This window comes from Mytilus californianus, unplaced genomic scaffold (assembly GCF_021869535.1).
Source record: "Mytilus californianus isolate M0D057914Y unplaced genomic scaffold, xbMytCali1.0.p SCAF_10, whole genome shotgun sequence".
Taxonomy (NCBI): Eukaryota; Metazoa; Mollusca; class Bivalvia; order Mytilida; family Mytilidae; genus Mytilus; species Mytilus californianus.
Genome location: NW_026262582.1, coordinates 22,286,463 through 22,358,551, shown reverse-complemented (window position 1 = coordinate 22,358,551; position 72,089 = coordinate 22,286,463). Strand labels below are relative to the sequence as shown.

The window sequence follows — 72,089 nt, the reverse complement described above, 5'->3', positions numbered from 1 at the left end:
GATTACGTAACTGAAGAGTCTTTTGTAGACGACATTCGCGTCTTCACATTTTGTTCTTAGAATCCATGATGAGTTATTACTATTTACTACACCTTTTTGTTGGCGTCTTTGTTAGATTAATTTGTTTGTTCATTTGAAATTAGTCAGTTGGGTTGTATGTCTGTGATGTATGTTTACACAGTTTTGACCGCTGGACCCCAATTCTTGTCACAATAACCTAATATGTCTATTTGGGTTGCTTAGCCTTAATTGTTAATATAACGGATCTTTAAACAACTGTCATACATATTTGGCTAGCTATAAAACAAGGCTTAACCCACCACTTTCTTTGGAAAATGCCTGTTCGAAGTCAGGAATATGGCAGTTGTTTTTCACTTGTTTCGTTGATTTACAGATGGGTGCAGTCCTAACCTGTACAGCAAGTTAACATGATAATCATCTTGACTGGTCAAAGTTAACCTGTGACAGGATTCAGGACTGCTCTGACCAGTCCTAGGACCACAATCTAGTTACCTTGAAAAGTGGACTTGGTCCTAGGACTGTTTTTGTGTCTGTCAAAAAAGTCCGCTCCTACTATAAGTTAACTTCGAAACCAGTCCTGCCATAAGTTAACATAAGATAACTTTGATTTTGGCAACTCCGATCGAACCAGACCTGATCTCAATGCAAGTTAACTTTTGGCTGGTCTGCTCAATACTAAGTTAACTTGTAACCAGGACCGCTCTATCCGTCGATTTAAAAAAAATTAAATGTCTTTGTTTCTTGTTATAAATATAGAGAAATAAAGTAAATATAATACTTCCGTGATATAAACAATACAGATTAAATACATGTATTTGTAAATAAAGTACGCATACAACTTTGCTTGTTATACAAATTTATCCGTGATCTGCCTTTCTTTAAATTAAAAACGATATTGGTTACAATGCTATTATTAAGTTCTGATCGGTTTTTAAATGTAGCAATATAAACTTGGTTTTCAGATAAAATCAATAAACAATGCCAAAAACGAATAGTACTTAGATCATATAAAATAATCATGATAATTGAAAGCAGTATTGGTGTACAGTTACTGATATAGATCATGTTTTATGATGGCCGGCTTACTAATATTTCTTTTTCTGCACAAATCAACAGTGCAAGCATGTCCTTTTTTTATTCAAATAATTATATCATCCTAAAAAAATCAGTAGTTTTCACATCTCAGTAGTTTTGATACCTCAGGCTGACTCGTACAACAACATTATTTGAACGCATCCACCAAAACTGACCATATTTGCAATTTATTATAAATTTGAGAATGGAAATGGGGAATGTGTCAATATGTTTATTTAAGGTTTCAACTCCCTCAGGCAAAGTTGACCTTAGATGGATTTGGCTATTTCTTTTAGGTATGTTTGTCATATAGCTCTTCAACTGTTTCGGTACTTATACATCCGTCGGATTTCAAATATTTGGCTTTGAGCGTTCCTGATGAAGGTAAATCCAGAAAAGCGCTTCGGACTCATGAAATTATTAAACGTGTTGTTTTCAATTTATTACATCACTGGGTCGATACCTCTACTGGTGGACTATCAGTCCCCGATGGTATCATCATGCAGCTCAGTAGTCAGTACTTTGGTACTGACATGATTTATAACAAACTTTTCAAAAATTGTCCGTTTATAAATTTTGAAATTATAAAGAAACTAAGGTTTCAACTCCCTCAGGCAAAGTTTACCTTAGGTAAATTCGGCTATTTCTTTTAGGTATTTTTGTCATATAGCTAGCTCTTCAACTGTTTCGGTACTTATACATCCCTCGGATTTCAAATATTTGGCTTTGAACGTTCCTGATGAAGGTAAATCCAGAAAAGCGCTTCGGACGCATGAAATTATTAAACGTGCTGTTTTCAATTTTTTATATAGCTGCCTAAAAAATTCAGAAATTTTTTATGTCAGGATATATTGTATAATACAAATGACAGCAACATTGGAACACAGCATGTCCTCTTTTTGTTCAAAATATTGTCTTGCAACACAATTTCAGTAGTTTTGATACCTCAGTCTGACTCGTATAACAAAATAATTTTAACGCATCAACAAACACTGACCATATGCGCACTTTATTATGTAAATCTAAATAGCTGCATATTAAATCAGCAATATTTTGATGTCAGGATGGATTGTATAATATAAATGACAGCAATATTGGAACACAATGACTACAAAATTTTGTCCGCATCAATAAATAGTGCCAGCATGTCCTCTTTTTATTCAAAATATTGTCTCGCAGCAAAATTTCAGTAGTTTTGATATCTCAGGCAGACTCGTACAACAAAATTATTTGACAGCATCAACCAAAACTAACCATATTTGCACTTTATTATGTAAATCAATATAGCCGCATAATAATTAAGTAATATTTTTATGTCAGGATGGCTTGTATAATGCAAATGACAAGAATATTGGAACACAATGACTACAAAATTTTGTCCCCATCAATAAAGAGTGCCAGCATGTCCTCTTTTTGTTAAAAATATTGTCTCGCAACAAATTTCAGTAGTTTTGATACCTCAGGCAGACTCGTAGAACAAAATTATTTGAACACATCAACCAAACTGACCATATTTGCACTTATTTATGTTAATCTATATACATGTAGCCACGTAGTAAATCAGTTAAATTTTTATGTCAAGATGGCTTGTATAATACAAATGACAGCACTTTTGAAACAAAATGACTTCAAAATTTTGTCCACATTAATCATGAGTGCCAGCATGTCCTCTCTTTGTTAAAAATATTGTCTCGCAACCAAATTTCAGTAGTTTTGATACCTCGTACAACAAAATTATTTGACAGCATCAACCAAAACTAACAATATTTGCACTTATTATGTTAATCTATATAGCTGCATAATAATTAAATAATATTTTTATGCCAGGATGGCTTGTATAATACAAATGAAAGCAATCTTGGAACACAATGACTACAAAATGTTGTTCCCATCAAATAACAGTGCTAGCATTTCCTCTTTTTGTTAAAAATATTGTCTCTCAACAAAATTTCAGTAGTTTTGATACCTCAGGCAGACTCGTACATTAACCAAAACTGACCATATTTGCACTTTATTATGCTTATTGATATAGCCACATAAAAAAATAAAAACATTTTTATGTCAGGAAAGATTGTATAATACAAATGACAACAATATTGGAACACAATGACTACAAAATCGCCTCATCAATTTAGATTGCCAGCATGTCATCTTTTTATTAAAAATATTGTCACGCAACAAAATTTCAGTAGTTTTAATACATCAGGCTGACTCGTACAACAAAATTATTTGATTGCTTCAACCAAAACTGACCATATTTGCACTTTATTATGATTATTTATATAGTCGCATAATAAATTCAGAAAATGTTTATGTCAGCAAAGATTGTATAATACAAATGACAGCAACATTGGAACACGATGACTACAATATTTTGTCTGCATAAATTCAGAGTGCCAGCATGTCCTTTTTTTCAATATATTGATACATAACAAACGTTCAGTAGTTTTGAAACCTCAGACTGACTCGTACAACAAAATTATTTGACTGTATCAACCAAAACTGAACATATTTGCACTTGATTATATAAATCTATATAGCCGCATAATAATTCAGTAATATTTTTATGTCAGGATGTATTGTATAATACAAATTACAGCAATATTGGAACACAATGACTACAAAATATTGTCCGCATCAAATAAGAGTGCCAGCATGTCCTCTCTTTGTTAAAAATAATGTCTCACAACAAAATTTCAGTAGTTTTGAAACCTCAGACTGACTCGTACAACAAAATTATTTGACTGCATCAACAAAAATGGATCATATCTATATAGCCGCATAATAATTCAGTAATATTTTTATGTCAGGATGTATTGTATAATACAAATTACAGCAATATTGGAACACAATGACTACAAAATTTTGTCCACATCAATTTAGATTGCCAGCACGTCCTCTATTTATTCAAAATATTGTCTCGCAACAAAATTTCAGTAGTTTTGTTACCACAGGCTGACTCCTATAACAAAATTATTTGACTGCATCAACCAAAATGGATCATAATTGCACTTTATTATGTAAATCTATATCATGTATATAGCATAGTAATTCAATAGTATTTTTAATGTCAGGATTGAATGTATAATACTAATGACAGCAATATTGGAACACAATGACTACACAATATTGTCCGCATCAAATAAGAGTGCCAGCATGTCCTCTCTTTGTTAAAAATAATGTCTCACAACAAAATTTCAGTAGTTTTGAAACCTCAGACTGACTCGTACAACAAAATTATTTGACTGTATCAACCAAAACTGAACATATTTGCACTTGATTATATAAATCTATATAGCCGCATAATAATTCAGTTATATTTTTTAATGTCGGGATGTATTGTATAATACAAATGACAGCAATATTGGAACACAACGACTACAAAATTTTGTCCACATCAATTTAGATTGCCAGCATGTCTTCTTTTTATTCAAAATATTGTCTTGCAACAAAATTTCAGTAGTTTTGTTACCACAGGCTGACTCCTATAACAAAATTATTTGACTGCATCAACCAAAATGGATCGTATCTATATAGCCGCATAATAATTCAGTAATATTTTTATGTCAGGATGCATTGTATAATACAAATGACAGCAATATTGGAACACAATGACTACAAATTGTTGTCCGCATCAAATAAGAGTGCCAGCATGTCCTCTTTTTGTTAAAAATATTGTCTCACAACAAAATTTCAGTAGTTTTGATACCTCAGACTGACTCGTACAACAAAATTATTTGACTGTATCAACCAAAACTGAACATATTTGCACTTGATTATATAAATCTATATAGCCGCATAATAATTCAGTAATATTTTTATGTCAGGATGTATTGTATAATACAAATTACAGCAATATTGGAACACAATGACTACAAAATTTTGTCCACATCAATTTAAATTGCCAGCACGTCCTCTATTTATTCAAAATATTGTCTCGCAACAAAATTTCAGTAGTTTTGTTACCACAGGCTGACTCCTATAACAAAATTATTTGACTGCATCAACCAAAATGGATCATAATTGCACTTTATTATGTAAATCTATATCATGTATATAGCATAGTAATTCAATTGTATTTTTAATGTCAGGATTGAATGTATAATACTAATGACAGCAATATTGGAAAACAATGACTACAAAATTTCGTCCCAATAAATTTAGAGTGCAAGCATGTCCTCCTTTTGTTCAATATATTGATACGTATCAACATTTCAGTAGTTTTGATACCTCAGGCTGACTCGTATAGCAACATTATTTGACCGCATCAACCAAAACTGACCATATTTGCACTTTAGTATTTAAATCTATATAGCTGCATTATAAATTAGAAGGTTTTTTTTTTATGTCAGGCTGGATTTTATAATACAAATGAAAGAAAAATGAGAAAACAAATTCAATGCATTCAAAATTTTGTCCGCATCAATTTAGAGTGGCAGCATTTCATATCTGTGTTCGTAATATTGAACTGTCACTAAAGTCAGTAGTTCAGGATGGTTTGTATAATAAAACTGTTCAACCGTATCATCCAACACTGATATGACTGATTTCATTTGTACTTTATAATGAAAAGTATGAGAAGTTCTCTTCTGGGGAAAAGTATATTGTTATTATATTATGTCGGTTGATTGATTTTGTTGGTAGCTAAACATCAAGTGACAAATATTTCATTCATGTTCACAACGAGTATATTTTTTCGGACGTCACAGATATCATTTATAACCCGTAAAGACAAATCTGACGAAATTGTTCATAATTATACAACACCTTATGTAAAATAACACTGTACAATTTTCTTTTGAACATTTTGTCGAAAATAGAATCGTAAATCCGAGGCAAACAAGGTGAATTACGACGAAATATTCATGTAATGCAGAGTTAATTTAGGAAGAGACTGTAAAAAATGGGGAACGCAGCAACATAAACAATGATGTTGATATCCCATGATATAAAAATATTGTTCCGATGCGTTGGATGACCGTTCTATCCGCCTTCTAGTTAACAAACGGTTTCTTTTCTTTTATGATAGCTGCATGTGATCACAAGTGTGTAATTCTATAGCCATTGTTTAATGTATATAAGAAATCTGATGTTCAGTAGTTGTCGTTTGTTGATGTGGTTCATAAGTGTTATAGCAGTTGATTTTGTCAGTTTTGATGGACTTACTTTTTTTTTGAAATTGCCTTGGAGTTCAGCATTGTTGTTATACTTTTTTTGTAAGAGTACGCATTCTTATAGTTGTTATCGGTACTAACATTGGTTTTATTTTGACAAATTATAACAAAACGAAATATGTATTGCTATAAAGTTACGAAAAACTAATGGTTCTTTATCCTAAGTTGATAATACATTTGCAATTCTAATATGAGGTGCTTTGTAAACAACAGCGTGATAAATTATCGATACATCAATACTTAGTGCACACTCATAGATACCCAGATTAACGGATGTTACAAATTACCTCCCACATAAAACAGCATGCATCGTAACTTATGAACAAACACTATCTAGTTTGCGCTGTGAAAAATTGAAATTAAAGAAAAACTACAGAACTGTTATTCCTATTCTAATTCATAACAAAAGAATAAATGCATTATAGTTGTGAAAAATATCAAAATGAAATAAAATTCTTCAAAATTCTATAATTGATGTTTGCGCATTAATGTCATGTCAAAACATAACGTCATACAAATGAAAACTCTCAAGCTGAATGTTATACTGCTTATTGTATGCTAGTTTGCGACATGTCCTTTCTTATGTTGTCCCAAGTATGAGGAGGGTAGATGGCTTACAAATATCTGTAATCCTGCCACAAGATTTGTATGCCTGTCCCAAGTAAGGAGCATGTAATTCAATGACTGCTGTCTTTCATATTTGTTTTGCGTATTTTGCTTAGTCATAATTGAGGCTGTTTGTTTTATCGTTCCACCTATATCACATTCTGTTTAAGCTTTCATAGCTGTCTATACGGTATGAGTTTTTCCCAATTGTTGAAAGCCATACAGTGACCTTTAATTGTTTTCATTCACGTCATTTTGATTAAGGTATAATTTTAAGGATTTCGATATAAGATAAAAAATATAATTGATCTTTTGACACAAAACAGCGCACATGGCAAAGGTTTGTAGATTAGTAAGATTTCAACGCGGGAAATCTCACAAAAGAATAAAATCAGCACAACTGGAGTAGCCAAGATCCATTATAGATCCATTATAGGTTGCTGCTCACACAAGGAAGCTTTAAAACTAAGGTTTCCTTCTGGTAAATTTAATTTGAAGTCGTCCTATGAATGTAAAAGGAACGGTATTATGAAATGTTCTAATCATCTTAGCCACAATGCCGTTATCTTTGCTATGTAAATATCACCGCATATGACTAACATCTTTCACTTAGCAGAAATAATAAGACAGATGTCCCTAGTGGTGAAGGATCTTCAAACCCTTCTCAGAAACCTGAGATCACGCCAAGTCTTTGATGACTTTCGTGTTGTTTAGTTTTCTTTGTATATATGTAATGTTTTGTAAACTGTTTGGTCAAGGTATTTTCTGTTTTTCTTCGAAGTATTGCTTGGTTTTTATCGTTTGCCCTTTTGTCTAATATCATAACCAGGTCCCTTTTCTGTTGGGTTATCTTCTCACTGACAAATGCATAACATCTAATTATTATTCACACAATACAAATCCTGAACTTACCTTTCTGGGATAACCTAGTAATGTTGTTTTGTTCCGATGACAAATAGAGAGACTCTTCCAATTCAGTTATCCGTCCTTCAAGGTATTCTATTTTTCTTCCAAAGTTCGCATCTAAATTTTTAAAGAAAAGAAAATCTGTTTCAAATCAATAATATTTTTTAGTGTGATACATTTTTAAAATGAACCTTAAAGATTGACTGTGGTATAGCAATATCCATGGACTTCATCTGTCCGGCAGTATAGCCCTTTCTAAAGTGGGACATTTTGTTGTCTTTGCACGAGCATAAATAAGGAATCACGTCTAGTATAAATGTGTACGTCCACTTCAATGCCTAGTGAAGGGTAGGTACCAGGCTCTTTAAACCTTATCAACTCTCTGAGTTTACCAAGGGTGACCTGGTTTAAGACAAATCTTCTGCACTTATCAAGGGACTTTCCGTTTTGAATTTTCCTCGGAGTTCAGTATTTTTGTGATTTTACTTTTTAGACGATTTTATTGACAGCAACCTCTTAAAGGAATAATTTATTCATCTAATTGTAAACAAATAATCAAATTCACCGATCATTAATTGGTTATTTTACTTGACTGTTATATTTAAATCTTCTAAAAGGATGAATTTTTATAACATTAAAATGAGGTTGTTTTTGTTTTCTTTTTAATTTGTAAGGTCAGAAATGGGGTTTAAACGCGACTGAATGTGAAATTGTACACGACTTACTTCTTGAGAAAATTTCTATGAATAAATTTAAAAACTTTAAATTGGCTGAGACAGAAATTCAGATCATTGATGAATTTATCAGATAGGACTTTTTCATCTTTCTCAGAATTCTATAAAAAAATGGAATTTAAGAGGATGCAATTATAATGAGGCATTAATTCTAGGATAAGTCTTCATGTGTAATATTAACGAAATTGCCTTAAATTATTCTTATGAAATATTTCACGCTAAACTATACGTTGAAAAAAACCTGTTTTAGAAAACATGATTTTTCTTTTTTAGTGAAGTTGTAATAGGCTATGACATTAGTAACTGCGAACTTATCTCGGTGCTTTCTGTCTATTGTGTTTGTGTTAGATATTTTTTTGTCGCATCGTACCGATTTATTGAGCTAGGTCATTTGCAACTAACTTTTACTGTTTGTTCTTTTGTACTGTACTGTAACAACACTGTCCCAGGTTAGGATAGTGTTGAGCGCTTACAAACATGTTAGCCCCGCCACATTCTTTACTTACCTGTTCAAAGTCAGTAGCCCGTAAATGTTGTTGTCGTTAGTTCATTTCTGTCATATTTGTTTTTCGTAAAATGTAGTGTATAAATAAGGCCGTTAATTTTATCGTTTGAATTGTTTCCCATTTTTTATGTCGGCGCCTTTTACAGCTGACTACACAGGCAAATTTTGTTCACGTGAATTTTACGTGAGTCTCATTTCACGTGATCTCACTCACATGAAATTCACATGATTTGACTCACGTGAATTTCACATGATCTGACTAACGTGAAAATCACGTGAAATTCATTTGATCTGACTGAGGCTAATTTTTTATATAATGTGCTTACGTGGTTGGTTTTGCACAAGATAAAATCACGGTTTTAAATAATTAAGTGTGTGCACTAATTATTGCCATTTTGACATAATCGCCAAAATGTGAAAATAATTATTGAAGAAGAATTAGAATAAGAATATAGATATTTTATTTGTTTGGAATACAAAAATTAACAAATTCTAACAAAATTTCACAATAAACATTTTAAAAACATACTCAGGAGAACATTTTAACTAACACTTTAATATAATTTACATAAAAGGGGGACATATAACCATCAAATGATTAATATTTATCTTTTTATTTCGCATGAATTATCTCCCTTGATTGTGGATTAGATGCAACTACAAAAAGATCAGTGTTGGTTTTGAGTTGTATTTCCTATCACTGTTTATATTTATCTCTAGTAGAGCAATAAGGGTAGAATTTGTATCTTTGATTTCAAATTCCTGGATACCTAGATTATATTGATGGGCTATTATTGATTTATCAGTAAACTTAATTTCTTTCACACATTGAAAGTTTTCTTTATTTTTGTTCTCTTATAAAATATGGGAGGTAACTCCAGCTTATGAAATAGATTCCTGTTACTGTAATTAAGATCCTTTACTTTCCATAATTGCTAAGAAAAAAAATGATAATGAATATCAGTTACTTCAAAACCTGAGTTATCTCCCTTTTTTGCTGTGTATTAAACTTTTCCTCAAACTTATAATTCAAGTACAATTTTGAGCTTTGAACCACACATAAGTTTAACAATAGGACATATGAATAAACATATGTAAGTGTGCTGAAAAGAATTTTATTGGGCCAAATGTTGTCAATAAATGTAAAATTGAATGTTTATCAAAGTATATATATTGGAAGTGCAGTATATTTTTAAAACTGCTTTGCTTTCAGAAATATGAAAAATGTTTGATTTAATGAGTATTACAAAAGCGGTAAATGCTAACTACTCCCTCATCTAAAAAAAGGAAGAAAAAAGAAAAAAATATCTTCTCTCAGGGATTGCATGTGTATCAACTGGATTGCAATTTATGTGTTGGTACACTTCAAAATATTTTATAAACCTTTTTATAATGATCAAGATTTCTCAATTTTTCCTTTTGAGTTGTCAGGGTTTGTCAATCAATGGGAAAAATTTTAAACTAAATATTAATTTTATAATTTCAGTAGTAACTAGGTAGGGATTTATTTAAATTTTATGTTGTGTTTTTTTTACATTGAGTCTATGGGAGTAACATTCTGACTTAACAGTGCTTAATGAAAAATGACAAAAAAATCTTTAGGGTAGGCTATTATTAAGACTAAAAAGTAGGGTAGTTAGGGTAACGGTGAGTGGACCACACACATATCATAGCCGAATCCAGGGGGCTCTGCCACCCCCCCCTTTTGTGGGAAAAATTTTGGTTGATTATATAGGGAATCACTGAAGCATGACCGGAGCGGCACCCACCTTAGGTCAGTTAGTGCCCCCCCACCCTATGAAAAGTTCTGGATCCACCAATGTATATTTTTATTTGGCTTATTAATAAGTATGTTTTAAGAAGATAATTAAGGATTGTCTGAAATAATTTGTTAATTTATAGCGAATGGTTGGTTAAATTTACAACTTTGATAGATCTGATATTATTAATTAAAAAAAAAAACTAGTCTTGAAACATGTAAAACCAGAAATTTTACACCTAAAAATGCTGTATAATTTTCAAATATTTTTTATTATCTTTTAAAATTTATAGATAATAAACATATTTTAAGTCCTTACATATAGTGTCCCAGGCAAATGCATTAATGTGCTATGTATGTTATCAAAAATTATTGATTGACATTAAATTATTACCAGAGGCATATGTATATACTAAATAATGTCTCTAATATTATTTAGCTGTAATAAATGTGAGGGTATGATTGCCAATTAGACAGGCTGTTAATTGGATTAAACATATATATTCTTCAACTAAATGAAATGACTTCATTGAAATTATATTTAACAATATAGTTTATATTATATATATTAAAATATATCAAATAGTTTTAAGGGTTAAACTTTATGCTCTACTATAGGGGTGCTCCTATGTAAAGGATGCTTGTAAACAAAAGAATTTGTTATTTGTTCATTTATATGTCTTACTTAGTCAGGACTTTAAGCAGTAAATATCATTTTAAAACTGAATTGAGTCAGTAAAGTCGGGAAGCTGATTATGCTAAGAAACATTGGATATTGGTCTATTGAATGGGGAAACCAGCATGTACCTATTTGCACATGGATAACTATTCTTCGTGACGATATCCGGGTTCAGTTTCTTGTATATTCCTCCATTAAGCACTACCCATAGGGTATAATTGTAGCAACTATATACACCTTAGAACATAAGTAAGCATTTAATTATGTACAGATGACTGAATTTAGGCAATAATAATTACTATAAATTAATATTATAACTAATTCATAGGATTGTCATCATGAATTTTTAAAAATAATATTCATAATGTGCTGAAGTGTAAGAATAAGTTAAGTAAGAACTGGATATATTTACATATAAGAATTTAGAATTTAAGTGGTCTTAAATTAAACTTTCTTATAATTGTTAGTTAAAGGTGCTATACGTACATCAGAATTTATAATGAGAAGGTTATTTTATAGGACTTATGTAAAAGGGTTGGGGTTTAGAACAATTCATCATATATACATAAGTTTACCTTCACAGTTTAAGGTTACCTTATTTCGGATCTTATCATTATTCTTTAAAGGTAACTGGATATCTTACAATCTAATTAAAATTATATCTCCGCACTTGCTCCTCGTTGTTTATATGTCGCGCGTGGGAGCCCACGCGCGACATATAAACAACGAGGAGCAAGTGCGGAGATATAATTTTAATCAGATTGCTCCGACGCGCGACATATAAACAACGAGGAGCAAGTGCGGAGATATAATTTTAATTAGATTGGATATCTTAAAACTTTGCAAAACTTTTTTTTATTTAATTTTGGTCCTAATACGTCATAAAATAGTAAGATGGAAAAGTTGGGAACTATTTTATTTTAAAAAAGTTTATTTATACTGTACTTGTGTTCAAGTTGTTAATCCTTTTTGTGCGCAGCATGTGCATCTCGTAGCACATATTTCTAGCCAGAGTTTCAATGCTTTCATACACAGTTGAGTAACAGTTTATGTCCTTGTCTGTTCTATTTTTGAGCAATATTTAGATCTTATTTGCTCCAATTCTTCAGCGTAGAATAAAATGTTCCAGATCTTCATTTTCCTGTTCACAGATTGTACATATCGGGTTAACTTTCGGATCGAACTTAGCTCTTTTGGCTTGTAATATGTACGTTTGAGTACTTATTCTTGCTTTTATTTCTCCTGCCTTTACATCTTTACTATTGTTTTTTACGCTTTTCCATATATTGTGTGCTTCATTTAATGGATTGTTCTGTATCTCTATGTATTTAAGGGATGCTTTTTCCATTTTTTCATAGTGACATTCATTTTTCCAGTATTCCTTGATCTTTATTCCTACTAGTCTTTTCCATTCGATTTTCTTAAGTGGTTTTTCTATGTAGAAACTACCGGGACCGGAGATCGGTTTTTAAAACGCTTGAAAGATTCAGATGAATGATGCAAATTTGAAGACGCCGGTAGCCAACTGACAACAACTTGAACAAATACTTGTTTCTGTTTATTTAACGAGACAAACACAATCAAGGAGCTATGAACGCATAGATACTCGCGGAAATAATACAGGTAACTCAAATAAATGATTTAATAGTGCAGAATAAACAGATATAGTGAGAATGTTTTTCAACTTTTGACCTGATCAGTTCACAGTTGTAAAACTCCAATTAAGATAAACACTCATTAGACACACACACATGTATACTCAAAAGTTGATACAAAACAAGAAAACTCGAAGAAAAAATTCCATCTTCGTCATGTTCGTCATCCAACTCATGGTTTGAGAAAATAATGTATGATTCTATGAATTGACCTCAGCTCCGGGCTCCTGTAGCCCTAGCTCCGGTTGATTATTTCTTTGTTCAGAGTCATTTTACCATATTGTAATCAGGTTACTAGGGCAAATAGAGGTATGAAAGAGAGAAATACCTGTAGAGAAGGAGCTATGATTTTGTGTACGAGAGAAATGTATTCAGAGATTTAAGATTATGCCACTGTATTGTTGAGCCTGCAGTTTAGATGTTGTAAACTTATATTACTGTTACTTTGGATTTTGAATAATTCAGTAATGAGTATTGAACTTTTAATTAACTTTGTGTTTATGTTCACTGGCAAGACTTCGTTCAGACTACACCAGGATTCCCTCAATCACGCTACCAGTTCTTTTCTAGGGTAATCCTGTAACACTGTAATCAGTGACACTGTGTACGAGTGAAAGGCACGACCTGAAACTAATACACCCAACAACACAGCACAAACACAAGGACACACACTTTAGTTGAAGTTGTATAACCAACTTTTCGTCACAGGTTATACTTTGAGAATTTACATCATGTACATGCAACTTTTAAAAAAACAATTATTTCTTAAAATTGAAAAACATACATGCATGATTGAAAAAGATAAAACCATGATAACAAATATTAAAATGTTTATTAGTCCCTTACCAGCAAAGCCAAGGGGACTTGAAGTAATGCTTGAAAATATTGATTTGATATTTATACATTGTATATAGTTTTACCATGACAAATTTACAGATCAAGTTCAATATTTATTCTGTTGAGATGATTTTCTTTGCATACATGTAGCTATGGTCCTTGGACTTAGAAAATTCAGGCAAATAATCTGTTTTTCACTTTCTTTGTTTGTTATACTTGGAGATATTGATTTGGTAATTGTCATGAATCATGGTTGTTGTATAGTTTTACCATGACAAGTTGCATATACAATAATGAATTTAGGGCCCAAAAACAAGGATTTTCTGGTTTCCATACATTAATTTGAATATAATATAAAAATAAGAAGATGTGGTATAATTGCCAATTAGACAACTCTCCATCCGAGATCAAATGACGTAGAAGTAAATAACTACAGGTCACGGTACGGCCTTCAATTATGAGCAAAACTCTTTGAATACTTTTTATAGTCTTGCATCCACTTGCTGTTAATAAAGCACTGTTTTCTTCCTTTCAGCAGTACATTGTATTACAACAAATGGACAGAGGAGTTGATTATTGATAGTGACTGATAATGGACTGGAGTAACCTAGTGTCCAATGACTCTGAACATGCCTGACAGTACTGGCATGTGTACATGTATGTCGACAGCCAATTCTAAGTAACCTTAAACGTATTATCTATACATTGTATATATACAAAAGACCTACAATAATGGTATGTGCATCTATAAGGGACTTATATTTCACTGTTGTCACACAGTGTTGTGTGGCTTTATTACTGGTCAGACTATCTATCCTTTACTATTATAAAGTTCAAATATCATGTACATGATTATGACTTGCATTGTATAAATTATGATGCATCATGATATCTTTTTGACCTACATTTTTGTTGAGCCTTCGACTTTTGTCGAAAAAGCGAGACATAGCGATCCTACATTCCGTTAGCGGCGGCAGCGTCCACAAATATTCACTCTGTGGTTGAAGTTTTTGAAATTTTAATAACTTCCTTAAGCTATCCTGGATGTCTACCAAACTTGGACAGAAGCTTGTTTATGATCACAAGATAGTATCCAGAAAAAAATTTTATAAAAAAAAAATTCCTGTTTTTCCGTATTTTACTTATAAATGGACTTAGTTTTTCTGCCAGGAAACATTACATTCACTCTGTGGTTAAAGTTTTAAAAATTTTAATAACTTTCTCAAACTATCCTGGATTTCTACCAAACCCTTTACAGAAGCTTGTTCATGATCATAAGATAGTATCAAGAAGTAAATTTAAAAAAAAAATCCTGTTTTTTCGTATTTTACTTATAAATGGACTTAGTTTTTCTGCCAGGAAACATAACATTCACTCTGTGGTTAAAGTTTTAAAAATTTTAATAACTTTCTTAAACTATCCTGGATTTGTACCAAATATGGACAGAAGTTTGTTTATGATCAAAAGCTAGTATCTAGAAGGAAATTTTTATTAAAATTTTGTACTTGTTTATCCATATTTTACTTATAAATGGACTTAGTTTTTCTTCCAGTTCACATTACATACAGTCTGCAGTTAAATTTTTAAAAACATTTATTAGATTCATAAACTATCCTGGATTTTTACCAAACTTGGACAGAAGCTTCTTACAATAAAAAATTGTATCGAGAGGAATATTTTTATTAAATTTTTTCCTCATCTCATTTTCGTTGAGCCTGCGATTAACAGCAAAAGTAGGCTAGACACTGGGTTCCGCGGAACCCTTACGAATTTTATGTCTCACTGATTTATTAAGTACATTGTATATGTATGAATTCAGATTGTGGTGCATCATGTACATGCACAGTACTTAGTTTTGAGTCTTGCACAAATACATTGCCATTGGAGTTAAAATAAATTTGATCACTGACAATGACAGAGTGTTTTGAACATTGCCTCATAGTGTTGATCAGAATACCTTTATATTAAATCAATAAAATTTTATTGTCACAGATTGAAAATATTTAGTATTTTAAAAATAAGGAGATGGGTAGGATTGCCAATGAGAAAACTTTCTGCCAGTCGAAATGAAGGGGATGTAAGAAATTTTAGGTCACTGTATGATCTTCAACAATGAACAAAACCATACTGTAGTGTCAGCTCTAAAAGATCCTGTAAAAATGAGCAACAACAAATGTCAATTCAAATCAGAAAACTAGTGACATTCTAATTACCAGTATTGGTAATATAAATTTTTAAAAAATCAGACACTTAATTTCTCTCTTGTTAAATATTTTTTTTGAAATATTCACCAACATGACCAATAGAGAACTGTATTGCCAATTTATTTTTATCGGAAAGCAGTGCATCAGGCTCAGGTGTTTTACATGATAATCACAGGAATTTAAATTTTCAGAATTAGCTCCTCAGATATCAGTGGAATGGAAGTAATACACATCATATGTTTCAATGAAATTAACATGATTAATGATGGGATAAGACGTAGAGGAGATCCTATAGCTACAGTACATGTACATGTAACTGGTATGTATATTTGTTACAGTATTAATAGTCCAAATGGTATAACAATAACGAAAATACTGAATTCCAAGGCAATTTCAAAAAAGGGAAGTCTATGCATATGGTAGTGGCTGCTGAGTTTTACTATTTGTATAATTAAGCTTTACAATGCATATTTCATAGGGTAGTAGACAGTAGACTTGGATGTTTCATAAATCGTATACAGATGCCTTTTGTTACAATGTTTCTGTCCTTCATATGTTGGTTGGCCATGTTAGATCACATTTTAATGGTTCATCGACTGCTTGAGAAAAGTTTAGGTTTTTATACGACCGCAAAAATTAAAAATCGTATATTGGTATCATGTTGTCGTCGTCGGCGACCACCCCCCCTTTTTTTGAAAACTTGTAAACTGTCAAGATCCCCACCCCGAAACCATATATATTCTTGTATGGGACAATAAAACAAATCAAATGAAATAAAAGGCCTGTCCCCTGGGGTCACCCCACCCCCTCCTGTTTGAGAACTTGTAAACGGTCGAGATCCCCACCCCTAATCCATATATATTCTTGTATGGGACAATAAAACAAATCAAATGAAATATAGGGAAAGTCCATGGGGGTAAACCCCACCCCCTTCTCTTTGATAACATGTAAACGGTCGAGATCCCCACCCCTAAACCATATATATTCTTGAATGTGACAATAAAACAAATCAAATGTAATTGAGGGAAAGTCCCCTTGGGTAACCCCCACCCCCCTTCTTTTTCACAAACCATTCAAAGGGCCCCATGTGAGCTTATGCCATCACTTGGCGTCCGTCGTCGTCTGTCGTTGTCGTAAACTATTTCAAAAATCTTCTCCTCTGAAACTACTGGGCCAAATACCTTCAAACTTTAATTAAATGTTCCTTAGGGTATCTAGTTTATAAATTGTATCCGAAGTTTTGATCCATCGACAAACATGGCCGCCATGGCTAAAAATAGAACATAGGGGTCAAATGCAGTTTTTGGCTTATATCTCAAAAACTAAATCTTTTAGAGCAAATCTGACATTGGGTAAAATTGTTTAATTGGTCAAGATCTATCTGTCACGGATAGACGAGAGCTGACTTAGGAGTTTGTACTTACAGATAATAAATGACTACTACTTTAAACAAATAACAATTTAATTAGGTACAAATTTACAAATATAAATAGATGAAATCAAATGAAATAATACTGTCAAATGTTTAATGAACTGTTCCTTCTTCTTTATATTAAACTATGAAATCTGGATAAACGATACTACGGAATTTTACGTATTTGGTTTTCGGTAACTACACAAAACTGGCCCAACATAAGCGGTGTACACATTACGGCTGCCCTATTGTCTAGACTCGACTCCAAATATTCTATGTTGCCAAACTATTGATGATAAACACGGAACGCCGCACTGTCAACAGGTTTCACCACCATCTGTACTATATCTCCATACTTTACAATACAAATCTACATACACCTAGCCCGCAAACTGGGACCTATTGAAATACATACTGTACGTTAAGATACAATACTATACTTAAGAAATAAACATATGTTTATGTATTACACATGTCGCATAAATAATGACAAATACTTAGTACGACTACTTATGTTCAATCTATAGAAGATTATAGCATATTGAATAATGCATTACTTATACACAAATAATTACGGCATATCGTATAATGCCTTACTTTACACAATACAAACTACGGCATATCGTACAATGCCTTACTTTACAAGTCACATAATTGACTTTAGTGTATACTATCATTATACAATTACTACACACAATATACAGCTTTTAACGCTGAATATACATTTATGCTTATACGTTGCATATTACTTTACATACTTATGGAGATACATACATCATTGCATTATCGTACGCAAACGTTCCTAAAATACCAAACAATTTCGATACTCGAATATTTACTACAGCCGGAAACATATAACCGTGTTAAACTTTCATTATAATGAACATTAATTAACTTATTACATTTATAAAATAGCAATGTCAAAAATTACAATTACAATTGAAATAATTATTCTATATTTGCGTTGTTGCAGAAAACTGAACACTTTAGAACGAATAATGATTAAATAAATAAGAATAAATTGAATCCTACCTCAGAAATCCAGCGTGTGTGTCCACGCCACATTGTAAACTAACTTTATACAAACATTTCTGACCACACCTTGACTCGTTAAGGTGTTACCTGAGAGTGAATAGTCAGCTCATCAAAAACAGGTATCACTGTTACTCAACCCGTTCGACAAGTTTACAGGTAAATGCCCAAGTAAATAGTGGACACTACTTAATTAATTAGATGTAAAATGTGGACATGTATTATACACCGAAGTCTGCAGAATATAGCATTTATAAGATACTGACGTTCTGCAAATCGAAATAGAATTAACAACCAAAATAACAACATATATGTGAGTAAACAAAGTCACCCTGTGACAGTTCCTCCCCACAAAAAGAAGTACGAAGTACTGATAATAAAAAATATATATAAACAGAAATAGATTTACATACAAAAACCCATCAATGCAAATAAACTAGTCCAAATCAAAAGACAAACTAATCATACTAACGACACTACCGGACAGTACTCGACTCTTGACCAGGTCCAAATAAAATACCAACCGACCCTTACAACAAATCGACATATACTCACCTAAAAGATGAATAAGGATCATTATCAGGTCTTGTCGCCTCATAACTTAAACATATTCAAAGTGTTATGTCACGACATATCCTGCCCACAACATCACGGTTTGTCACCATTTCAAATCTAGTCCTGTGATATTTAGACTGTTCAACAAAATAAAACTAACACTATCAAATCTTCACTACTTACTATTCATTATAAAACAAAACACTGTAATATTTACATCCTAAACTCTACTGAGATAATCTGCACCCACATTATCTATACCTTTAACTGCTACAATTCTAAATCTGTAAGGCTGTAGAGCTAATGCCCACCTCATAAGTCTAGCATTCTCTACTTTCTTCTTATTAAGATAAGTAAGTGGCTGGTGGTCAGTCTCAAGTATAAATTCTCTACCGTATAAATACCTCTGAAATTTCTGCACAGCCCAAACGATGGCTAAACACTCTTTTTCAATAGTGGAATAAGCCACTTCACTCTTCTTAAGTTTCCTACTTGCATATGCAATAGGCATCTTGGAGTTCTCTTGATACTGCATCAGTACTGCCCCAATCCCTCTATCTGATGCATCAGTCATCAGAACAAAAATCTGAGTGAAATCTGGTAATTTCAATATAGGAAACCTAACTAAAGCACACCTTAAAGACTGAAATTCATTCTCCTGTGCATTTTCCCAAACAACAGTACTAGGCTGTCCTTTCTTCGTCAGATCAGTAAGTGGAAGTGCAATACAGGAGAAGTTTGGAATAAACTTCCTGTAAAACCCAACTAATCCAAGAAAAGACCTTACCTGTTTCTTTGTAACTGGTCGTGGAGCTTCTTCTATCGCTTTAACCTTGTCTGGATGAGGTTTAAGTTTGTCATCACCGACAAAATGACCTAAACACTCTAGACTACCATAACCTATGGAACACTTACTAGGTCTAGCGGTAAGATTTGCCCCTTTAAGTCTGACCAAAAGTTCATACAGTACCTCTAAATGTTGCTCAAATGTCAAGGTGAAGATGATTATATCATCTATGAAATTATCTATATTCTCCATACCTTTTAACAATATTCTCATTAATCTGCAAAAAGAAGCTGGCGCAGTAACCAGTCCAAACGGCATTCTACGAAACTGAAACAAACCTTTAGGTGTTTGAAAAGCGGTTTTCGGTTTGGCATCCTCTGATAACGGTAACTGCCAATATCCTTTTGATAAATCGATTCGTGAAAAGTACTTATGTCCTGCTAACTTAGAAAACATCTCTTCTGCATTCCCCATCGGTTCAGCGTCAAACAAAGTCTGGCTATTTAACGACCTAAAATCAATACAAAATCGGTTTGTATTGTCCTTCTTCTTAACAATGACGATCGGTGACGCATAAGGACTCGTAGATGCTTCTATAACTCCAAGGTCTAACATTTTACTAACCTCAGCATTTACTGTGTCTAACATACTATATGGAATAGGATACGGTTTCATCCTTATAGGCGTTTCACTGGACAATTTAATGTCATGCTGCAGAAGATCGGTACATCCTGGAGAATCAGTAAAGACTTCAGGAAATGAAAACAGCAATTCCTTTACCTGTAATATCTGATTTTCATCCAAGTCTGGATTAACATCAATATGACTAGCATTCTCACCTGAATCAGTAAAAGGTATTTCATGAATCTCATCATAAACATCCACTTGGTCACTATCAGTATCTATCACTGCAGAACTTACCACTGTTAAATCATCATCTACGTCACACCTTTCCACATACCTTTTCAATAAGTTTGCATGGAACGTTTTAATCTTCCCATTCATCTGTATTCTGTAGTCTACCTTACCAAATTTCTCAGTAATAGTAAAAGGACCTTTCCACTGCATCAACAGTTTATTCTTATCCGTAGGTAAGAGCACAAGAACCTTTTCACCTACCTTCATATGTCTTTGCTTGGTCGATTTATCATAATATACCTTATTCTTCTTTGATGCAGACGCCAAATTACTTCGAGCAAGCTCACAGGTAGCTTCTTATCTCTCTCTTAAATCTATCACGTACTGATATGTAGACTTTACCTCAGGATCGTCTATCTCTTTAGTCCATAGCTCCTTTAATATTGCCATAGGTCCCCTCACCTGTTTACCATACACGAGCTCAAATGGCGAAAACTTCAGACTCTCCTGTGGAACTTCCCTGTATGCAAACAGTAATGCATTTACATACCTGTCCCAATCTTTAGGTCGTTCATGACACATTCTCTTCAACATCAGTTTTAGAATTCCATTGAACCTCTCTACTAACCCATTACACATAGGATGATAAACAGTTGTAGTTAACTGTCTAAGCGATATGAGTCTACTTACCTCAGCCATAAGCTTACATGTAAACTGACTTCCCATATCAGTTTACCTTTCCTGTGGAACTCCTACTCTAGAAAATATATCTACTAATGCCTCAGCAACACTCTCTGTCTCAATATCCTTCAAAGCTATTGCTTCAGGATAACGTGTAGCATAATCTACCAAAGTCAGTATATATCTACTACCTCTGTCTGTTCTAGGAAAAAGAGGTCCAATGAGATCAACTGCTACGCGTTTAAACGGCTCATCTATCAACGGCATAGACTGTAAAGGTACCTTACCTATTTTTCCTTTAGGAACTGTACGCTGGCATATGTCACAAGACTGACAAAATCGCTTAACATCCGCCGAAACACCTGGCCAATAAAAAGCTGATAATACTCTATCAAGTATACGCTGTGTACCCATGTGACTTGACATAATCGACTCATGTGCTACTCTCGTCACTGTCTCGCGATGAAACTTCGGAACTACTAACTGAGTACAACTTACCCTATCAGGTTTTGACGACGAAAACTGTCTGTATATCATACCTCTTTTTAAAATCCACTTTACTTTTCCATTCTTCCGTGTAACTGTATCACCCGTTAATACATACCTTCTTATTTTATCCAACGTTGTATCTTCTAGTTGAGCTTTCTTGATTACATTTGGATTTACCTCATCTGTGATGATATCTTTTACCTTCAGTTGCACAAACGGCTTTCTTTAGTTTCTTACCTGTTCTCTTGTCTCAACAGCTCCCGTTTGTTGCCACAAAGGATCAGGCTTTCCTGGTTCTCTAGCGTCCTCTACATTACCAATTATCAAGTCATACACAGGATTAGCAATACACCATCCTTCAAATTCTCCCTGTAAATATGGTGTATCTATATCAATTCTAGCTATTGGCACTTCAACTCTGGTTCTATCTGCCAAAATACATACCTGTTTTCCACCCGTTAATGACTCATTGCCAACCATATCACGTTTAACCACAATACCACTGCAACCAGTATCTCGTAAAACCGTGACTGGTTTACCATCAACATAACCTGAACTTACAGGCATACTTACATTTGCGGTTGACTGACAAGACAACGGAAGTGTACTTGTACAACCAGTAGGAATAGCATCTACTATAGAATCTGTAGGTATAGTACAGGTATTACATACTTTACCTTTAAAATTCTTTCTATCGTCTGACGATCCACTGTTGGTCTTTTGTAGATTAACTCTACAATCCGTTGCAATATGTCCATTCTTACCACACCTAAAGCACTTTCTGTCCCTATTAGGTACAAATGAAGTACGTTCTGTTGGTTTTATACTTCTCTGTTCTTTCTTTGTACTATAATCAACTGGTTTCGAACCACTTTGGTTTCTTACTGAAGATGTGTTTGACTGATTACCTTTATCTATAAGATTGGAAGCACTTGTTTGTCTTGCTCCACGATACTGATCAGCTAAAGCTACCATTTTCTCTAAAGAATCTGGTATTCTCTCTTTTAAAAACAAAGACAAGTCCTTCGAACATATATGTAGAAACTGATCCCGTATAATCAAGTCATACAAACTTATATAAGTAGTATCTGTATGTGCCATATCAATCCAACGCTTAAAATAGCTATCTAACCTAACAGAAAACTGTATAAAAGTCTCACCTGGCTCTGGTCTACAACTTCTAAATCTACGTTTAAATCCTTCTTCAGTCATATCATACCTTTTTAGTAGAGCATCTTTCAAAGCTGGATAATCAAGAGCTTTATCAACCGGCATAAGTGCATATACATCAAGAGCCTTGCCCTTCAATAACGCACTAAGATGAGTGGCCCAAATATCAGGTTTCCACTTTTGAGCAGTAGCATAACGCTCAAATCTCCTAAGATAACTATCTATCTCATCCTTACCTTCTTCAAAAGCTGGAATTTTAGGTCCACGAACTGTATCATGTGACCCCCCTGTACTTACTAATTGTGGTAACTCAGCTTGTTTACTTAACTCTTCCATTTTCTGACTATGCGTCAACTTTTGTAGTTCCAATTCATTCTCAACCTTAGCTTTCTCAATCAAAACTTTTTCTATAGCTGCTTTTCTATCTCGTTCGTCTTTCTGTTCTTCCCTTAAAGCAGCCCTTTCATCTCGGACCCTATCCTGCTGATCTTTAACAAACCTTCTCAACTCATCATCTTCATACCCTAATGAAGTACCCAATCTCTAATCTGTTGAATCTGTTCCATCTTGAACAGTCAACAAACCAAACACCAATTTCAAAAAAAACAAAACGCCAGCACTCAATGTACCTACTGCAACCCTCAGTGTACTACAATCAATTACTAAATATATGTAAGTACCGATACTTACAGTTTACAATGTAGAGCAGAAACAACACCAAACCTCCAAGGCACGAACCAACATCGACACAACTGTGAAATCTGGGTCCCAAATATTCAGTTCTCCTCACAAACACCTGAAGCTATACAATTAAAACATATAATAAAACAATACAAATGGAAAAATACATGGTGAAAAAAAAATACAATCAAAAATACATAAGATTGAAAACTTAAATTTAATGAAAACTCTCTAAGCCTTTTAAACAAATCCCACTTCTGACACCAATTGTCACGGATAGACGAGAGCTGACTTAGGAGTTTGTACTTACAGATAATAAATGACTACTACTTTAAACAAATAACAATTTAATTAGGTACAAATTTACAAATATAAATAGATGAAATCAAATGAAATAATACTGTCAAATGTTTAATGAACTGTTCCTTCTTCTTTATATTAAACTATGAAATCTGGATAAACGATACTACGGAATTTTACGTATTTGGTTTTCGGTAACTACACAAAACTGGCCCAACATAAGCGGTGTACACATTACGGCTGCCCTATTGTCTAGACTCGACTCCAAATATTCTATGTTGCCAAACTATTGATGATAAACACGGAACGCCGCACTGTCAACAGGTTTCACCACCATCTGTACTATATCTCCATACTTTACAATACAAAACTACATACACCTAGCCCGCAAACTGGGACCTATTGAAATACATACTGTACGTTAAGATACAATACTATACTTAAGAAATATACATATGTTTATGTATTACACATGTCGCATAAATAATGACAAATACTTAGTACGACTACTTATGTTCAATCTATAGAAGATTATAGCATATTGAATAATGCATTACTTATACACAAATAATTACGGCATATCGTATAATGCCTTACTTTACACAATACAAACTACGGCATATCGTACAATGCCTTACTTTACAAGTCACATAATTGACTTTAGTGTATACTATCATTATACAATTACTACACACAATATACAGCTTTTAACGCTGAATATACATTTATGCTTATACGTTGCATATTACTTTACATACTTATGGAGATACATACATCATTGCATTATCGTACGCAAACGTTCCTAAAATACCAAACAATTTCGATACTCGAATATTTACTACAGCCGGAAACATATAACCGTGTTAAACTTTCATTATAATGAACATTAATTAACTTATTACATTTATAAAATAGCAATGTCAAAAATTACAATTACAATTGAAAAATTATTCTATATTTGCGTTGTTGCAGAAAACTGAACACTTTAGAACGAATAATGATTAAATAAATAAGAATAAATTGAATCCTACCTCAGAAATCCAGCGTGTGTGTCCACGCCACATTGTAAACTAACTTTATACAAACATTTCTGACCACACCTTGACTCGTTAAGGTGTTACCTGAGAGTGAATAGTCAGCTCATCAAATACAGGTATCACTGTTACTCAACCCGTTCGACAAGTTTACAGGTAAATGCCCAAGTAAATAGTGGCCACTACTTAATTAATTAGATGTAAAATGTGGACATGTATTATACACCGAAGTCTGCAGAATATAGCATTTATAAGATACTGACGTTCTGAAAATCGAAATAGAATTAACAACCAAAATAACAACATATATGTGAGTAAACAAAGTCACCCTGTGACACTATCAGCTCTGAAATTTTCAGACGATTCGAATAACCCATTGTTGGGTTGCTGCCACCGAATTGGTAGTTTTAACAAAATTTTGCAGTTTTTTGTTATTATTTTGAATATTATTATAGATATATATAAACTGTAAGCAGCAATAATGTTCAGCAAAGTAAGATCTACAAAAAAGTTAATGTGACCATAATTGTCAATTGACCCCTTAAGGAGTTATTGCCCTTTAAAGACAATTTTACACAATTTGTTCATCAAGTTTGCTTACATTTAAAAATCTTCTCCTCTGAAATACAGGTGAGCGATTCAGGCTCTTGAGAGCCTCTTGTTGTTATTATCAAGGCTGAGTTATTTATTTTCAAAATCCTACTGGCGCCCCCCCCCCCCCCCCCCCCCCCAGAATATCAAATGGTCGTCCCCTAACTTGAGTTTGTCTTAAATTAATGTAATGAAATGTATATATAATGCTTTTTACCACAAAACTCAGTTTAATTTGTTTTCGTTCTCTAACTTTAGTTTGCCTCAACCAAATGTTATGAGACTTATACACAATGCTTATTACCACACTTATAATACAGATCAAGTTTGAAAATGGGTGGTGTCACTTTTACCGTTCTTTAGGTATGCCCCTTTATAAACATAAAAATTGCTGAATTTTCCTTTTACACAATGCTTATTACCACAAAACTCAGATCAAGTACAAATTTAGGTAGAGTCACTTTTACCGTTCTTCAGTTATGTCCCTTTATATCTTTTATGATATGCAAGCGGGGGCATCATCTGTGTCCATGCATGGACACAATCCACATTTTTGGTTATTATCTTGAATATTATTATAGATAGAGATAAACTGTAAATAGCAATAATGTTCAGCAAAGTAAGACCTACAAATAACTCATCATGACCAAAATGGTCAATTGACCTGATAAGGAGTTATTGCCCTTTAAATCAAATTTAACAATTTTTCGTAATTTTTTTTAATTTACAAAAGTCTTCTCCTGAAACAACAGAGACAAATAAACCAAATTTGGCCACAATCATCATTAGGGTATCTAGTTTTTAAAAACATGGCAGATATGGCTAAAAATAGAACATAGAGGGAAAATGCAGTTTTTTAATTATTTCTCTGAAACTAAAGCAAAAGTATTTATAACGGTTGCATTATTTCATGCATCAATTGTAAATAAAAATATCAGGTGAGAGACACAGGCTCCTTGGAGCCTCTAGTTTGGTGTATGCAATAATTGTACATGTTGTAAGGTGCACATGTCTGTCTGGCTTGGTTTATCTGAACTTTGACCTTAATATTTGCTTGACAGTATATTTTCATGAATCATTGGTAATGTTAAGTTTATTTGATACTTATCTTAAAATTATAATTATTCTTATATCTTTTGGACAAGCACCATAAAACAGTGGGGACATAAAAATACCTGGAGTCCGTCTATGACCGGACTGGATCGCATGTCAATAACTGGGGGAACTAGCTGACATTCTGCGACCTAGTTCTGATCATATTATTTTGTAAGGGAACTAACTCTGAATAGTGAGCATAGGTAACGCATTGTCTGGTTTACTTTAATTTACCGCACAAGAAGTCAATAAAACACTAAGTTTGATGATTGTATATTAATTATTCTCGAATAGATAAGCATTCATATTTACAACACAAGTCATACATGTAAACGAATATGCGACTAAGTCACCATCATGTGAACAAAGCCTGAAAATCTCTCCTCCTCTAAATTACACAAAGTTAATATATATCCATGTCCCTTTCTAAACCCATCCTCCTAAATCTCAATAATCATTTAATGTATATCCTAGTTACTTGACCAATCAAAATACATAACTCCCAAAAAGGGGAGGGTAAATATTTTAATTCTGACTTTTAAACATATGGTCCCTTAGATACCTTTTTATCAATTACAATGTAAAGTTAAAGTATAAATTATGTAACTAAAATATAACACTTCTATTGTATTTTATCTTAAATAGGAAATAGCTAATTACAGTCTTATTGTAATATTTTGAAGGTGCTAATAGCTTTACCTCAAGTTTACCTTAATCCCTAATCCATTTTAAAGCCAGTCTAATTATGTTTTCTTTGAGATGTGAATTATAATTAATTTGCAATAAGCCCTTACTGAGTTTTGACATGTTGATATTCTAACACTTTAATTCATACTAAAAGTAATAAAGAAAATATAGATTTATATAAAATTTTAAACAATACTATTCAAAAATATTGCTAAGGAAAAATACCTCATTTTTCCTTGGTGATACGTCTATCCCATTGGCCTTATAAGCGCTCTCACTTGCATGTCTTGTACAATTCTTGTCAAATTTTTAGGAAACTTATTTTGATAGGTTATATCAACAATGTCTGACAAGTTTTAAAATCAGTGCCAATCAATCATTTTTAAAAGAGTTATGCCCCTTGGAAACATATATTATTTGGAAAATTGCATTGTTAGGGCTCTTGTATACAATTCTTGCCAGAATTTTATGAAATTAATATTAAATAGGTTTATATCATCAGAATGATCAGAGCATTTTGATTTTCATCTGTAATGTTTACAAATTCCAGGTTTCATGGCAAATTTCAACCATTATAAACCTCCACAACCTCCATAGCAGAGGTAATCAAAAAGTAGTGCAGCAACAAACAACAACTATTAATATTCCACTCCAGTTAATCCGACACACAATATACATGTATGATTATATACATCATTTTTTTTTGTACATAGATATAAGAAGATGTGGTATGAGTGCCAATGAGACAACTTTCCATCCAAGTCACAATTTATAAAAGTATATATATATATGTACCCGGTAAGTTTAGATATTAAATTGATGTTATCATTTTTGCTTGAATGGTAAGGCAATATTTAACTTGATGTATATTTTACAAAATAATATATGCTGGGGTTTTTTTTTATTACAGCAAATGTATTCCAAGAGTTTATGGCTGATTATGCAACTACAGGATTTTATCATTGAAGCAACATCTTAGAAGGATAAGTGCAAATGTATGAAGGAAGCCTTGTGTACAAATACATGTAGCAATTACATGCAGGAGAGAACACTTAAACATTACTAACATGTAGTCATGATATTGGAGTGGTGCATTCTAGAAATCAAAACACCTGGAATTAAATATTGTGTATATTTTTTTCAACCACAAGTACTTTCAGCATATAATACAATTCAAATTCAAATTATTGTGTCAACATGACAGTTACTGTCTAAAAATGGAAAATGCTTGTTTTAAAATGAATTTTATATAAAATATTTTAAATAACAAGAATTTTTAGCTTATTGTGCAGCCAAACTTGGAGATCTTTTAATGGTATATGCCTGTTGTTTGTCAACATTTATTTTCTTTTTGACTTAGCCTTAAGATCAGTGTTAAAATGAAAAACTGAAAACCATATATGAAATAAGAAGGAAATGGTTGTAAATAACAGCAAGACTTTCAATATGGTATATCAAATATATTTCACAGAACTTTCTATTTCAGTTTATTAATACAATGAGATATGAGGTATAAATCAATCAGACAGTAACACAACAACAAAAACACCTGACATACAGTCCTCAACAATAGACAGGTGTCTAAACAATATGTCATGATCTGTTTAATTGACCAGAGTACATGAGTATGTGGCAGGGTGAACTACCTTTTTTCTTCAAAACTCTCATTAGAAGAATTGGCATCTTTTGCAAGTAAGACTCTTCCATAATGTGATTGGAATGTCTCAAAACTGATGAACACAAAAAGACTTATACATACACTATAAAAATGAAATATACATCAGTGCATAGATCTTCTATAAATGAATCACCTTCCATACATCAAATTAAAAAAATATTGAGACTTGAATACAACAAAAAATGTTCTAGGAGTGAAACCTTGCTTGCCTTCTTGGTTTTATTGCATCTTATCTGCTGCATTGAAGATATTGTGAGTTGGAGTTGATGAATACATACTATTTGTATTGTTAATGACCAAGAAATTTAAGATACAAAGAGAAGGTAAAATAGAATGGAAGTATGAATACCTCGTCAAGACCAAGAAGAATATTTAGATGTATATCAAAATAGAATGTGTACTAGATAAGTATTTACTTATCTAAAATATGCACAAATACTGTGAAATTTGTGTGATTGAGACTCAATTCACCTTAATTTCATTTAAAAAAAATAATGTGAAAGCTCGATTCACATTAATTTCACGTGAAAAATTTAACGTGAATTTCACGTGAAAGCTCGATTCACGTTAATTTCATGTGAAAAATTTCACGTGAATATCACGTGAAAGCTTGATTCACGTGAAATTCACGTAAAATTTAACGTGAGTTTCACGTGAGTTTCATGTATAAGCTCGTTTGAGGTGAATCTCACGTGAAAAATTTCATGTGAAATTCACGTGATTTTCACGTGAAATTTACGTGAACAAAATTTGCCTGTGTATACGGTTTGGTTTTTTCCCTTATGGTGATACTCAATTAATTGCTTGTATCTTCATCTTTTGAACTCTTGTGGCTAACTTTCCATAAGCAATTATACCGCATCTCATTATTTTCATACAAAATATGTAATGCAATTATTATTTAGAATCATCCTTTCCAGTTTCTTCATAAACCTCTGAAAGTAGTGGACATTATATTGTCTGTTCGTCCATCCCTTATTAGATTTAAAATCATGTGTTTGACAAGGATTTAAAGGATTTACTGAACATGGAAATGTGAAACCTTGAGCGGACACAGTGTCTTATGTCCACATGTTCTTGTTTCATATGTTTTAAATATACATGTATGTGTATCTTTTATATTGATATTATCTACCGACTTACAAACAAAGAAGTATCATTTGCTTGCAAAATATGTATGCCATATAATCAAATTACATATATAATGAAATCTTATTGTAAATCAAGTCGATATTTAAATTTAAGCGTTGCACAAGATCGTGATATTTTGCACATCGTTGGAAAAAGTAACAAAAAGGCAAAAATTAAAATGCCGTAGTGACTGCATTCTGCATCGATATCTCATTATATTATTTTATTTGTTTCTTAGTTATGACAAATGCTAAAATAATATAAGTCAATATTCTTCAAGCTTAGTGAAAGATTTTGCCTGGATTTGGTCTTTTCTATTGTACAACAATATATTTGGATTCATGTAGTATTATAGCATTCCCGTTAAACAATACCACACTGTACAATCCGTAACATACGTTCTAAAATTATTCTTTCCAGGGAATTTGTGAATCTATACATTGTATCATCAAAGCAAACACTGATTATTTCAGTCAGCTTAGGTACGTACGTCTAGTTCTATACGTATGCTATTTTATTGGACATTTCTAGTATGAGAAACGTGACCTACCGGTAAAATTTCATTTATTGTGTCTAGGTTTCTGATACCAATCATACGTTATTTTTTTTTTTTTTTGTCGATTTTATTATTAATCACGTGGTAGACACTTAAAGACGACCAAAAAGGGCAATGACAAACTTTAACGATAAAAATAAATGTCGGGATTGATTCAAAGGAAAATAAACACACAAATATGACATAAAGAAAGCTGTTGGTAACTGCAATACTTTTTATAGCGTACCTCTCTCTGAATTTTCAGGAACCATCTTTTTGAAAATTTCAGCTATCGACGTATTGGATTGTGATAGCTCATCTATTCTTCTATCCAGGTTTGCCATTTTCAAATCAATAAGTGAATCTGCAATTAAAAAAAATTAATGAATGTCTTACGTTAACGCATTTATAGCTGCAGAACAGCAAAATTCCATAATGATCTTTATTGTAGTTGTCTTTGTCACAACGTCCGTAAAGTGAAGTTAATGTAACGCACGTGTTTTAATATAAAATTAGGGAGGCTGAATCCTCTAAAAGAATAATGCGCCGTTTCAAAATATAATGCATTCTGAGTAATATTTTCAAAAGCGTACACTAAAACGTTTTGATTGGCTAAAGATGTTATAAACAATGGAGATTTAACAAATGACCTGACGTTATTTCAGTTTTAAGTTTCTCACAATACAATTACCAATAGTACTTTGGTATGTGAAACGGAGAATTGTAAATACAATATAAAAGTGAACAATGGTCAGTTAAAGTCACTTTGGCATTAAAATGTAAAGGACTATCACCTTTAAACTAAAATCCCGAATCCGCCCCTAACAAAATGTATTAACTTACGTAACGTAAAATAACGATGTGCAAAATAAGTCACAGTTAGTCTTTTTTATGAATACACCAAGGATACTACAAGAATCAATATAAATAATAAAATCACAAAAAAACTGAACTCCGAGGAAAATTCAAAACGGAAAGTCCCTAATCAAACGGCAAAATCAAATGATAAAACACATCAAACGAATAGACAACAACTGTCATATTCCTGACTTGGTACAGGCATTTTCAAATGTAAAAAATGGTGGATTGAACATCGTTTTATAGCGCTAAACCTCTCACTTGTATGTCCAAAATATTGAATCATTGTCTCCACGATATGATAAAATTGTTGTCCTTCTTATCAATCTTAATGGGTTCTTATGTGTGGTCGTTTTTATATGTAATGGTATCTTCATACATCTGCATATGTATTCCAGAAGCCATCTATTATATGTTGCAGTTTCAATTTCAGTGATGTGCAAATTCAAAATGGCCATGTAATTCAACCTTCCGGTAAACTTCCAAAAACAGAGATGTCGTTTGACGGGTATTGAATGGTTAATATAAGTTTATATTTTATTTGTAATACGAGATGCAAAACGCGTATATAAAGAGGTATGGACAATTACCTTAATTTGTTTCCTTCGCAAATATAGCAATTCTCTACATATCCTCACTACATGTTAATCAAGCATCATTCAAACAATCATTCATATCCATGGAGTTAAACTGTTATATAATTCTATTCATTGAAGTCAGTTTATCTAGCAAACATGAATTATGTCGTTTCGGAAATAAAACGCTTAAAATTTGAGCTTAACATGTCCTTCGTATTTGTTTGAGCCCAACATAAGACAAAACCTTTCGAAATTGCAGTTTTGGACTTTTTGAATTTTGAATACATATAGTAACATGTTCAGAAAACGTAATACTATTATTAAAATCTAAAAAGTAAACACCTGAAGCTTGCATTCTGTCAATTTAAGCGAAGATTAGAGATCTTTTATGGCGCCGGTTTTATATAAATTCAGAGGAATTAACCCTTACCCGTTGTAGGGCTACAGCACCCAAGAAATAGTTCACAAGAGAAACTTCCTGGACCCCCAAACAACTAAATAAATCGAATCCATCGCGCTCAAATCTATCGTAAAGGCATGTTGCCTATTCGGATCATACGTCGTCTTGTACGAAACTTGGAATGTGCTTAAGGTTAAAGAAGAATATAAAATAATTCGTCAGGATGTGGGTTTCACATGTTGACTCAGCACCAAAAGGTTGCATTTTAAGATCATTTGCTACACTTATATTAGATAATGTGAGACCATATCCTTAAAAACGTAGAAGATAACATTGTCATAATTTCATTTGATGTATTCATTCTCTTTTCGAATTTCGATGAAATTAAAATGTCAGAATTCAAAGGAAAATAAACAAACGAATGTGACACAAAGGATGCTCTGGTTAACTACAATACTTTTATAGCTTTAGTCTCTCTGCATTTTCACGAACTATCGTTTTAAGAGTTTTAGATATAGACATATTGCATTCAGATAGCTCATCTTCTTTTCATGTCTGAATCTGCGATTTAATAAATAAATGTCTTATACGTTAAAGTATTTCGTATTGCAATTAATGAATATCAGTTATTGAATATCTGTTCTACAGATGACGACGAATATGCTCAAAAGAGAGAGGCGAAAAATACCAGAGGGACATTCAAACTCATAAGACGAAAATAAATTGACAACGCCATGGCTGAAAATGAAAAAAGACCAACAGACAAACAACAGTACACATATCAGAACATAGAAAACTAAAGACTGAGCAACACAAAACCCACCCAAAACGAAGGGTAAGCAGATCCTGCTTCATATGTGGCACCCGTCGTGTTGCTCATATTAGTACACATGCGGGAATAATTCTAATTCGATATGTCACATTCGGGGAAAGGGAACGGGATTGTAGTTACAACATTTGAAACATTCTTGTCGTCATCTGTGAAACAGATATTTTATAACGGTCAACCAACTCGTGATGGCGTCTTTAAAATTTACGAAGGGATGATTTCAATGTCACCACTTGGAAGACTTGGTTAAATAGCTTCCTTGTGAACAGCAACCCTCTATCAAGGAAATCATGATAGGAAATACAAGCCCTGGAATATCGTATTCTTCATAGAAATAGAAAGTTCACAATTGGGAAGGTGTACTCATCTCTTTTGTCGTTAACATTTGTTATCAACCAACCTTCATTTTCAATTTCTAGATGCAAGTCAATATATGAGGCAGACTTAACTGTATCTATTGTATCCGTTATCTCAAGTTGGATGGGTTAGACATTGCTAGATGCGTTCAACATAGTCACCAAATTTTTGAATTATTTAGTGAGAGAACATCATCCTTATAACGGAAAGGGAAGTTAAAAGATCATGCTAACTTCGTTTTCTTTCTTCTGAAAAGTATTAACCTCAATCCCGTTCTCTTTTCATCAAATGTAACCTACCAAATTATACTTATCTCTAGAGCAACACTACGGGTGCTACTAGTTGAGTAGGATCTGCTTATCCTTCAGGAGCATCACCCCCGGATTTTGGTGGGGTTTGTGTTACTCAGTCTTCAGTTTTCTATGTTATGTTTTGTTAAATGTTATTTGTTTTTTTGTCGTTTTTCCCCCGTTTTTTATATGGCATTGTCAGTTTCTTTTCGACATATCAGTTTGAATATCCCTTTGGTATTTTGCCTCTATCTTTCTAGCGTACCTGGTCTTGTTGAATGGGAAATTACAACGCCGCTATCCGCGTCGACTGTCAATTTGTATTTTTCGAAAATGAATTATTCAAATTCTGGTAAAAACAGTGATCGATTCTATAAAAGAATAACTTTAATAGAGGATGGCATAGACACAGTTGAATCTTCTCCATACTTTGATAGCGTAATATTCGACAATTAACAACTAATAAATTACACAAGTTTCCCAGACTAAAATATCATTCAGTACACGTCCAACAGATTTCAGCTAACGTTCTATTTTTAAGTAGCAACTAAGTATAGAGTATCCACATGATCGCTAGAAATACTCGAATAACATCGGTTACGTCTAATGTTTTCGACAATCCTCAATCGAATAGTTCATAATTTTCATATCATTACAATAAAATCGTCCTTTGTAATAAAAAATCATGAAAGAAAAGGATTTAAATGAAAATGCAACCAAGGATTCAGGATGAAAGAGAATTAAGGTTAATGTATTTCAATCAAACTTTCACGGATTCTTCATGGCATATATATATATTGTGCACATTCTATATGACTCTTTGATCAGAATGAACATTTCAGAAGGGATGAATTTAGTCATTTCTGTGAGAAAATGTCGGACGCCATCTCAAATTCGTCGACCGTTGTGTTATATCTGTGTAACAGATGACCACGGATATGTTCTAATTTTAGTAACCACTATTCCATACTCTTTTCCTTGTTTCGGACACATCCATAAAAAAAATGATCACCAAATTTGTACTTACATGAGCAGTACGACGAGGATTTTTTACCCTCCCGGAATACCTGAGTTCATCCCGTTTTTTGTTGGTAAGGTAAGTGTTGCGCAATTTTACTCAATCTAAGATAAGGCTAAGTCTTGCGGAACTGTTTGTTTATTTTAGTTACCTATCTAATTAAAACGTTTTCATAATATAACCAACGTCTAGCTCAGATATGACCAATGCTATAATAGGAACTCATATTGGTAACTTTTGTATTTTAAATTGTTTTTGATTTGATTATTTGTTTCAAACATATGTACCTCAAGGATTGACATGAATATAGAAATTCGGGAATCTTCTGGTTCAATGATAGGGTTAAAAGCCTTGATTAAAACACTGTCAGCTTGGCTGTACGAATTGAACTGTGACAATGGCATGTCCTGTAGAAAATTTGAACTTTACATTCGTTAATATATTCTCCATCTGAATATAAAGCAAACAACAACCAACCAATCAATCAATGAATTAAAATATGCTATGTTCTTGTGGTATGAAAAAAAAGATAGAACTGACTATTTCAGTTTTTTTAACTGATTTAAAATCTATTAGTTTTGTGAATTAAATATCAAGACAGGGTCCTATCGTATGCTAGGTTTGTTGAATCTATGATGAACGTGATGATTTGAACTTTCAAACTGTAAACGTCCCATTTCTAAGAATTAACTCTCTTCCCAATCGTATGGCGTTTACAGACCTCAATTGATACTTAACGCTCGTGCACAATAAAAAGATGTTTTGGCAGGGGTGCCCTTCTGTACAAAAACTGCTCCAACAAATTGATGACTTAATTTTTGTTGTGAAACACCACTCGCAGGAGATTTTTAACAACAACTGCAGGTATTTTACTGTTCCATTAACTTCATACATGTTGCAGTCACAACCACTGGTTTGACGGATACGATATGTCCCTGTCTAAACACACTAGCGAAATCTTTTCTCAGTCTTATATCTATGGATACTAGATAAGTTGTCTGATATGTATGTTACACTGTGAGTCCTATTCTCGATTGTGACATTTTTTGACTGAGTGTTGATTAGAATGGCGGGTTATTCATGCAAAGCAGGATGTGATTACACCGTCGATGCAACGATTCTTGCTTCTTTTTGAGTTCGTGCGACTCCTTCAGTTTTTGTTTGCTACCTAGATTTGTTTTATTTAAAAGATTTATTAGATTTGAACATCGGTGCACAACTGTTGCTTTATTTTACTCTTCTCAGCTGTATTTAGCAAAACCTTTCGGAATTTTGGACCTCAATGATTTTCAACTTCGTGCTTTATTTGGCCTTTTAAACTTTTTTGATTTGCGCGTCTGTCGTACACAAATTTAGTCCTGGTATCTATGATGAATTTATTTAAAACTTCATAAACATGATTGTATAAGGAAATTGACCAAATTGAATGATTTGAAAAGTATTATTTTGATGCAAAAAAATTTGAGATCTTTATCATTAAATATCCGAAAACAGGAAACCGGAAACTTTGTTAATCATCAGAATTATGATTGCTTAAGGAAACTTAAAACATTTCATGACCATAGTAGTGTCAAAAGGCCGATTCTGCGGCACTTGCCATTTTAAGCACAAATTCAGCATAGGAACCCCAACCCCAAACATAAAATGCAAACACAATACGTTTCAATTAGCCTAAGGGTGAAAACAAGAATGTCTTTCAGTTTAGCACAAAACCCAAACACCTTAGAAGGATGTAATCCTAGGGTAAATACAAATATGTCTTTCGTACAAAAGATGGAGGAACTCAGAAGTCCACAAATCGTAGACAACGATTTTATGAACGATAATGTTTTCGAGGAAAAGGCAAAGGATCAGAGCCTGGAAACCCTGAAATGGAAGGAACTCTCAACCGGTGTGATCTATAAAATCCTGGAAGTGGTGGAAGTAGATGGTAAGTTTGGAAAGAGTAAGATCCTCACCTTGAAAAACAGAGAAGGAGAAACGAATAGGGTGTGGGCCTGCAGTGGACTGAACAGAGAGACAGGACCCATGGTAGGAGCCTTCGTGAGAAGTACAGGCTTTAAAGTCAGCAAAAAGACCAAGCAGGAGTACTTCTCTTACGACCTTGTGAGAAATTAAGTCAAAAAAAAAAAATAATGGGCCGGGTGGGGTACAAAAAATTTTTCCGATCCGACATTTCTGCCGGATTGGAAAAGTTTTTTTTTATGCTTGAAACGGAGCACATCATGAAGTGAAGCGGAATGGAGCACATCGTGAAACGATGTGTGGAGTGAAGTGTAACGGAATGATGTGTGACGTTTTTTACGGCGCATGCGCATTTGATACGCACAAGATTTTAGTAATGCCCTTATTGTATAGCCAGTACGTCAATAGTCCTTTTTACGCGGGCTTTAAGACGTTATCGTTTTGCAGTGTTGCTAACTGCCTTTGTGACGTTGTTTTGTTTGGATTATACAGAAATGAACGAAGAAGACTGGAAGGTATTTTGTACAATCATGGATGATTTCAGAAACTACGTATGCAACGCTTATCCTAGCGATCAGGAATTGAACGAGTACTGGACAAAACTCGAGCGCTTTGCTGAGCAATCAGCGAAAATATCGAAATGTGAAAAAGAGAGGAAAAAAAATGCACAGAAACGAACGAAGCAGGAAGAAAGGGAAATGTTCAAACGAAAATTGATGGAAAGTTACCAAGAACAAGAAGATGATGATTTAACAGAATTACCGCCTGATTTGCGAAATGAAAAGGACTGTATCACTAGAATTAAAAATCTACAGAAGAAAATCGATCACACAAGACGAAATGTACTGTTCTATACGTTCGGACAAGGAGAAACTATTTTTGTTTTGAAACAAAAATTGAAGCTACATAAGGATGAGTTGTGTCCCTACTTCGCAAAGCACGAACTTGTGTATTCTGCTAGTTATATTTATAAACTGGTCAAATTTTACCAGATTGCTGATCTACATCAGAAAATATTGAAATGTAACTTACTAGTAAGAGACATTTTCAAACATCTCGACATGTTACATGAAATATGTATTGAACTTGAATGGTGACTTTTGATTAAATCAATACATGAATATCTCGGTCCTTTTAAGGACCACCCACATTATTAAAAAAGAGTCTAAATCTTGTATCACAGGTTTTTTTTTTTTTACAGCGTGAAAATAGTATTACGGTGTGAGACTTTTTATAGCGGGAAAGTAGTATTGCGGCGTGAGACTTTTTATGGCGGCAACAGAGTATTACGGCGTGAGACTTTTTATAGCGGGAAAAGAGTATTACGGCGTGAGACTTTTTATAGCGGGAAAAGAGTATAACGGCGTGAGACTTTTACGGCGGGAAAATAGTATTACAGCGTGATACTTTTTATAGCGGGAAAAGAGTATTACGGCGGGAAAAGAGTATAACGGCGTGAGACTTTTACGGCGGGAAAATAGTATTACAGCGTGAGACTTTTTATAGCGGGAAAGTAGTATTACGGCGTGATACTTTTTATTGCGTGAAAGTAGTATTACGGCGTGAGACTTTTTACCTATTGGAAAGCCTTTTTTGGGGATTAGGAAGCACACTTCGAAAGCTCCTCACTGAAACTGGATAGGGGTTGTCGCAGCTGATCTTTCTCATTGTAGTAGTTCTTGAGGCAGGTAACGATCTTCCCAAACTCAGCATTATCGATCTGTTCATCGTCAGCCAAAGCAGTACTGATACGTTGTTCGACCAAGGATTTTGTGGACTGTACCAATCGCAAGGTGTCGCGGTTTTATCTTCTTCTTTTTTATTATACGCCTTGAGATCAGTGTGAGTACCATCACGGCAGTGGCACTCAAGCAAGCTAGGGATCCTAGGGGAAGGGAGGCTATAGCACCTATACCGGTCAAAACTGAACCCATGGTGCAGCTGGTCAACATCAAACTGGCTACGGAACACGCACCCTGTAATATAGACACTACTTTGTCGAGTCGTTTATAGTTGTTTAAGGTACGTTGATACTTATGAATATCCGCGTTGAGTTGATCTTCCATACATTCGACTCTGGTCTGTCGGTATCCAGAATCTAAATCATCCATTTATTTATAGGAGCATACCGAGGAGGGGAATATTTTTGAAGGGGCTGTTAGCACCTAAGATTAGACCAGCTCCGTCGTGGAATTGCTGACCACGCTTCAAGTAGAGTCCATCACCATAGGTGATCCGGGCGTTTGAAGGTTTGAGGTAGAGACCGTTGCCACTAGGTTTCACGGTGCAAACGCATCCACCACGTTTCAGGTACAATCCAGACCCTAAGGCCTTGTTGACGGCTACACCACCAAGACCACTCAAGGCTCCAACACCCAAGGCGGGTAGAATGGTTTTTGCTAACATGGGGAGTGCCCTCATTGCCAGCCCCGCCAACATTGGTAGGAAGCCACCCACCTTCTGCATGTTTTCCTTCAATTGGGTCGCACTCAACTCTAGGACCATACCACCAGTACCCTTTTGTAGGAGCTTGGCGATCTTTTGAACCTGGCGGGTGGTGAGCAACATCTTGTGTTCACCTTGCAGGTTTGCGTGGGACAAACGAATGGAGACCGGACAACCTTTTTTGGCAGCCCGTTGTAGTTTATCAGCTTGACCTTTTGTCAAGTTCAAACCTTGTTCGTGATAAGTCATTTATTTATACCTCACGAAGATGAAAGCGGATGGTTAGATGTTCACCCCTGAAATCGATGGGCCTACCATCTTGATCGGTGAGATACGTTTGCATGCGATTGATGGTTCGCAAGGTCACCGGCAAGTATACTAGATTCTTTGGGGTTTGAATGATCTTCATACCAGGACCGTCTGCGGGAAAAAAGCTGTAGATGGTAGACTGCTGTGTACCATTTACATAACTTCCATGGATGATATCACTATTCACCAGAATGCTGTTGATGCTGATGATATTTACAATGTGTTCCCCTTCCGTATAGCCGTTTGTGATCATATCGAACGTGTAAATCTGCCGCTCGAATCCCAAGACGGTGTTGATGCTATTGACAACGTTGAAGTCTACTTGATAGTGTCTGGCGAGGGTCAGCGTTGCTCTTAGGGTTGCCCGGTTGGCATCGATGATGATCTTCGTTTTGTGTTTGTTGAGCCGTAGCCGCCGCTGGATCTCATTGTTGATGTCTTCGATGTCATAGGAACCTGTGCTCAGTGCGATGGGAAACCAGTTGGCACCATCGTCGGGGGAGTAGCGGAAGGAATTGTTACCTGTATGAATGTTGGGGATGGAGTTATAGGTTTCGAGGTTTACTAATGCCATTTCGTAGGTCTTAGATTCCTTGAGTTGTAGTGGGGGGTTGAACCGGGTAAGGATTTGGCTATCGTTTCCAGAGACGATGAAGGAAAACCCATGCTTGGGGTCGGTGTTATTAGCAATTTGCTGCAACAATGTGTTATCCATTTATTTATGGTAGACCATTGTCACATATTTTTGCTTCCACTCTTCGATACCGTCATACTGCTCCTTGAGTTGTTTACTAGCCTTCACTACGATCGCATAGACTTCGGCGGGGTGACTGGCAAAGAGGAGTTGTAGGTGAATTTTATCCATTAACTTTTAGTACACAACGTTCATCTTTTGACCATCGGATTCAAACTGTAGGATTCTGTCGGAAATGACAAGTGCAAACGCCTCGGTGTTGGCTGGAACATTACGGGCGAATTCGGCTCTGATCTGAATATCCACCGTGGATTCTTTGAGACGCTCAGACTGATGACTCACATCAATCACAAACAAGGGGTACAAGTCGATGAAATCGGAGGGATTAATCCCACCATTACTGAGGAGACTGTCCATGTTATGGAATTTCTTTCTGAAGTCGGAGGCCTCTTTGAACACTCTGGCGATCCTATTTTCGTTGAAAGCTGCATTATAGTCGACTGCTGGATAACGTTCAGCGTTGAGGGTGACATGGATATTTCGCAATCGACAGTGATCGAACACGGCAGCATTATGGGTTTGATCACCACTTCTGTTAGTTTGGAAGGCAACGATGATATATCTAGGCTTTTCGCGACCACTCTTGGCAGCTAGACGCCAGTTAAACTGTGAGGCTTGGGGAACGGCTATGGAATCACACTGTCTCATGCGAAATCCACAGTGGATTTTGGATTTACTCTGGATGGTTTTGTACAGTTGCATCTTATTTTCGTCTGAGGGGGTGATGTGAGGGACGAACCACGATAGTTTACTCAGGACAATCTTTGCCGGATCGTTGACGGCAGCTGCTCTCAGAATGGCATTAGCATTTGAATCGCGAACGAGTGAGAGTTCGTGCCTGAACCCGTACACTATTTTGTTGTAATCATCTACGAATCCAAAAATATGTTTTAGGGGGATGGCAAACGAAAACGATCCTTTGTTGGTGGGCTTGGTGATAATGTATCCAGTGTTCTCAACCTCAGCATCGGTGGAAGAATCCTTATACCACAGTTGGTTGAGACCCTGCGATTTGGAGAAGTCGTCGGGGTAGGTTAACATTCCAAGCATAGTGGTGGCGATGCCGGGGTCGTTAATATGTTCGATCTGCTGACCGGAAAGCCTGTAACTGATGCTCTTGAAGAAATACATGATACCATTATGGGTGAGCGACACAAGATCGCCATCGGCATATGCTGTGTCATCATTCTTGAGAAGTCGACCTTCTACCACGAGATAACTTTCGGCGGGGTGTAGGAACAAATCCTGGGTTTCGATGTTGATTCGGATTTCAGCACCGGGATTGTTCAGCTGGGCACCGGCTTGTGGTTCGTATTCTCGAACCTGATATTCCTGGAGACTTTCGTCGAAGGTCAACCCTTCGGTGATTGTAAGGATGTTAGACATAATGTATTTATTTATAGCGTTGGACGAAGTCGTGGATGGTTTTGATACCAGAGCCGGAGATTAGATTGTTTAACCGAACTTGCTCTGGCTTCTTGCGTTGAACACTAGGCTGTTGAGGGGTTTTAATACGTTTCCTGGGGCGGGTCACTTTATCAACCACATGGTCGACGGCTTTGGAAGCCCCTTTTTCAACACCTTTCAAGGCTGCATTGGTGGCAGTGTTCATGGCCTTACTTCCTAGGGTTTGGGCGGCAGAGGAAGTAAACATGCGTCCAGCCAAACTGGCGATTGTGTCAAACAGTCCTTTACCACCGTAGGCGTACTTTCGAGCGTAACCTTTCTTGATTTGCAACATTTATTTATAGGATGCTACGATGCAGTGCCTTATATTCCTCGATGCTGATATGTCTACCCCTTTTCATAGCATCGATAATCGACACAATTTCGTTGCGCACACCATTGTTTCCTGCTCGGTATGCTGCAGCACACAGTTCCAAGCGATCGAGAAGCTGCTTGAAGTTGGAAGGAAGAAACACGGTTTGCAGCCCACTGCCAAACTTATCCTTCTTGTAGATGTGGGATACGATTTCCTTCCACTTGTAACTCTTATTCGCCTTCGGGGTTCTCTAGAGGGTGGAATTGCCTTGATACATGGCACCGGAACTTTTCAGGATCTCTGCATAGTCGTAAAGGTCGTCGGGCTCAAACGATTCTGGTTTCTTTTTCACCATGAGTTCCCAGAGGCCAAGGGTTCCTTTGTACCTCACACCATCTACGAAAATATCATCATCGTCAAAAGTAACTGGTGAGCTTCCGATGAAGATACCATCGTTTTCAGATCGCAATCCAAAGGTGTGGTCGGCGGAAGGAGTCATACTGAGCTGCAAATACTGCAGGACGGTGTCTGTAGGTGGTGCGATGGGTAGTGGATCAGCAAACTCGGGCGGTGGAGGAGGGAGGGCTGGCACTGCTGCAGGTAAATCTTCGATTGTTTTGGTGATTTTTGAAGCTGCTTCCCGCTGAGCCTCAACCACAGGCTTGAACACCCTGGAAAGGTCTCGGTTGAGTCCAATCTTGTCGAGACGATGTTGCATGTTGCTGGCTTGAATGCTGCGCTTAGTTTCATGCAACTCCTTTGCGAGCGCCTCACGCTGCTTAGGGTTGGTAATCTTGATAAACGTCATTTATTTATAGGGGCGAACGCTGGTGAACGCCCCTAAGCGTTGGTGTGAACGTCCCTAAGCGTTGGTGTGAACGCCCCTAAGCGTTGGTGTGAACGCCTCTAAGCGTTGGTGTGAACGCCCCTAAGCGTTGGTGTGAACGCCCTTAAGCGTTGGTGTGAACGCCCCTAAGCGTTGGTGTGAACGCCTCTAAGCGTTGGTGTGAACGCCCTTAAGCGTTGGTGTGAACGCCTCTAAGCGTTGGTGTGAACGCCCTTAAGCGTTGGTGTGAACGCCCCAAAGCGTTGGTGTGAACGCCCTTAAGCGTTGGTGTGAACGCCCCTAAGCGTTGGTGTGAACGCCCTTAAGCGTTGGTGTGAACGCCCCGAAGCGTTGGTTCGAACGTCCATACGCGATAAATTGCACATGAAGGTATTACACAGCTGATACGGATCCCTTTTCTTCGAAAGATTCAAGTGTCTTAGGCAAAGGTCTTTACGCGATAAATTGCACATGAAGGTATTACACAGCTGATACGGATCCCTTTTCTTCGGAAGATTCAAGTGTCTTAGGCAGAGGTCTTTACGCGGTTGGCATGGGTTTGTGCACTGGTGGCCTCGAATCGTCTTGGCAGGGCATTGGGGTTGTGGGGGACGCTGCACCTTACCATACAGACGGCCAGAGTTCCATGCGTCGAAATCACCTCTACTGCTATCGATCGGGCGGATGATCGTGCGACCGCATTTCCAACACATACTTGTCATATCGGCCGAGTCCGACTCGTGCTTGCATTCAGGGGGTGGTCGTGAGAGCTTGGGAGCATTCTCCCGATCCAAGTCCCGTTGATTCTCCAGGAAAAATTCCTGCAAGTGATTCATTTTTTTTTATTTTATACCTCATAGAACTCTTCTAATTTGCATCGATATTTTCCATTTGCCTTGGGACTTGTGAGATCGATGGTTACAAATCCATAAGGTTGGGACCAGCAATGCTTACACAGAGCGTCGAACTGTTCCTTGGTAAGATCGTTGCAGTGATCGCGCCGAATATAATCGAGATTCTTTGCATCTTGCTGAAAGAGACAGGTAAAGTTTGCATTTTCTCGGATCGTTTGTCGGGGTAGTTTGAAGTAGTTCTGACACAGGTAGAAACAATCGACGTTGTTGTGACGACCGCGCACGTAGTAGTCTTCACACGTGTTCTGTTTGCTCAGCATCAAGTCGTCGAACACCATGAGGTTTTTGCGGCTGGGATCGAGTTCCCTGGGGTCTGGTACATCGCTCCCTTACTCGAAGAAAAAAGTGGCGATACCACTCGGGTGTCGTGGTGGTGGTAAGGCGTTTACCACATCGATCAACGAGTAGGGTGAATTGCTCTTACACTGTAGGAGGTCTCGGATATCTTCCTTAGGGAAGCCTTTTCCCAGCGCTTGCTGCAACAGCTGGTAGATGGGCTGGTGAAGCGATTTTCCGAAGACGTACAATCGATCGTAGTCGAGCCATCCATCGCGCAGAAGTAGGTTGTTCAACAGCGTTGTTTTACCACAGTCCGACTGAATCAACCCTCTGATTGACCGCTGCGGTAGGAGGTAGTGATTGCTCCTCTTGGGAGCGTTGGCACTTTAGGAAATGTCTTCGACGTTCATTTATTTAAATAAAATAACGATGATCTTCTGCGTAAAATGTCGTAGGAAGACGGACACAGTTAACCCTGGTGAAACAATTACCAGCAACGGAAGACGGAGGAAGGTTGGCAACTGCAAGTAGTGCGGTGCCAAGAAGTCTCAGTTTGTTGCTACAACCGGTGCAGGGTTCATGAACAAACTAATCAACCGATTACCCATGGAAATGCATCTCCCCGGACACAACTTCACCGGGCCAGGGACTAAACTTAGCAAGCGACTACTCCCCGATGGCACCCCGAAGGCTTGGTCAAAACCCATTAATCGAGTGGACCAGGCTGCATATCACCACGATCTTTGTTATGCCCAGCACAAGGATACAACCGCACGCAACTCCATCTGTGACAAAGCTATGCTAGCCTCGCTTAACACCATTCCCAACCCTACCACACGCGAACGCATGGACCACAGCATCGTCGGACCCATCATCGGTACCAAAGCTCGATTCGGTCTGGGTATTAAAAAAAAAAGTTCGCTGGACCGATGATTTAGCTGAGGAGTTGCACAAACCAGTTCGACGTAAGTTTCAAAAACGCCGTGTGGTAGTGGGTGGTGTGGATGAGACCTGGGCGGCCGACCTTGTTGATATGAGTGCCTTTTCCAGGGACAACAAGGGAAATAAGTTCATCCTGAGCATCATCGATGTCTTCTCCAAATATGGCTGGTTGATACCATTCAAAAACAAGAAGGGGGTGACGGTGCGGGATGCCTTTCAAGGGGTGTTCAAGGAGCGTATGCCCAAGAAGCTTTGGACAGACAAAGGCACTGAGTTTTACAACAAGGATGTAAATCAGTTGCTTCAAAAGCATGATATTGAGCTCTACTCCACCGAAAATGAGGAGAAGTCGAGTGTGGTTGAGCGCTGGAATCGCACCATGAAAGAGAAAATGTTCAAATATTTCTCGGCCAACTCTACACGCACCTACATCAATGTTTTGGATAATCTTGTTCGCCAGTACAATACCACCAAGCACCGATCCATCAAAATGACCCCTGTCGCCGCAAGTCATAAGGAGTATGAAAACAAGGTGTATTGGAACCTTTATGGCAGCATACCTCCCATGAAACCACCACGATTTCGTGCTGGCGACAAAGTCCGAATCACCAAGAAGAAAGGTACATTCGAGAAGGGAAACACACCCCGCTGGACCGAGGAAGTATTCACCATTTCCCTAGTGTTGAACACTCAGCCGCCCACCTATCGTCTCAAGGATTTTAGTGGCGAGGAAATTCAGGGATCCTTCTATGAACCCGAACTTCAAAAGACTGATCAAAACATCTACCGCATCGAGAAGGTCTTGCGTCGGAGAACCCGGGGAGGAGTGAAAGAGCTCTACGTCAAGTGGAGGGGGTATCCCACGGAATTCAACTCTTGGGTCAAAGCCACAGATGTGCAATAGACTAGTCAAGTTTTCTTGTCCTAATTCATAGGACAGGAAAACTCTGCTGTGTTACCTTATAATTTCATGAGTTCCGCCTTGAGTCTGTCGATGCGCCCGTCCTCCTCAGATATGGAATCCAATTCGCGCCGGCTCTTGTCCGTCGTGTGATAAGACTTCACCTTCTGTTCGATGGTGTTGATTTTCTCTTGAACCGCCATGCTTAGATCCACATAGTTCTTTGCATATCATCCTTTGGTCACCGGTTCATGTGCCGCCACCCCCTCTGGAAGATTGACGATCGAGTGTCCCTGCATATCCAGGACACCACTCATCATACCGCCGGCCATAGGCAAACATTTCGCCACTTTTTTCTCGATACCGTCCAGGTGTTTTTTCATCGCCTCGAGCTCTTTCGAGATTGCTTCGAGCGCAGCCTCTAGGTCATTGATGTCTTTTATACCATCTTTCAACTCTTGGGTTACCCACCGTTTTGTCACAGCATCCGAGCTGTCCTTGGGATGTCCTAGGCTAGTAATGCGATTGTCGTTCATATCCAAATCCTGCAGCATTCGCCAAAGGGATGCGCGCTTTCTTGCATGAGATCCAAACTTATCCATTTATTTATAGAGTGAGAAGACCGCGTCCTCTAGCGACTTCCCCGCCGACAGCATATTCAACACGTACAAACAAAAGTGGCCACACACCACCGAGCCTCGCTGCTGTAATTCATCGGTGCTATATCGAATTTCAGGCTGTAAGTAGTTCACCATCTCGTCAGGCGGTGGCAATCCATAGGAGTCAAAGTAATACTTTACCAGCCCACGTTTATACCAGCAGGTCCAATGCGTTCCAGGACCTTCCCAGCTATCGTGATTCAAGATTCCACATTCGATGCGGCGCGGGCTGGGTGGTAGGGTATCTCGCATGAACACCCCTCTGAAACATGGGATTCCTAGGTCCTTGGTGGCTTTCACAAGGTCTACATTCGAAAGAGGTTTATTGGGAAGGGTTATGTTGTGCACACGTATGCTGCTCATTTATTTAATCCTAACTTGCTGAGGTGTTGTAAAATCCTGTAATAATTTTTGGTAAATTCCATCATCACTAAGATCTTTTCAGCTTCTTGTTCTTTAATCTCTTCAGCCTTTCTCTTCTGAATCTCCAAACGGTCTCTGAGTTTATCTTGTTTTTCATAGAGTTCCATCTTCTGACGATATTCATTAATACATTCTTGACCCGAACCAGCATACCTGGTGAATTTTGTATAATTGTTGCGTTTACTTTTACCCATTACTTTATTTATATGAATCAAAAGTGACCTTTAGATATCCTTTTCGATTTTGTAATGTCCATGGGCAAGAGTACTGATCCCATCCTCCAGAATATGTCGCTTGTCATCCTTGGCCGAGAGTGCTATTTTGTTGATTTCCTCGGTGTAGATCTGGTGAAGGCGGCTGCGGATGATGTTCATCGGCTTACATATTTCCAGCTGAGTGTCTAGGCATTGTTTGTACTCAGCAAAGGTGATGTTTTGTTTGATGACAGACTTTGTTACTCCTTTTGCTCTTTTGGTGGTAGTGTGGTCGTTCATCTTATAGGAGTATAACTTTGCCCGGAGACCTACAAACTCTGTCATCACTTTACCACCACACTCGTCCTTAAACATTCCAACCACCTTTTTGTTTACACCGGTGGGAATGCCTGAAGGATGTTCGGTAGGGTAGCTGGAGGTATCGAATTTTTCTTGGACGTGTGGTGTAATGTCCTTGTAAAAGTCCTCGGTCTTAATCTCATAGGCCAAGCTGTCAGTGTCGGTAAAGAGCAGCTGGGCGTTGTCACTGTACATCTTCCTGATGAAACCGTAGTGAAAGTCATACATCAGGGTCTTTGAGATGTCCAGAATGCAGGCTCCCAAATACACAGGCTTATCAAACTTAAGCTTGGTCTTTTTCATGTGGACGGCTGCTAAGTTGTTAGTAAAGACGACCCGACGATCGAAGTTGGGTTTGGCCACAAGCTTAAGTGCCTGCTTTTCACTATTGACCAGTTTGACGTCCACCCTCTTGCGGATGTTCTCCATGGTCTTTCCGAAAACTGAGACATTCATAAGTTTGAAAAAGTCTTTCTCAGAATCGGTCTTAGCTTTGGTGCGGAGAGCGGTGTTAAGATCGATGTAGTGTTTGAGCCATGGGGATTGTCTAAACCTGATAATCCGACGTGTTTTGGTGAGTTTCATGCCCATCGTCAGGTACATTTTGAGATTTCTGTAGTGGAGAGTATACTTTTCGCGCTTACCTAGGTGAGGCACTAGCTTTCGCACCTTATTTATCTCCACATTCTCTGAAGCTAGTGGATAGTCATTGTGAGCATCATGAAGCTTTTCGGGGTACTCCAAATCACACTCTACCATGGCACCATATTCATGGTCATCGGGGTACTCTAGGATCTCCTCAATCTCCTCTGGCTCTACCCACTCAAAGTCTCCCGTGGGCAGAGATTGTACCATCGCCCATCCGTAGAGGTTGTTGGCGTCAAGATAGGTCAAATACTTAGTTGGCTGGGAGCTATCAAAATTCTTCATGTAGGGATTGTTAGCCTTGCCATGTCGATGAGAGATCATGGCGACACCTCCTCTGGTTGCATTCTCAAACATCATCAGCATATCAGGGTCCGAGAGGAGTTCTAGTCTCACTCCTGTACATTTTAGCATTGCATCGTAGGATAGTCCTGGAGATGTGAAATAGTGTGCAGGGTCGAGTTTATAGTTAGCCATACATATATTCCTGAAGTCCTCAAAAATATCCTCCAATATGGCTACATCACTTTCCAGGTATAGATTGTGGTAGTCCCGCAAAGTCTTACACCTAAATTCCTTAAACACCTGCTGAGCATGTGCATAGTCCTCGTCGCTGATGTGTGTGCCATAGAGTTTGCTGAAGAATTCCTCCTTGGGTGGTAGTTGTGTTTCCTCTAGCTTGGCAGGTCCATCCATGTAATCATAGGGATATACTCCCTTCCCGATCATCAGTTCATATCGATCGCCAAAGCACTTCTTTATTGCCCCGAATTGTTCCTTTGTAAGATTCCCTGCCAAGGTTTCCAGGGAGTTCGGTAGAAACCTGTATGAATCTATGAATCTCATCTCCAATGCTCCATCTACTTCTTTCGAGAAGCTGATGTATTTCTCATCGGTGTTAGGGATGCAGTTTATCTTACCTTCTCCAACTCCTAATTCACTCACAAAAAGATGGGCGTCGTATCCACTCAAGTTGTGGAAAACAATGGGTACATGTCTTGGAAGTTGGAAGTCCAAGTTGCACTGGTTGTGTGCTGCGCCGCGATACTTACCTGTGAGGTGATCGTGGTCGCGAACCTTGTCACCAGCTAATTCACCACCGCAAATGTGACAGTTTGTGGTTGCTTCAAAAATCTCCTTATCAGCGTCGGTCATCTCTATAGGTTTGTTTTCCTTGTAAAGCTTAGCAATCTCCCTAACTTCCTGCTCCATGCACTGTACAAACTTTTTAGCTGCATCCTCTCCACAGTAGATGACTGAGTCTTTGTAATCACCGTGAGCATATTTCACCCTATAGCAAAAACCTGATAGTCGATGTTGTTGATATGCCTTTGTGTAGGCCTGTGATGGATCTGGCTGGCAAGTGTCGACTTTCTCCGTAAAACACTCGAAATCCGCATAAATGACGAATGGAACCCTCATCAACTTTTTGTGGTTATGGAAGGCTATGTGGGTTCCTTCCTCTGGCATCTCGATCCTTACTGCATCCTTCTGACTGCAATACTCCATATGCTCATCCAGGATATCCTGTCTTGAGAAGTGAGTCAAACACCTGCGGCAAAAAAACAGTTCATGACTATGCTCTGAGATTTGACAGCTCAAAAGTCGAGATAGGCTCTTAATCCAGCAATAGTGCTGCTTGCTCTCATTGGTCAGGAACAGAAGATCCACATGTCTCGAACCTGTATTCTTAGATATTCTGAGGGGATATATTTGGAAGTCCTCTTCTTCATCTTCACCCTTCTTTACACCGTCAAAGCCAAAGACGTTAATGTTTAGGTCGGTATTCTGCCTCTCGAATTTGTCAATGGCCTTTAGCGAGACTGGAAACTCAATGCCATCAAAATTGAACTCATCAGCCCACTTTTTGTACTGACCCACCCGTTTGGTACAGTTTTTGTCAACTTCTTCATTATGTAGGGCTGAAAGAATGGCCCAGCGTAAGCATTCCTGATCAGTATTCTGCACATTGATGATAGCTTTCTTTTGAGCGAGCGGTTTTGGCAATGCTATGTAGGAACTGCCTTTGAGAGGTTTAAACTTGTTTAAGTGAATTTCTAGCTTTTCAATATGACCAAATGTCCACCCACTACCTTCACGCATGTATTTAGCCATATTTTCTTTGATCTTCTCGACCATAAATGCTATTTCCAACTCAAGGTCTGTGGATTCGGTGATGGTGGTAAGGGTTGATCTAAAGTGGGGAATGACGTAGATATTTTCTCCGGTCGCTGGGTTTGTTTTTACCATCTCCACCTGTAGTACTAATTGCACTTTTAGGGCCTTCTTTTTGGTGAGTGCATCTGAAATTGTGCTGGCGATAGTGCTTTGACTTACATTAAAAAAAGTTAGCATATCATGCTGTTTCAAGGGTTCAATGGTGATTGTGCCAAATACACCTTTCAATGCATCGCGTCGGTTAACAATTTTGATTTCCTCTTCAACGGGGGCATTTTCAATGTTCTTTTTCACCAGTTCAGTCAGGTCAGCTCTCCCTAGTCGGGAATAGTTGGTAATTCCCCGTCTTTTGGCAATGGTCTTCAGTTCCTTTTTGGTAAAAACCTCTTCGCGAGTAAATTTGTGGGCAGTATTGGTCTCAATTAACTTAACCAATTCCCCCTTGGGTTTCCTACTATATCCCTTAAGACCCTCCTTCTTTGCGATTTTTCGAAGTTCTTTCATGGTGGTTTTCACCACAATATTCCCTACAACTTGGGTATCCTCCTGCTGGCGTGGTTCTTTACTGTGTCTCCAGCAAAGCCCATCTTTCCCTGGTTTACTCTTACAAAACTGCCCCTTCTTTCTTTTTAGTGGAGCACCACAAGTTTTGAGTTCTTCATTCTCTTTGAACTGATCCATATTCATATTAACACTATTGGATGCCATCTCTTTATTTATTTCAATTTGGGGAATGCTTCCTTCTAAGGTATTTGGGACTGGGGTATCTCTGACATTTTGTGTAAAAGACATATTTGTATTTACCCTAGGATTACATCCTTCTAAGGTGTTTGGGTTTTGTGTAAAAGACATATTTGTATTTACCCTAGGATTACATCCTTCTAAGGTGTTTGGGTTTTGTGCTAAACTGAAAGACATTCTTGTTTTTACCCTTAGACTAATTGAAACGTATTGCGTTTGCATTTTATGTTTGGGGTTGGGGTTCCTATGCTGAATCTGTGCTTAAAATGGCAAGTGCCGCAGAATCGGCCTTTTGACACTACTGACCATTAATTATTATTTGAAGTCAAAATATACAATTTCTATCATAAAGTCGATGGAAAAAGGAAAGCCGGACAAGTTGTGAAATGTAATAAATGTTAACTTTGACAAATGTTACATTATAACTCGTATCCTTTCATCATTTAAAGGCAATTGTTTTCAATAAGCATTCAATTTGTTTAATAAGCATGCAGCTGTTAAACTCTTCTTGACCGTTTGACGATAGAAAATAGTAATTTTGAGTAAAAGTTCACAGGTGTTTCTTTTTCAAAGTAAATAGTTTATTGATTATTCAGTTATGAAACACGATTCATATCTCATATCAAATCAAAATGTATAGCCAATTCGTCACAACGTCCAGAAAAAGTTGGTGTAATGCTCGTCTTCTGAAATAAAATTTCTATTATAATTTTGTTACTTTAAATTATTAAATAAGCCACGTATATGAACAAAGGACAATATCATTTGCTTGTTTGGAACGTCCGGTCACGCTTGGTGGTAACAAGACCTAGTGCGACGTCACTACGTTCGGAACGTGATTAAACTTAGACAAAAACTCTAAGTTGTTGAAAGTCAAAGATCATTAAATAGTTGTGACATTAGGATCTACTACGCTTAACGAACTTGATGTTGAAAAAGTATAAAAACTGATAAATTCTTTTCTTAGTATTACTTCCTATAAATGATTTCAGACAAAGGCGCTCTTGGCAGAAAGGTTTTGTTTAATTAAAGTAGACTGTAAAAACAAATACATTAACACTTTAATTTCATTAATACAAAACGAAAGCAAGTATCAAAATACATCTTTCTCTTTTTTTTTAACTTCCGCATGTACATATTAATTGAAAATTTGATCAACCGGTTAACTGAAAATATAACGTGCTTGTTCGACGACAATTTGTACGGTCCCTAAATTTAAACAGAGAAAATCTAATACACGAACCAATAACATCCTTCAACCCTAGTTTGTCATGTTATTAATGGTAAACATATCAATTAAGCTTTTATGGTTTTGTTTCATCTACAAAAGTCGAGCACAAAGAACAAACAGTGGGGGATTCCTCCTTGAAATGTGGAGGGACACGTCCCCTATTAACGCAACCCTTGGATCAGTCCATTACTTAAAAAGTAATACAGGTTTACTTACGTAAAGTAAAATAAGTCACGGTAAATCCTATTCCAACAGTCGCCAACGCAAGCATTAACAGAAAAATATTGATCCATTGTTTTCTGGACAAGTTAAAATTATTTTCCTTCTTATCGACCTTGATTTGTTCGTATGAATGCTCGTCTGTAGTACCTTCATACACCTGCATAGGTATTTCAGAAGCCATCATTTAGTAGCTTCTATTTCGGCACGTTTCTATGCTGTGAAAAAAGGTCCTGTAATTCAAGTTTCCGCTGAATTTCCAAAAACAGTAAGACGTTTTCCTAGTAAAAGTTTTGCAATGACCTTTTTTTTTATAATAATTAAGTTAGTCGGAAGATAGATAAGTGTTTAATTTCCCGTTTGTTTAACAGTGTTATTATAATTCTTCCTCATTCAAATTTATATTTTAGTTGAAATGTGTGGTGTTTTTACCAAAACACATGTATAAAGAGTTATGACCATATTTTCGCAAATTTATTCCTTTTACATGTATAGAAATATCATACTACATATTCTCACTTGATGTTATGCAATGAACATTTAATAATCTATGCATGTTCATGAAGTCAAACTGTTATTCAAGTATTGTTGAAGACTTTTTATCTAGCAATCATGAATTATCTCGTCCCTGAAATAAAAATTCCGAAATATTTTGCCTTGAGTTTGAAATCTTTCTTTTTTTCTTCATATTTACCCCAAATATGACAAAACCTTTAGAAATTGCAATTTTTGACTATTTTAATCTTAAATACAAATTAAGTTACATGTTCAAAAGATAAGGACGTTATAATATTGTGGGAACCTAAAAAGTGCAAGCTTGCATACTGTCAATTGAAGCAAAGAGCGGAGATCTTTTTGATTACGGAACTGGTGTTAAATAAATTCCTGTGCAAGTAACCCTTACCCTTTGTAGGGCTACAGATTGCAGAACGATTCCAAACAATACGATTTTTTTTTCTTCATGTCACTCAAAACATTCAAAAGTCAATGAACCATTTAATCTACCAAAACGCACATGTACAATCATATTAAATCCGAAATTAAGGAAAAAAAGAGAAAATTTGATAATGGAACATCAAGAGCAAAGACATTTAGCCTACAAGAACTAAGAATAACTTAATCATATTCAGATAACAGGAATCAGGCAATTAAGAAAAATTTCAAAACATGACCGAAAAAAACCGACCGACCTAACCATCCTAATTTGAAGTTACCCTCATCCTAAATTAGAAATGGTATGTCTTTCGTTTCTGCTTGTCTGGTAATTCGAGAAATCTCTTAATAACTTTTGATTAGAATTATAGCAAATTACGGAGTTAGCTCCCCTTAATTGTCAATTTCTAATGCATTTGAACCAAATTATATCCTAAATAACCAGAACAGGAAAAGGAAACGAATGTTATATTCGTTCTCTATTATACAATTTGAAAATAAATTACTGTCAACTTGAGTGGGTTTTTGTTTGTCATGTTTTCACCACTGCTTGATTCTTAAGAAGATTGGCACTCAAAAACACATTGTTTAGTAAATGAGAATCTGAAGAACAATATACATATAAGACATATACATTGAATTGGCAACAATCTAAACTATCAATTAACGTAACGGGGAAAATAAGTTTTGATTTAAATATGGAAACGTACGCGTGTTAGTCTGTACCTTTTATATCAAGTGAGACATTACCAAAATATTTTAAGATAATAGATCACATGAGGAATGAATATTTATTTCTTTGATAATGTGGCAACAAATACAGAAAACATTCTCCGTGGAGTTTTGATTTGAAAAATATTCAAAACATATTTCCTACTCAATTGAAGACAGTGAAAACGCGTTTGATAACTTGAAATGAACATTGGCAACAATTTGAACAATTAATTAACTTTATTACAAAACAAATTGGGAATGTAAAAGAGTATGAAATCTACACTTGTATATCAAATGGAGGTAATACTATACTTTTTGTAAACAGAAAAATTAATTGATGAATTATTATTAATTGCTTAATTTATGATGAACAATTGCAAAATGAGATTATTGAGCTCAATTCTTATAAGGAAATATTTCATAGCGTGTAAAACAAACTAAGACGTTTGATAATAATTTCGCAATGACGACTGACGTTATTTGAATCCAACAGTGTAGCCAGTATATCGGTATACTGATACTGTGTTACAAAATAAAATTTTCTGTTATTGAAATTATTTTAAGTGAAGGGAAATGTCTCCCTCATGTAAAGCTCTGATTCATTGCCCGGTTTTAGCTATACCTGTTTGTAATTGTTTGGCTTATCAGCTCTTTTTTTTAAAAGGCTTGGATTTTCAAATATTTGGGCCTTGAACCTCACTGAAGAGGCATTTATGGTCGAAATGCACATCTGGTACTGCAAAATTAGACCCATGTAACGCTAAACATTTCACATCGTTTCATTTATTTACACCAACGAATGGGTATGTGTTCTGACAAAGTTTAAACGATTTTGATCATTCCATTTTAGAGTTGATTTGATAGGGTAAAAAAAATAAGATAAAACCACACTTTATTAACTTTATGCGTTCGACGATCTTTTCTGGATTTACCTTCATCAGGAACGCTCAAAGCGAATATTTGAAAGCAAAGGATGTTTAATAACCGAAACAGTTGGAGAGTTATATGACCAAAAAAGGACCTAAATATAAAAGCCAAATCAAGCTTTGGTCATCTTGGAGGCATTCTTATAAGCCAGTTCAAAATTCCAAACTGTATACAATTCATTCATTAAACTGCATAGAAATGCTGCAACATTTATCATTCTTATGTTTTCTACATCACTACTTTTTATGAATACTCGTCGTATGAATTTTACAAAATATATTTTCGTATTATCCTGAAGACACAACGAAAAATAAGAATTTTTCAACCAAAAAATCTCAATCTATAAATAAACCCTTTGACATATACAATTCACTGTACATTATGTTAATAACAATCCCCGTTGTGAAATGTGCAATTATCTATATTAATTAAAGTGCATTAGTATAGGGCCGAATTGACTTTCAACACATTGAAACCAACACATTGAGTACAACCTCTGCGCTAGGTTTTGAATGAGTGACTGTAGAATATGATGTCTAAAAAACTATATATACAATAGATTAAGGTGGTACCTAACACTACAGGGAGATAACTCTGTAAAAATCAGCTAAACGTTTTAATTACATTGTATTGTTAAGGAAATATTAAGCTTCTCAATGATCAAAATTAGCGTTTGTCAAACTGCTACATAACCAACGAAATTTTTCTGATAAAGTGGTTGGTTCAAATTTTTTGAAATTTTTATATTTTTGTCAAAGGGTCAAAGTAAACATTTTGTCAAAATTTTATGAAAATTAAACGAGCCAAATTAATATTAGTCAAGGTGTTGGGTACCACCTTAATGCTAAACTTTTCTAAATACTTTTTGTGTGCTAATTTTTAATAAATTGCTAGATTAATTTGTATTTTTATAGTAGTTCAAATCTTATCTTCAAGAGCATAGCTTTGAGATGAAGGCGATTCATAGCCGGTTTATATTGATTTTTGATATTAACCTTACACGCCTCATCCACTGATGGATATAACCTCCAGATCACTGGCATATCATTTTTGCTAGACTATTAAAACAATTAGATGGGTATATATGTATCGGATGTGTATCAATAGATTATTGATTTTTTTCGTTCAAATTTAGACATAAAATTGAAAATGGAAATGGGGAATTTGTCAAAGAGACAACAACCCGACCATTGAGCGGACAACAGCCGAAGGCCACCAATGGGTCTTCAATGCAACAAGAAACTCCCGCACTCGGAGGCGTCCTTCAGCTGGCCCCTAAACAAATATGTATACTAGTTCAGTAATAATGGACGTCATACTAAACTCCAAATTATACACAAGAAACTAAAATTAAAAATGATACAAGACTAACAAAGGCCAGAGGCTCCTGACTTGGGACAGGCGCAAAAATGCGGCGGGGTTCAACATGTTTTTTGAGATCTCAACCCTCCCCCTATACCTCTAGCCAATGTAGAAAAAACAAATGTACACCAGTACGCACAGTAAAACTCAGTTTGACTCATGTATGACTCATGTTTAATATGTGGTTGATATTAACGATTAGTTTGATAACATATCTAGATGTTAAGCACTTCAAAAATAGTCAATCAACATAAACCACATGTTAAAAGTTAAAAAAAAGTTAAATGTTGGTAACAGTGGATATTGTATCTCAATGAAATACTTACTGTTACGCTTCATTTGATAAGGTGCTACTAATCTTATGTAAATTCTTATGGATAGAAGGAAACATTTCTTTTATTGTATTCCCTCTTTCGTAAATGATGTAGGGGTATCTGTGGGATTCCAAATTTTACTTTTCAAAGACCTTTGCATTTTTGATAATGATTTTTGCATATGTAATGGATTTTATTCGAGGCTTTATTTGCCTGATCAGAAACAAAATTGTCATGAAGAGAATAGTCTTGAAAGGGTAACAAACCTGTTTGCGCAAAACACATTGTATATTTTGAATGCGCTTTTGAATCCATGACCGAAGAGTTAAAGTGTCCAGTTATGGTTCATTTGACTCTCGCTGTATCCATTATTTGGTATAGTCCTTAACTGCATCCATCCGTAGCCTGAATTCCTTCTTCCAGTTGTTAAACGTTGGAATTTGATATGTCGGCCCTTAGGCTGACAACAGCTTTTACATGAAAATCGGGACTACATGTTTATGGGTTTATAAAGACATACTACATTCAAAAGAAAAACATGAGAAAAGGACATCTTTATCATTATTGTGTTATTTAAAATACTTTAAATGTTATTAATAATGTAAATATTTACTTTAAACCACTTTATCTGATAACTTTTTATATTTATGCGCAAATAACTGCACACATAATATTATTTTTTCTATTTGACATCTTAAGAAACTGTTAAACTTTTTGGCAGCTAAATTATTAGCCTTATCTTTTTGCTTTACCATGGCTGCTTTACGTTTCTGCTAGATACTAGTACTGTCAGACCAAATGGTGACAGTCACTACTTAACCACAAGTCAGTTTGTACAACTGATGAATATATTGACCGAGGAAAAGCAGGCACGGCATCAAATAGAGAAAATTGTTGCCACATCCAGACGAAAATAGATGCATCGAATGACAATGGTAGACAACAAGCAAAAAATATGTCAGCATACTTTCAACCATTTATTTCCCGTCTGGAAAATCTCACTGTTATTCAAAATACATTTGATAGTCGTCTGAAGACCAAGGATGCTGAGAAAGCACAACTACATACTAAAGTGGCCGTTTTGGAACAGAATTACAGTAGATTGCTTAACGAAAATATCGGAGTTCAAATAGACAGTCACAAACTAAATCAAGAAGTAGAGAGTCTAAAGGTTGCATTTCTGTAAATATCGACAATGCAATTTCCCATAGGAAATCCTTTTACGGTTAAAACTGTACCACTTTTACTATGAAGTTTTGAAAAAAATCATGTCCTAGAATGGAAAGTTCATATGCACTACAATTTTTTTCAAAGGTCAAAATATATGGCTGTGCGGCATATTTTCATCGTTTATATGCCCCGAACTTCTTAGAGTTTAAACTAACACTAAATTGCTTAACTATCCCTACCTTGACTGTAGGATTACCATAGATTTCAGTATAAACAATATGCATGTGTATATTTACTGGTAACATTCCCAAGTTATGTCTCTATGAGATTATACATAGAGATCATAACTGGGAACCAGTGTGTAAACAAAATTAATTATCTATGAATATTCTATATCTCCCCAAAAGAGACGTGGTTTGAGAAACAGCTGTATTTACAAAGTGCAACCTATACAAACATTTATTCCAAAAGAAAACTCTCTAAAAACACATTTTAAGAGCCAATCCCATATGGTTATTGTCATACAGATTCTGATATTGTATTTTATTGGTCCTCTGAGTAGTAATTCCTTCATTACCTAATAAATGATCATTTTCTTTGAAAGAAAATCAACGAAACGTTTGATTCCATCAAATATACTGTAGATGATATTTTCGAAAACAAAACAAGTTACAATAAACCCGTCTTTCGTCATGTTCGTGTCCAGTCATGATAATAATTTTCAGTTGTGTTATGTTACTAACCTTGTCAGGTTCTACCGCACTCTACTTTTGGTGTTTTTGGACAGAAAATGAATGCATATATATACTGTTCTGGTCCTTCGTGTTAATGTCTTACGAATATGCCAGTGTTTACGTTCATGTTAAACTGTTTTAACTTCGTGAAATTGTTGTCCACATAAGAAACTTTTAATTTAATACCTTCCATATCAAGTTGATTTTGATTTTTTAACTAATTAATCACCGAATGTCTTTGTTGAGCAAAGCATAAACTGATTGTTTTAAACTATAAAGAATGAATATAGTGTTTTTCTTTTGTAGTGAGTTTTACATCATGTGGTGGAAGTATTCTTTCTAGGGGCAGACTTAACTTTCCATTGGTGAAATCATCTCATGGTATTTATGTGCCATCGTATTATCGTGAAGGAAAGTTTCACCTAGCAAAGCAGGATTTTATTTGTTGCTAGCAAATATTCTGTCAAGTAACCAGGGAGATTATTTCATTCAAAAGAATGGTCAAGAATGACAAGATCTTGGTCTCTTTGTAGCGACTCGGATCACACAGCAATATTCTTAGCCCCAATATCAGCCTTTATGCAACTATCTGTTTATGATGTTATTACAATTGACGGTGCAAGTGTAGATTATTCAAGCTGCCTAACAATAGTACAGCTTAAACATTACTAACAGAAGAATACATTGTACACTATTACTATTTGAAATTTGAAATTAAACATTTGTAAATCAGAAGAATCATTAGATGAAAGTTTATATTGATTTTTCCCCAACAAGATATTTGTTTTACATAATTTCGATGCCATTTTTGCTAATTTAATTGTATTTCAATAAAAGTTTACTATACTGAAAGTTAAATGCTTAATATAAAATTGAACGAAGACGACGATGCATTTTATATGTAAACATCAAAATAAATTAATATATACATGATAATCAGATCAATTAACACATAGATCAGTATGAATCAATTCCAATTTTACCCCATAAATGATTAAGTTAAGAAATATGAGTAATATAGAACATTTTATTTATTTTATTTTATTCTGTACAAAGACGTTTCCATATCATAATGAAAGCATAGCATAGTTTTATTACTTGTTTATGGTACATGGTATACGTTCTTTGATGTGCTTATTTGCTTTCAAAATGTGAATACAAGGATAAACTAGGGTATACAAATATGGTTATTTTTCTGTTTCTTTCATTCGATAAAACCCATACTAAATATGGATCATGGCGATCCGAGTTGTATAAAGACAATTTTTTATACCATATCCGACTAAGAGTTGTACCGTAAGATGTAAGGAGAGTTCAATGATCCTGGTTGATAAAAGGATGTCAACATGAATTAACAATATCACGCATTTTTATTATGCCAGTAACTACAGCAAAAGGAAATGATATGAATACAGAAAACAGAAATATCAAGTGGCTATTATAAAACTGTAATATAGTAAATTGGACTTCCTGCAGAAAGAAGTACAAATTTCAGGATGCACATAAAAATCGGAAGCAAATGAATAAGTTGACATTAAATTGTCTTATCCCTAAAATTCTTTTAAAACACATTTTTATAGTCGATGTTTACTTTTTTTCTCGTTTGATTAAGTTAACACACATAGGATGTCACCTAATTGGTTTATGCTGAACAAATAGCGAAAATATCTGTAAAATTTTAAACGTTAAAGAAAGATTTCGATGCATAATACAGTCACTCTGTCACGCTTACTTTTGACTCTCAAAATTTATCATAAAAAAGGCCTATGTTTTTGCCACTCCTACTTTTTAAAAAGAAAAACATTGGAATTAAAAATTAGTATATAATCTTACGACACTGAGTTGCAATAGCATATTATTTTGAAGATAAATCGTAGAACACGATCAATAAGAAGTTTTAATTGAAAGTCGAAAGTGCTGATTTTGTTTGTCATACTTACGTAATTTCTATACTTTTTAATTCAGGTATGCCTGTTTGTCTTTTATTAAAGGTATAAAACCACTAATTCATAGCCCCATTGCTTTCTATGTTAAATTCTGCAATTTCAAGCATTAATGGCTACTTTGTCTTAAGTTCAAATAAAGTAGCAGTTATTTCATGTCAAAACTATACCTTATCCTGACTTGTGCTGAAAAATTCAACATACCTTTAATTGCATATTAGAGCGTACTGGTTCCCGGAAGTTTGATAGTACAAAAACAGGTACTTCTGATCAGAACAACAGGGCAAATGAGCCCTCCTATTAAAATTGTATATACTTCTTTATTATTCAAAAGAAACTTTCAACAAGGGTTCTACAGTGATTCCAAGTCCCCAAGCTTTCATTTGATACCAAAACTACCCAAATATTCCACCTATTGACAAAGATACAGCTATGCGTAGGAACTATTTTGTTTAAAATATGTACTACTTTCTTGTATGTTCTTTCCGACCGGGCCTTAATTAGTGGTTCTATACCTATAACAGCACCTAACTTGTTATATTGACTTCTGCTTGACTTAATTTCCTTCTATGATCTATTTCTAGCATAGAAAAACACATAAAGCTTTAGTCAAAACACAGTATCACTGAATTCAAGCTCAAATTGGACTGGTAGTAACATATGCGTTATACAAAGAAAACTCCATAGGAATACTAATAGTGACAGATATGACATTTTTTCAATGTTTACCAGTTCTTATTTGTTAATATCTACTCAAATAACAGTGTCCTTACATATTTGTCTTATTTTTATCAAAGATTCTTCCTTGAATATAAATACAGTGGTCCAAACATAAAAAATAATAGATAATTTTGACCCCCCTTTTTTCTACATGTTGAAAAAGGAGAGTGATTTGGTAAAAACCATACTTTTATGTATAAACATGGATCAAAAAGAGCAATTTATGTATCTCCCAGCTAGACAACTTGCTAAACTGGTTATAAAATGCATTTCAAGTGAGATTTTGGAAATCCTATATAAGTATACATCAATTTCATTTGAAAATAAATGATTCACTAAGAAACTCAATAAAACATGAACACTCACTAGATAATTTGACCAAAAGCAATATTTATACTACTAACTAGTCATAATATACATGTTTCATTGGTTTCAGTCTAAGGTAATGGAAAAATTTTAACTTCAGGTAAAATCTTAACTGTGTGCATGCTAAATGCTCAAAAAAGGCTGAAATACCTTATTGTAGCAATTTGAGGGTTGTAATTTGACACCAACATAATTGTTACATCAAAAAAATAATGTAACATGATTACTGACAACAAATGTGACTAATTTTCATTGTAAAGGGTATGATTTCTAAAAATAGAATTTCACATGCCTTTCAGTAATAGGTATAAAACCACTAATTCATAGCCCCATTGCTTTCTATGTTAAATTCTGCAATTTCAAGCATTAATGGCTACTTTGTCTTAAGTTCAAATAAAGTAGCAGTTATTTCATGTCAAAACTATACCTTATCCTGACTTGTGCTGAAAAATTCAACATACCTTTAATTGCATATTAGAGCGTACTGGTTCCCGGAAGTTTGATAGTACAAAAACAGGTACTTCTGATCAGAACAACAGGGCAAATGAGCCCTCCTATTAAAATTGTATATACTTCTTTATTATTCAAAAGAAACTTTCAACAAGGGTTCTACAGTGATCCCAAGTCCCCAAGATTTCATTTGATACCAAAACTACCCAAATATTCCACCTATTGACAAAGATACAGCTATGCGTAGGAACTATTTTGTTTAAAATATGTACTACTTTCTTGTATGTTCTTTCCGACCGGGCCTTAATTAGTGGTTCTATACCTAAAACCGTAATGGATAACTTTTATCCTTGTTATACAAAATAATGTCTGGTAACTTTCAAAAACAGGTAAGATACCATTAAAAAAAATCTAGAACTTGATGTAAGTAATGGAAATGGCTGTTCAAAAATCTTTTAAAACAATTTATCGGTCCTCTAACTGTCTGTATCATTCTTTTCAGCTCTTTATAAAATTGCATTTCACGGCTTTGTGACGTCAAAAATGTTTTGGACCCGGCCTTTATAACTTAAAACCGGACATATCTATCACCGACCTCATAATGAATTAACCGTCGTTTATATGTTTTACTCTAAGTGATCACGTCATTGTCCGGTTTGCTGATGAAACAAAGAAAAACAGCTATGTCTGCAGACAACCAGATAATCGATACATATCAATAAAACGTTCTGTTACCTTCTTGCTTTTATTTTAGAAGACTAGTAAATATTTAGATGATATTTCTATTTCTCTTTGCTACTTCCTAATAAAGGAAAAGAATTCCAAAGTCACAGCAAAAAAAGAGAAGACCAACAGACAAACAACAGTATACCAAATACAACATAGAAAAATAAAGATGTCATTTAAAAGATGACGAAGACTTATCTGTATCTGTGGTATTCTTTATTTATAGTTCGATGGGATTGATATATGACTAGAAATATTGTTTAATTGGAAATACCTGTAAAGTGTTCTTTGAACGTATGGCTTCTTGATTGATATCAAAAACAATATGTTTTTGTATAAACTTAAAACAAAAATGCTGCTCAGCGTTAATCGTATTTACATAGTATGAAATATTTAAAAAAAAACTAGCGACTGAACTGAAAGTATTGCAGAATAGTGCTGTTTATTCTACAGAAATCTTGTTTTGTCACCATCACAGAAACCACATGAAACTCAAGACATATCAGACCATGCTCTGTAAATCCTTTTTTCTGATACAACACTTTACGTTCGAAAGATGGCAGTTTGGAACAGTATTCTGAAAACATTCAAAACAGTTTGGCATGATTTGATTGACTGATATCTTTTGGTTTATCAGAGGCTTCAAGAGGCTGAACAAGATGGTTATAAAATCTTTAATGCCAGTGAAGATGAAGATAGTAATATCTTTGCATCTCAACCAAACACGACATTGTGTGGTGATCCGTTAAAACCTGTCAAAACTGTATTCATGCTGACTCGGTTATGGAAATACGAAACTCACATATCCGCAACTAAAACCAATGCAAGAGAGGGGAATCCGTTTTGATATGTAGGATGTATAATTTTGCATTATTTCTGAATAATAATATTAATCAAAAGCTGATTTAAAATCCGATGCCTAATGTAGGGAGGATGCTTTGCTCTATGCAAGTTAAAAACTCTTAATAGGTCCCTAGATGGCATGAAAGAGCAAAATGTCTTCCAATTCTTCTGCCATGTCAATCTATAGCAAAAAGTTTCGAATGCATTTATCACTTTTTTGTTCTTGCCTTGGATATGTATAAACTGTTTGATACTGAATGTAAACAAACAACAATCAGTAAATCAATATATTATCATTTCTTTGTTCTATTTTCCATATAACACATTTTTCATCTTCTTTTTTGCAATATATTGAGATTTGGTCTTGTGTTTCAATGATATTTATTTTTGAGTTACAAGTTACCATAAACTGAACAAGAGGGGTAGAAACATTAACATTTACCCTTCGGGATGTTAAATGCAAACATCACGAGCGTTCTTGTTCTGCACGCCCATACAAAGCCCTGGTCATGTTATAGCAGGGAACGATGGCATCGTTAGCAATTAACATCTAGAAGAGAAATATGAAATTCTTAAATGTATCAGCTAGAAGAATAACTTGAGGTTAATGATGTATGCAGTTCATGACTATATACTAGTAAGCTCGAGCTAGACTAGACACTTTATCTGAAGGGATCAAGGTTGTTAGGTGATGCATTCAGAAGCACATTTAAAACATTTCGAGCTGTCTATCGCTTTTAGGAAGCCTGAGGTTGTGAATGTTTTATCCTCGACTAATATTGCATTTTTCCAGCAGACAGTCTCAAATAATATTGTTTTTACATGCAAAAAGTATTATCTGGAAAGACTTTCAAAAACGAACAAGGAATTAACACCAGTAAATATGGGATTCTCTGTACCATTACATCATTTACAAAAGAAGATATATCTGATTATCACTCATTTATACTTATTTCCTTTAATATAAACATAACAAAGGACTATGCAATCTCCTTTCTTTATAATGGATACCAAAAAACTTCAAAGCAAATAATTATAAATAAAATTGAGAATGGGAATGGGGAATGTGTCAAAGAGACAACAACCCGACCAAAGAGCAGAAAATGCCACCAAAGGGTCTTCTACACAGCAAGAGAATTCCGCACCCGGAGGCGGGCTTAAGCTGGCCCCTTAACAAAACGTGTACTAGTTCAATGAAAATTGACGTGGCACCATACTCCAAAACATATAAATGAACTAAAATTAAAAAACACACAAGACTCACAAAGGCCAGAGACTCCTGACTTGGGACAGGCGCAAAAAATCGGCGGGGTTAAACATGTTTTGTGAGATCTCAATCCCCCCCCCCCCTTATACCTCTAGCCAATGTAGAATAAACAAACTCACAGAAATACGCACAGTGAAACTCAGTTTAAAAGAAGTCCGAGTACAATGTCAGAATAGGTAACAAAAGAAACTAAGCAAATTGACAATGATACATAAATTAACAAGACGTTCGACTTAGCAAATTCTAAATGTCTTACTATGATTCCGTCTACCTTAAACATTAAAAGTTGGCCATGAAAAACATTGCGATGAGTCAAATCCAATCAGTGGTGTCAATCGGATGAGGATTCACAAACATTGAAAGAATCTACTTCATAGTCTCCAATCAAATTCATTACAATTGTTCAATAATATAATGTACTCTCCACACTACTATTCCGCAATCTCAATAAAGAGTTCCTTTTCAGCAAATATTGGAATCGTATATACAATTACAGTATTTGATGCCATGAATAATGTTACATTTTAAGAACACACTGATTTCAATTACAGTATTTGATGCCATGAATAATGTTACATTTTAAGAACACACTGATTTCACCACTCAATACACCGAGGATTATGTCAATTAAATGTTTGACTGTCTGATTGATAACGTAAATATTTGGTTGATTGGTATTTCAATTGACAATCGGAATTCTAATGAATACTTAATGCTGATTGATGTGGTGTATTTCGAGATCGAGCTCACTACCAAAAGTGTGGGCTTACTCATTAGAACTTTAATTAAAAATATAAGGACAACAACTGCTTAAATAAATAAGTGTATGCACATAGAACAACATTTTGTGTTTTTGGCTATCATACCACATCTCATCATTCTTATAATTGTAAATTTAAGTGAAGGTAAGAGTATGTAATGGCACTCGATGAGTCAACTAAGTCCCCAAAAAAACCGACTATTTGCAAACTCCTACGAACACCACCCCCTCCAGTCAAAACCTAAAAATATGTATTCAGTGCTTAAATCGATATAAAGGCATGTCTGTCGCTTTGATCAGATTATGTTAACACATTTGTTGCATACATGTGTAGTCCAATTTCTGGGTTGATTGCTCTCAAAAGTGTTGACCGCCATATTCTCTATATACCTGTACCAATTCAGGAGCATGTTATTCAGTGGTTGTAGCTGGTTTACAACCTCGCCCTTCTGTCTCTGGTGAAGATTTGTGTCGTTGTTAATCATACCATATCTCCTCATTATTGTTGTTAAAAAATGAAGTGAAGATGAGATTAAAAGAGATGCAAAGGATACCACAGGGATATTCAAACTCATAAGTCAAAAATAAACTGACAACTCCATGGCTAAAAAGAAAAAGACAAACAGACAAACAACAGTACAAAACACAACATAGAAAACCAAAGACTCAGCAACACTAACAACACCAAAAACTAAGGATGATCTCTGATGCTCCGGAAGGGTACGCAAATCCTGCTTCACATGTGGCATCCGTCGTGTTGCTGATGTTAGTACAAACCCGGTGATATGTCTAGTTCGGTAGGTCACATGCGGGGAAAATGAGACGGGCTTGTAGTTACGACAATTGGAACATAATTGTTGTCATCTGTGAAACGGATATTCCATAACGGTCAAACAACTCGTGATGGTGTCAGTAAATTGACTAGGGACGAGTTCAACTTCACCACTTGTAACTCATAGTTTTAATAGCTTCCTTGTTGGCAGCATTTATCTATCAAGATAAGCATGATAGGAAATACAAGCCTTGGAATATCGTTTCAACTGTGAGATATATATTCCTTATGCAGGCGATACTTTAATGTTGCTAGATAGAAATGGAAAATACACAATGGGAAGTTCAAATCATCTTTTTTTGTCGTAAAGTTTTGTTTTCAACCAAATGTTAAATTATTTAGTAAGAGAACAGCATCTATATAGCGGGAAATAAGTTAAAGGATACTGCTAACGTCTTTTCTTTCTTCCTAAAAAGTTCCTGTATGATTTCGGACTCATATAATCAAAGGAACTAGTCGGCAGGAAGAGGAGCACAGTTGGTTCCCATAGCCGATTGCTTGTTGAAAAACACGTCCTCCAAACGTAACACATATGTTGTCAATCTCGAAATCAAGCATCTTGATAATATCAGTTTCAGAGAATTTTTTGTTTGAATCAGAGTGATTTAGAACAAAGAACGAATTGTCCTTCCCTATGACATGTAAGGCAATAAACTTGTATCTACATAGGCCATTATTTTTTATGAAAGAAAGCAGGACCAACTCTTTCAATTTATCTTTTTGTCTGATATGGGGAATTCTTCTGTGAAGTATAGAGAAGTTAAATGTTTTAAATAATATTACAAGATGAAATAGTCTTAGATTGTATGTACTCTAAAAGATCTTTGGAATTTTTTAGGATTAGATTAAATAATGGCACGCGACTTATTAAATAAGTAAACGGGTTATTCACCTTTGCTCCTTGCAGGACCACAGAACCCCAGAAGTGACCATATGGAAAACCCTACGACCCCTCAGCCAAGACTTATTAATATTTAATGTATCGCTTAAATCCATATATAGACATGTCCATCGCTTTGATTGGATTATAAAGCATACATTTGCGATGCATAAATATGTATTCCAAATTCTGAGTGCATTAACTTGACTTATATCATAACTTTGTGAAATAAATGGTACCATAGATACACTTATGTTTGCTGAATATAATTACTAACGTTTAGAAATTCAAACTGAAGATCGATTTAGTACTAAACTTTACGAAAAAACAATGATTTTCATTTATCATTTCTTTGTACTTACAGTCAAGCAGTATATGTAACTGAATATTGCCTCTAAATCTCCAAGTAAATACGATATTTCAGGGGTTGGTTTCCTATAATGATTTTTCTTTGGTGGAAGATGGCAGCTTTAAAGACAATTATGACATCAATGGTTCCAAATTGTAAAGCTGAAGACTTCCTTCGAAAGTTTTACTATTATATAATGAATAAAAAATCAAAACCCAATTGCACTCTAGTGCAAACGTCTTTTCTGTAAAATGCACGTTTAATGCAAGGTTTACACATGCATTCCATGACAAAAATATGCAAATACGGTCTTAAGACGTACGTTTGCCCTTTGTGACTAGAAGCATTCATTATTTATACACACAACATAGTAGTTCGACATCAGTTATTGAGATGGAATAGCTGGCTGTTCAAACAAGCGCTGACATCATACTCTATTTCCGCTTTATTTCAGTTAAAATAGATTTACATTTCTATAAGGTATACTCATATACGAGGGAAAGACGTCATACATTTTTTTCCAAAAAAAAAACTAAAAAAAAATGTTTTAATAATAAAGATGAACAAGAACATTTTTATTTTTATTTTTTTATTTATATCTTATTAAAATCAACTTACTAGGAACAACAAAATTATTTATTTTGTAAAAAATTTTTCCGTACTCCATGTATACCTTACAACAAAATTATTTTTATTTACCTGTGTACGTTATTTTATTTGGCGGCATTCTGTCCAAGGTTATGGTTGTCTTTCTGATATTGTTTAACATCTAACTCCCTTGTTTTATTAATTTTGTATTTACATTGTGTCTTGGATCAAATGTATTCGTTCAGTGTATGTTCACTTGTTTTTGTTAATATGTCTTTTGATTGAGTTAAGCCAAATCAATTGTTATTTTATTTGGTGTCTTTCTATGTTGTGATGTCACACTATTGTTTCAGGTAGGGTGAAGGTTTGCGCCTATAAAGACGTTTAAACCCGCTGCATTTGTTTGCACCTGTCCTGTCAGGAACCTGATGTTCAGTGGTTGTCGTTTGTTGGTGTGGTTCATAAGTGTTTCTCGTTTCTCGTTTTTCATATAGATTAGACCGTTGGTTTTCCTGTTAGAATGTTTTTACACTAGTCATTTTGGGGTCCTTTATAGCTTGCTGTTTGGTGTGAGCCAAGGCTCCGTGTTGAATGCAGTACTTTGACCTATAATGGTTCACTTTACAAATTGTGACTTGGATGGAGAGTTGTCTCATTGGCACTCATACAACATCTTATATTTAATTAGTCCATTTTTATAATATTTCGAAAAAAACTAAGGATTTTAACGATTGTCATGGATCTTGCACTATCCACTTTGTCGATACGAATTCCTTTAACTGTAACTTTATCTCCAACGGACAGGTTCACAAAGGCTGATGCGGAAGCCAAATGATATCCATTGTTGCTGCCAGTCCAATGAACAACAGCAGAATTAATTTGTCTTGCGTTATTATTAATCCATAAAACCCCGTCTTTAGTAGCTAAGATATTAACAGTAGTCAGATAATAACCTGGAATATACACATGAGAAATTCCACTATCATATGCAGAGTCCATTGAAAGCCCGTAGCTTGTTTTTATTTCTCTAAATTCTATAAGACCACCTGAAATGGCTCGTCTATTTATTACATTAAATCCAACTGAAATGTAAAATATATGTTTTTCAGAGAACTGATACAATTTCTCACAAGTAAATAGCTGTTAATATATCATGTTTCTCACAATCCGTATTTTTTTTTTTTTTATTATGATAGAATTTTGAACGACAATCTGAATTGTATAAATTATTCCCTATTAGATTGTCTCTTTTTCTGACGTCAGACACGCGAAGCAATGAATGTGGTTTTTAATTTAATAGATGCTTTTGTGCTTTTTTGTAAATGATTATTTGTTTTGATATTGTAACACAGTGATGACTGCTGTACCCATATTTTGACTATTTTATTTATTATGTCTGTTTTGTTCACGCATCGTTGTAAATATAACGGAATTTGATGAGACTGTCGTACAAGTGAGAGGTTTAGCGCTATAAAACCAGGTTCAATCCACAATTTCCTACATTTGAAAATGCCTGTACCAAGTCAGGAATATGACAGTTGTTGTCCATTCGTTTGATGTGTTTGGCATTTGATTTTGCCATGTGATTAGGGACTTTCCGATTGAATTTTCCTCGGAGTTCAGTATTTTTGTGATTTTTACTTTTTATGACAATTATGTCATAAGTCTCCTTAAATATTCTATTTTTAACACTAAATTTTTTTATAACCTGTTTTTTCAGTTCCAAATAACATTGAGGAGGCAACACAAAAATCTTCTATACAGATCGAAGGTCACCTAATTTTAATCATTCGGAAAGAAAACGTCTTTATCAAAGATATCTTTGGTCTTCAATGCTAGGGGGAGAGTTTGGCGCAATCTAACTAGTTTAAACCCGCTGCATTTGTTTGCACCTGTCCTAAGTCAGGAGTTTGTTGTTCAGTGGTTGTCGTTTGTTGATGTGTTCATAAATGTTTCTCGTTTCTCGTATATATATTATATATTAGACCTTTGGTTTTCTTGTTTGAATTGTTTGACACTAGTCACTTTGGGAACCTTTAAAGCTTGCTGTTCGGTGTGAGCCAAAGCTCCACTTTGAAGACCGTACTTTGACCTATATTTGTTCTTTTACATATGGTGACTTGGATGGAGATGTGTCTCATTGACACTCATACCGCATCTGTTTATTTCTATCTTCAAAATCGGTTTTTTTAATCCTGGTATCTTAGATAAGTTTATCTATGAAAAACACATTAACTTCTTTTGCACAATCGTGTCGTCCCTGCAAAGTGACTGATAAGATACGCATATTTTTTTTTCTGGATTCTTGTGTTTTGTTCTTGTTGATTCTACTTTATTTACTATTTATTTACTAGTAATCATCTTCGAGCCATGACTGTATTATCTTTTGAAAAAAAAATGCTTTGACATTTGTTGTAAGTTTGTCTTCGAGTTGAATTACTTTTTGGTTTCCGCTGCCTCTCTTTACAACTACAAAAATAATCCCAAAAGACAACACAAAAAGGGCCAATCCTATCCTTACATTGTGTGAAATTAGAAAGAAAGTTTTGCTTGAACATAGCTAATATATGGAATACATGACTATTCATAATGGTAAATTGTGGGCGGAATTATAACGAATGTTGGAAAAGGAAACGTTTAAAGAACTGATTAACGTTGTGTTCCAGTAGTCACAGATAAGTAATTACAGAAAGAATTATTAGCCTTAGCAAAATGAAATACGATTGAGAGAGAACAATCCAAAAACTAAGGGGAAACAATAAAGACATACGATTTTCTTACTTAATTAGAAATTCAATCAATAAACGTAACTCTGCTACCATTACTCTACAATACCAAAGCAATTTTAGGATTTTCTGACCTATTCTATTTGTCATGTTAGAATGGATGGTAAACAATAATCAACTAAAATTGATTGGCAAAATTTGAATAACTTCAAATGCTTCAACGAACCCCTCAAGTAATATTTAATCATGCTCATCACAAATTTAATGAGCTGCATGTACCTGTAAAATCTAATCATAACTAACGTATTTACAACACATGTGTTTACTTTAAACAAAAATGGTTAGAGAATCAATGTAATGTTTTAAAAAAATCAAACTGATAATACGAACAATTAATGTTTACAAGAAATCTGAGAAAGAAACTTAAAACGTAACCGCCCTTACGCGTCATTTTTGTTAGCAAAATATCCCTGAACTGAACACATGATTTATTATTATTTATGAATGTATAGGCAGGAAAAAAAATGCTTGAAATT

General features: G+C 35.2%; 2 long non-coding RNA genes across 5 annotated transcripts; one reads left to right on the top strand and one right to left on the bottom strand.

The window, feature by feature from the left end:
- Nucleotides 1–12,922: 12,922 nt before the first annotated feature.
- LOC127717772 (uncharacterized) lies at nt 12,923–28,783 on the top strand. 3 transcript variants are annotated; one of them, XR_007989364.1, is made up of 4 exons: nt 12,923–13,081; nt 14,489–14,685; nt 16,346–16,473; nt 28,439–28,783. It is a non-coding gene; the product is annotated as an uncharacterized LOC127717772 (long non-coding RNA). The 3 variants fall into 3 exon arrangements; XR_007989365.1 differs by having other exon boundaries at nt 14,486–14,607; XR_007989363.1 differs by having other exon boundaries at nt 14,486–14,685.
- Nucleotides 24,152–53,240, bottom strand: LOC127717773 (uncharacterized). Of its 2 annotated transcripts, XR_007989366.1 has the most exons (3): nt 52,947–53,240; nt 31,120–31,236; nt 24,152–24,520 (listed from the first exon to the last, which is right to left on the bottom strand). It is a non-coding gene; the product is annotated as an uncharacterized LOC127717773 (long non-coding RNA). The 2 variants fall into 2 exon arrangements; XR_007989367.1 differs by lacking the exons at nt 31,120–31,236; nt 52,947–53,240 and adding an exon at nt 25,153–25,165.
- Between the last annotated feature and the right edge of the window lie 18,849 nt (nt 53,241–72,089).